Below are 68724 nucleotides of genomic sequence, written 5' to 3'. Positions count from 1 at the left end.
GTCGTTAGGACAAGGCCCTGCTCCCATGTCCTTCTGCACAGTGGTCTTGGCTGTTCTTGACCCTCTGCTCTTCCATCTGAATTTTAAGAGCAGCTTCAAGTCGCTTTTTTAAAAAACCTTATTGCAAAGGCTCCTGGGTGGCTCCGTCAGTGAAGCATCTGACTCTTGACTTCAGCACAGGTCATGATCTCAGGGTCCATATCAGGCCCCGAGCTCAGCAGGAGTCTGCCAGAGATTTGCTGTCTCTCTGCCCCCCACTCATGCATGCATGTGTGTGTGCGTGCGCTCTTGTGTTCTCTCTCAAATAAATAAAACCTTATTGGAGCTGATGGAATTTACAAGTTAATTTGGTGACATTTGACATCTTCACAAAACCGCGCCCTCTGGTCCACAGACACGGCCTGGCTCTGCATGCATATAGTCCTTGTGCCCGTCTCCAGAGAGGGTCGGTCACTGGTCCTCCTTTGGTTTTGCCGGAATCCTGAGTGGACTGTCTGCTCCATGATTTCATCAGTCCCTGAAATGGTGTGTGTATTGGGTTTCCACCCGGAGCATCGCCCGGTTCTTTGTGCGTTCCTTCTGTGGGCCATCAGCACCTGCCCGCTAGCAAGTCCCATCTCGTCCTTTGCCTCCCTGTGCCTCCTCTCATGGCCCTGCTGAGACATGCAGTGAAATGAAAACCAGGAAAGGTGGGGGGTGCCCCAGAGCCACTGTCCAGCTCCGCAGGCGCCTGGCACAGATCAGTTCACGTACAGCTGAGATGCTCTGGGCACAAGCATGAAAGTTCATTGAGAGCTTTCTTCTCTGTTAAACGCTCCATCCCTCCCATCTTCGGCTGTGTCCATGGACCTACTGACGGTGTTCTGACACAAAGTGCTGCAGTGTCCCTGGGACGACCCCGTGTGGACACGTGTGCGGAGGGGGGCAGGGGCCCAAGGCAGTGTCTGAGTCATGTGACTATTGAGCACTAGGATTTCTTATCTACAATTCCAAAACCCAAAAGCTTTGAAAATCAAAGTTGCTTATTTTGTTTGTTTTTATGTTAGTGGTAAACTGATTTGGCAGATGCTGTATCTAAACATCCGTGGCCTCTCCCAAATTCACACGCTGAACCAGACCTCCCAGCATGACGGTATCAGAAGACACGGCCGTGGGAGGTGGTGAGGTCATGAGGTGGAGCCTCACGGTGGGATTCGTGCCCTTAAAACAGACCCCAAGGAGCACCCTGGCCGCTCCCACCTTGTGGAGACACCCTGTGAGCCAGAAGCTCTCACCAGACATGGAATGTGCTGGAGTACCTTGGACTCCCAGCCTCCGGACCTGGGAGCAATCGGTTTGTTGTTGCTTCTTTGTGGCTGCCCAAATGGACAGGTCTTTCTGGACCTCACTGGCTGCTTGCTGCCACCCCAGACCCAAATGGAGCAGTGTGTGATGTGGCACGTGTGCCTTTCAAACATCCAAAAAATCGTGAATCCTAACACATTTCTTACCCGGGGCTTTGCATGCAGGACTTAGGCCTGCATTTGATTTAGGATTTTGAAGGGTGGTGAAACTGGCTCGAGACCTGCTGGGCCTGCGGTTTTTTCCGGCACAGGGTTGGGGGCATCTTTACCACTGATTTCATCTCCTTAATGATTACTGGTTTGTCCACAGTTGTTACTTCTTCAAGAATCCAGGTGATTCCCTGCATCTTCTGTGAGAACATGCCCGCTGTCCAGCTTTCAGACTGATTGGTGTGATGTCCACTGTCTTCTCTGACACTTAAACCTTGTTCTGATGGCGCCAGTCCTGCCCTGTCCCTCACCATGCATCTCCTTGGTTGACATTGCTCGAGTTTGTCTGTTTAGCTTTTCCTTCTGTTTGCTCATCTTGGTTTCTTTTGCATTACCTTCCACCATTACCTTCCTCTCCTGCCTCCTGACACCTTCCCCTGGCAGCTTGGGCCCTGACTGGTGCCATCAGGCTTGTTCTGATAAATACATCCCAGTGCTTAGGTGCCACTCAATTGCCATCACGCTTTGCTATATGGCGCTTCTGGTTCCAAACTGTGGTCATACCTACTTTCATTTAATCTCTTATTCCACGCTTCTCAGGAGCACCTGTCAGCCCACCACGTTCCTACTGCTCGCCCGTCATCCCGAGTGCACAGGCCTGTGGCCACAGGTCCTAGAAACCCAAGGCGCTTTTTGTATCCCCTAAGCAGCCAGGTTTGTTTCAGAGCCCACTGATTGAACATGTGACACTGTGGTCGCCTTGGGGTCACCTTGAAGTCACCCTCATCCCCCAGGAAGCGTCCCTTTGAAATCTCTGCATGGTGGGCTTGAGCATCTTTCCTTTCTGTGTCTCAACACTATGTTCTTTGGCCCATCTGTTTATGATTATTATATATTTTTGGTGAATTGTTAGCGTTTCTATCTCTATTCATTTTTTTGCCTTAAGTTTTCTTTTTCTGAGAAATCTTGCTCTTCTCTTGTGGGGTGCATGTGTTCAGACCGTGCATCCTGGTGCCATTTCTTCACTGTGTAGTTTGGGATGAGTCTCCTGTGAGCAGCAGAGCTCACATCTGTAACTACGGTGGATAATCCATCGCTTAGTTACTGAATTTACTCCATTTATTGTGATGGTTGGTGTACTTGGACTTATTTCTGCGATCTTAGTTTGCATTTTATGCCCACCACCTTACAGATTTTTGGTTTGTTTTGCCTTCTTCTTTGTTTTATTAATGACCTTCCATACTTTTTCTTCTTTGCTTATTTGGACATTATAAATTAAATTTCTGGGGTGCCTGGCTGGCTCAGTCGGTGGAGCGTGCCACTCTTGATCTCGGGGTTGTGAGTCCAAGCCCCATGTTGGGTGTGGAGATGACTTTAAAAAAATAATAAATATATATTGAATTTCTGTTGAGTACCCTTAATATTTTTAAATGCACACAATAACACTCTTAGTTACAGCTCTTTTTCCAAATAAGTTGATGGTTATACAGTATGTGGACACTGCGGCCAGATGTGAACTTCCTCCCTGGCCCGTACGATTCTGATATGCTTCTCTAGAGTTTCAGTCTTGTTTTAGAAACAAAAATTAATAGTCTTTGTTTTTACAGTCAGTGGATAAACTTAGTAACATTTTCTCAATTTCTTGGCTCAGTGGATTTCCTTATAGTAAAGGATGCTCTGTGGTTGTTGTCTTTGTAAGCATCTCTTGAGTGGCCAACCCGCTTAGCCTTCGCATATCTGAGTCTGTTTTGTCCTCACTTTTAAACGATGGGCTACCTGGGTACAAGGAGCCACCTCTCTGCACGTCTGCTCCTGTCTCCTTTGGCCTTCATGTCTTCCAAGTTCACGGGCCTTTTTTCCTGGTGCTGTTAAGGTTTTCTCTGTCCTTGACATAACAGTGTACGTACACAATGAACACCACCAGCGAGGGTGAGCCTCGCTCAGATAGGCAGTGCTGGTTTGTATGTCCTCCCCATTGCCTGAGAGCTCTCTGGACAATGAACATGCTCCTCTCTGGGTAGAGACCTACATGGAGTACCCTTGGCCTTGGCCCTGACCCACTCAGCTCACCTGCTCAAGCCCACTTCCATGCCAAAGCAGCCCAGCCAGACCTTTGGGACCCTAGCTGACATGCCCAGAGCCCAGCAGAGACCTCGGTCTCTCCGTACCCCTTAGTTTGGTTTCTCTTGGAGCAGCTAGTGGGACAGGCTCTCCAGAGAGTTCTGAATCTTGCTTCTTTCAACAGCCACAGATGTGGGCCACCATCTGGGACTGCATTCCAGGCAGGAACAGAACCACTGGCCAGGGGCCGGCCAGTATCTGTCCTCCAGGTGAAGACGTGTCTGCCAGCAGGCCATCCACCCACATTATGCCATCAAAGGGAAGAGCCACAAAGGAGACTCAGACAGGCACTTCTGCCAAGGCCTAATCCTGAATCTGTGGATGTCCCCTCCCGTATGCACCTGGAGCCAGAGTATGTCTGTCAGATGCTGTTATTCGTTAAACTTCAGATTAACTGGGTATGGTATGGTGCTGCCCCATGAAGCCTCACTCAGGGGGACAAGATGCTGGACGCTGGCTGGCCACATGCATCCTTGGCTGAGGAGGGCAAGACACTGGCAATGGGGCACAGGTGGCGCCCTGAAATGAAATTGGGGCCTTTCTGTACCTGAAGAAGGTGTCAGGTGCCCAGTTCAGAAACCCAAGGGCTTGGGCAGGGACAGGATCAGAGCAGCATCCAGAGGGGTCAAAGGACTTGAGAGGGCAGCTGCCTGACAGGAGGTACAAGCTAGCTCAGATATGCTGAGTATGGGAGCTGGGGAGGAGGAGTCTGGAATGTTCTGGGGATTCCAGCTCAGCAGCCTGAATTAGGGTCCAGGGGGAGGAAGCAGGGTGATGCACAGAGGGGAGGCTCAGACCTGCACACGCTCACCGTGAACTGACAGCACTGGGCCTGGACGTCCACCAGAGACCCCTGAGTGAGAGGAGGTGGGGGGCGGGGTGCCTGTCCCTACAGAGATGCATACATGCTCCCAACATTTGGGAGAAATCAGGAAGCGGCCGGACCAAGGAGAATGTCTGAACCATGCTGATTCTCTCCCAAGAGGCAAGGAGGCCGTTCACCGGTGTTGCCCAGTGTGGCCTGGGCACCTTGCTTGGCAGCCTGCAATCCTGGGTGCACCGGGTGGCTTCTGGGCCATGTGCCAGTTCTTGCACTAACCTGGCACCCCTGCCCCGGGTCCATCTGTGTGGAGAAGGGCCGTGGGCCTGCCACAGGGTGGGACACACAGCAGGTCCCTCAGCGACCCCCCCCCCCCCCCCCCCCCCCCCCCCCCCCCCCCGTCGGCAACACCCTACTGACAAAGGCCGCACTGCCTGGAAGAGCCGCCAGCACCAGCGGCCCCAGCATGACCGGCGAGATGAAATACGCCAGCAGACTGCAGGGATCCTGTTACGGCAGTGGATTTCGTCAGAATGATCGTTAACGTGATTTATACAGTTGTTTGGGATTCTCTACTCCCACATTTGTCACCAGTCCACTTGATATTGATCTGAGGACAGTGGTGGCAGTGCTGGCTGAGTCGAGTGGGCGGGGGGGTGGTGGAGAGGTGCTGACGGCGCGGACTACCCACCCCCAACCCTCTCCCACTCAGAATGAGGCGCTGCCGACGCACAGCTTTGCTGGCAGCTTCTCTGGGCCACATGGAAAGAAGGGTGAGACAGATGAGGGCACAGGGGCCTTGGGCATGGCGTCCCCTCCTCCCAGGTTGGGAAGGACCAGCCACTAGGTGGCCTCCTTTGCCTGGAGCCCATCCGTCCAGCTTCTTCCAGGCCTGACACTCTCCAGCCCCGGGGTCCATGCACCCAGGGTGTAGGCGTGTGACCCAGCTGCACTCCAGGACCTGGAGAACTGGCCTGTGTCACAGCCAGGACACAGACTCACTGGGGCCGTGCTGAAGAAAGGGGGCTTCATCTCAGGCTCCATAGGACCCCAAAGGGTCCTATGCACCCTCTTGCCCCTTCTTGAGGATGCTCCATCTGTGTCTGCTTGCTGCCAGCGCCCACCAGGCACAGACCACCAGCCAGGCCAGCCAGGACTGCACATGTGGTGCACATGCCCCAAGAGCCATCTCATACCACCCCGGTACCCCACACCTGCTTCACCAGTTGTTTCTGGCTCCTGCCTTCCACCCCTTCCTGCCCAGCTCAGTGGGCAGCTGCCCACACCATCCCTGTGCTAGGTCCTCAGCACCCTGAAACTGAAGGAGCAGGATGGGGGCACCTACACACCTGTCCTAGGGTCTTGGGGTGCCTGGGTCCCCCGGCCTGTCTTCTGAGAGTTTTTACTGGAGTGAGTTCTTCCATCAAAACCGACCTTCTGTAGACAGCTTACAAATTCCTGTAAAACACGACCATGTGCACCCAGTGACCTATTCTCTGGCCTGCCCTCCACTTAGCCCTGTGTGTGCCCCATCAGTATGACCAAGGTGTTCCCGCAAACTCCAGGTTCCTGAGCACTCCCAGGCTGACCTCAGGAGCTTGGGGCTCTGATGGGGGTGACCTAGCTCAGCCAACAAGAGTACCCCTTGGCAGAGGCTGTGACCCAGAGCCCTTGCTGACCGGGCCACCCCCAGGGCATGCGGGCTGCCGCCAACACCAGGGCAAACTCTCAGGCAAGGTGCTCCCGGCCCAGCCAGGGGTGGACATGGGCAGGAATCTGTGCTGACTCCAAGGCCAGCGTCCCCTCATCCCTCCTGGGAGAGCAAGAAGTCGAGGAGTCTATGCGGCTGTCCCTCTGTCCTGGGAAAAGTGAGGGGATGCAGCGTCCCCGTGGGGCTCCATTCCCAGAGAAGCCTGAGGATGGGACAGGTACGTCTGAGCTGACCATCACCCCCACCCCCGCCCCGCCCCTAAGTGCAGAGCTGGGACACCTGGGCCAGAATTGGGAGGACCAGCCCTGCTCTCCTGCCCCCTCTGCCCAGGCTTCCCTAGAGCCACACTGCCCCCTGCTGGTGCCCTCATGTTTGGCAGGAGCTACTAGGACACCCTGCCTCCCTCACCAGATGACCTGGCCCCCTCCCAGGCCCCTGGGGTTAATTATCACCTAGGGGACCCAGGAATGCAGGTCCAGTGGGTCCGGAGCCCCTCCCTGGTTGGACCCCAGATGACCGTATCAGCTGCAGGGCAGGCGGCCACTGGGCAAGACAGGACTCCAGCCCCAGCAGCTGGGGGTGGGGGGGTGGGGGGCTTGGGGCTCAGGCACAGCTTTGGAGGGAGGCCAGGATGCAGAACCAGTGGGGCACCCCAGGCCCCCACCCAGCCCGTCTCCTGTCTGCTGCCTGAGACACTCTGCCTCAGTGTTTGAGCGTCCGAGACTTTAAAACAGTTTGGGAATGGCTACTCAGTGTGTGTTTGGGGATCCTCACTGGGCTGAACAGACAAGCCCCCGCCAAACCTGATGGCCTCACCGGCACCGCATCCTGTGGCCGCCAGAGGGCAAGCACGGCCTGGGCCGGGGCATGACATCATGTGTCCCCAGGCCAGCCCAGCCTGCCCGCCCCCAGGCACCCCACCCCCACCCGGTCTGTCCTCTCTGACACCGGCAACCATCCAAGGGATGGAAAGCCCCCGCAGGACCCCAAGGCCCCATCCAGGCCACAGGGGCCCCCCATACTCTACACCTACCGGCCAGCATTTGTTGGGCTCCCTAGAGCACCCCCCGAAGCTATTTCACAACCTTAGGACTTGGTTCTTTCTGACGCCCCTGGGACAGCAGCCCCCCAGGACTTTCTCCACGCTAAAGCCCAAGAGCCTGGAGTGTGGGAACTGAGGGGCCCTCCACCGAGCCCCTTTCCTGACCTCCAGGTCAGGCCCATCACTGAAGGGTTGGCCTGAGCGTCCGCCAGACTCCCTGTTCTTGTCTCCACAGTGAGGGGCCTGAGAGATCAGCCATGCAGGGGTGAGAAGGGTGCTGTCATCCTATGCAGCTGCCCCTGGACATCTCCACATGGATGACCACAAGCATCCCAGGGGATGTCCATGAGCAAGCTGCCCTCTGCCCAGGCCAACAGCTGGTATCAGGTCCCCTGCAGACCTCTGGCCTCCGTGTCCATCCCCACTGGGCAGGTTCCCCTCTAGGCAGCCCCAGGAGCTGTGTTCAGGCTGCAGGCGGTGTGGACATGGCAGGGGTCCCATGCAGGAAGCAAAGCAGACGCTCAGTGAATACCAGCTGGCGCTGGCAAGTCACTCAGCCCCCGTGCACCTGGCCTATCAACGTCCTACCCCTAGCACACCTAGCAACTGGGATATGAGGTCAGGCATCAGAGATTGGCTCCACAGAGTGTTCTACTCCTAGTCACAGAACAGAAAGCCAAAGGCATGGGGTTGGCCACCAGAGGCAGGGGAGGCACCCCCACATCGGCCTGGGGGAGTGTGAGCTGTGGAGCTGCATGGGGGGCGGAGGGTGGAGTCTGCCAGAGGCTACAGGGGTGGGGAGAGTGACCCAGAGTTGAGGGTCAGAGCCACACAGCTGGGGTGCAGAAGACAGACTCCAGGGGGCCAGATACCCCCAGCCCATGGGAAAACGAGAACACTTCTCTGGAGGGGTCAGTCCCCTTTTGGCCTGGAGTGGACCAGCCCTGGATGAGACCTCCACGCTTGAGGAACCCAATGCCCTCCCTTGGACACATGGGGAAACCGAGAGTGCTACAGAAAGCCCTGAGCTAGGACTGGAACCCAGGAGGAGGGTAGCCCCTCCCTGCCCCTGCAGGAAGGCTTCTTCACAGCCTGGGGACCACACCTCTTCCCAGTAGCCCTCCCCTGTATCTGGGGCTCACCCATGATCAGACCCAGCTTGCCCTCCCCTCGGAAGCCCCCCGCCACCAGAGATTGTTGGATAGGAGACAAATAAATGCCCAAAAACAGCATGGATGAAGGATGGGCAGAGAGAGGAGAGGGCCTCACAGGGCCATGTCCTTCACCCCTGGTTAGTGTGCTGAGGTTAATCAGGGGGCACAGAGGCCAACCACCTGCTCCCTTCTACCTCCCCCTACACTAGTCCCAGGGGGCAGAAACTCAAAGCATTCAGGGGGCTGGCCTACAGGTGTTTAGGGTCCCTAACCTCAAGGGCAGGGCGGTGGCCCTTGGGGCCACTCCCCAGGCCTGGGGCCACAGAGCTGGGGATAGAAGGAGCTTCCCGCCACCTCCCTACCTGGAGGAGTACGTGCCAGGGACACCGTCACTGCCAGAGCCTCCTGCAGGCAGTCTGGCCTCCTTCCAAGCAGGCCGAGGGCACAGATGGTACCACACCTGTTCCACCGCCCCACAATCTGGACCGGAGAGCAGAGGCCCGGGGCCTGCTTCCCCGACACTCCACTCCTGCTCAGAAGAAAGCCTGTTGGCCCACAGGGTCCTTTCTTGGTGCTTTGCTCTCCACCCTCCATGACTGCAAGCTGGGTCTGTGAGCTACAGACCCAGGCACTCAGGAGTTCAGGGGCTTCAAGAGAGTGGGAGGACACTAACCCAAGAACTGCCCACCTAACAGGAGGCCACCCCGGAAACCAGGGGAGGAAGGAGGACTAACTCCAGGCTCGGTCTGTGCCTGGCCTCCTCCATGCTACCCTCCCCCACCACGGCCAGAAGATGCCACGGGCTCTGCCGGGTGGGGGACAGTGTCTAACAGGGTGGCCAGGGTGACTGTTAGACAAAGCCCTCAAGGTGGCCAGCAACGTGGCTTTGGCGGCAGGAGGGATAGCAAGGAAAGAGCACTGCGGGTAGCGGGAAGAGCCAGTGCAAAGGCCCAGGGACAGGAGTGCGCCTGGTGAATCCGGAGCAGCAAGATGAATCCGCACGCACTCCGGCCCGTAGCCCACACCCCGCCCACCGCCCTCTTTTCTGGCAGGCCTCCTTTTCTCGCCGCTGCACTGGGGAGCTCTGCACCCCAGGACAGCGGCTTGACCTCGACCGGCGGCTCTCCAGTTTCTGGCCAGGTCCGCCCCGCCCTCGGGGCACACATGCTGTCGCTCATCCCAGGTCCCGCCCTCGGCACCCCCCATTCCGTGGCCCAGGCCCCGCCCTTGACTCCGCCTCCTACTCCCCCACGCAGTGCTGTCACTCAACCGCGGGCCCCGCCCCTCGCCCCTGCTCCGGCCCCGCCCCTCGCCCCTGCTCCACCCCCGCACACGTGCTGCCGCTCAGCCCAGGCCCCGCCCTTCGCCCCGCCTGCTCCGCCGCATCCGTGCTGTCACTCAGCCTCAGGCCCCGCCCACAACGCGCCCCGAGCTGCCGCTCAGCCCAGGCCCCGCCCTTCGCCCCGCCTGCCCCGCCGCATCCGTGCTGTCACTCAGCCTCAGGCCCCGCCCACAACGCGCCCCGAGCTGCCGCTCAGCCCAGGCCCCGCCCCCGGAGCACACGTGCTGTCACTCACTTGCTCCCCCCACCCCCCGCCGCCCGCACACTTGTGCTGTCACTCAGCCCGGGTTGTGTCCGAGCAGGAGGCCGCCGGCCGGACACTCGGTTCTGCTCCGCTCGCCCATGGACGTCGCGCTCCTGCTCGCCCTCGGGCTGCTGGCCCAGGTAAGGCGTCTGGCCGCGCGGGTCGCCTGCCCCCTGCCCCGTGGGGTCGGTGTCTTCCAGCGGGACGCTCCGGGAGCCCCGTGCGCGGAGTAGCCATAGGTGGTGCCCGGTGGGCAGCTCTTTGCAGGGCGCTTTGGGTCCCGCGGCCGCCCCGCCTGGACAGCATGGGGAGCCCACCAGCCGACCCTTTCCCCGAGGAGCGGCTGGCCACCCTGCCAGGGAGAGGGGAGCAACAGGAGCACCCCCCCAAACCCCACCAGGAGCCTGCAGACCGCTTTCTCTAGGGACACCCCTGCTGAGCTGGCATATGACCCTGGTCAGCCTTGGCAGAACTGGAGACACCCCACCCTGTGCCCGCCAGCAGCGGCAGCGCTGGAACCCTCTGTCCCTTGGGGGTGCTCTGGAGCCAGGCCCCTGGCACTTACGGCCTTGTCGCCCCCACAATCCTGGCCTGTGCCCGGTTCCCTGGTCCTTCTGATGTGGGAGTGGGTGGGTAGGAGGAAGCCCAGGCAGCTGCCCTCCTCCCCACCATGGGCACCCCCTGGGGGGGGCATGTCTTACACTCTGGGCCAAGGTGGCCCTTTGGACCAAGCACTAGTCTGTGCCTTCAGAGACAGGGCTAAGTCAGGGTCATAGGCCAGGGGCCACTGTGCAGAACACAGGAGCTTAGTTCTCCCACGCTTGGCGGGTAATGAGCATGAGGGCTGAGCCTGTGCATGCCCCCAGGTGATGGCTCCTACAGTGCCAGACACTGGCAAGGAGAACCAAGTTTCCCGGTGCCCACTCTGGGGGCTTTTTGACACCCTGCCCCGACTCTCAAAAAGCTATGGCTGGAAGCCAGCTGGACCCCCTGCCCACAGCTCCAGTCACCTCCACCCCTGCCTTCAGCCTCCCACAGTGGCCTGCCTGGGCCTGGGCTGCCCATGTCCAGCTGGCTTAGCACAGCCTGGCTGCCCCAGCCCGCACTCCTCCAGCTCTCTGCTGGAGGCCACACCGTACAGGGGTCTTCTGGCCTCCCACCCCCACAGGGCCCTATGCCCCCCCCCCACACATTGGGGACCATTCCAGAAGGCTGCACACCTCCCACACCCCCTCCCCACTTAGTGTAGGAGCAGCAGTCCACCCCCATCCTGCTCCTGGAGAGCTGCATCTTTGGGTTTGGGGTGTTCACCTTTCACCAGGTCCCAGGAGAGCTCTGCTGTGGGGAGAGAGGAGTCCCCTCCCAGATTCCTCTCCCTTCCTTGGGACTATTACAGAGTGACCACACACACAGGGACATACACAGGCTTTATGGAATTGGGGGAATTGGCTAATGGGGCTTGGCCTCTGGGGTCTTGCACTCTGTGTGGCTCAGATTAGCGCCAGTGCAAGGAGAGCTTCTCCAGACCCCTGAAATAGGTGTGTGTCAGGACCCTGCCCACCCCTCCCCCACCCGGCTCAGCTTTCACACTTTTGTCCTCTCCAGTCGAGTCACATGGCCGCTGATGGCTGCTCTTGGATACCCCTTCCTCCACCTCTGTGAGCCCCCAAGGCAGGCCAGCCTGGGCATGGCAGAGCTGTCTCTGCCCTGGGTGGGGGCCAGGGCCAGGACTCTGCATTGATCTGTTGCTTCGGGTGGCTTTGGACAAGGCACACCCCTCCCCTGCCTGTGTCCCCTTAAAATCTCAGCCCATGAGTTGAGTGTGTCCTTTCGGAGCTGGTCTCTGGTGGCTCCCTCCCCAGGCCCACAGTGTCCCTGCAGCCAGCCAGGCCTACCCCTGGGCCCCCACCCCACCTGAGAGTGGTAGAGGGATGGGGGAGCATGGATGATTCAGGGCAAGCCCATGCCTTGTGGGAGGGGATCCAAGCCTGGAAGGAAGATGAAGCAGTAGCTGTTCCCCACCCCCACCCCCAACTCTGCCAAGTGTGGAGACCCCTTAGGGGGATTGGGACAGGACCTAGAACAGGAAATCAGCAGCAGACGGAGGCTGAGGCCACGTCTGCCAGTATTGAGAGGGGTCACCGTCCCCATGGTAGTGTGATGGTAACCCAAGCAGCAGAGGGCAGTGGCTCCTGGACCACTGTGCTGAGCCCCTGCAGCGGGGGGAGCAGACTGGCCACACAGCTGCTCCTTCCACTTGCCCCGTTGCTTCACCCCACACCCCCCTCCTTGGGAACAGCAGCTGCAGGGGGATGCTGGGGCCACCGGGGACCAGGGGAACAGCTGGGTCCGTTCCTGGCATGCCTGATGCCTGCCAGGCCATCCAGGAACGGGGTGGTCCGGATTCCAGCCTGGGGGGAAGGGGCTCGGGCCTGGGAAGCTGGTGGGGAGTGCAGACCCCACCCACGGTGTTCCACCGGGCTACAGGCTTCCCACCTGGTTCCTAGAACCCCAGAAACCCAGAGCCGGAAGCTGTGTTGGATGGGCGTGTAGAATTAACCCAAGAACGTCTCCCTCGAACCCCTTTCTGCAGCTGTATTTTGTAAGATTTGCCAGCTACCCCGATAGAAAATGTTCCCTTCCTCGCCTTCAGTCACGACACAGCAGCAGCTGGGGCTACAGACATGAATGTCCACCCAAGCTCAGGCTTTGGGCTGCCATCTGAATCCTAGCGGCGGTGCTAGGGAGCCGCAGGGGCCGGCAGTGCCAGGAGATAGAGCAGGAGCTCCTCAGTTTATACGCAGCCTCCCCAGTCAGCAGCTTCTGTACCCGGGGTGGCCACCCAGGGCAGGTGAGCATCCCACCTTCTTCCTGGCTCCTGGGAGACTAGGCTGTCCCTTCTAATTCCTTTTTCTGAACCCGCCAGGGGCTGGTGGAGAGAAGCAGAGAGCTGTGTTGGCCGCACACAAGCAGAACAGGTTTCCTACGGGGGGGGGTGGTGGGAGCTTTATTGCTCAGGAGCCATTGGGGTTGGGTGTGGGGGCTGGGGTGGGCCCCATTGAGGGGACAGTGGCCCCAGCATTTCTAGGGCTTGCACACTACCTTCTCGGGTTCGTGGTTAAGAGGAAGGCCGAGGATGAGCATGGGGGTGTCATTGGGCATTGTTTGGGGGAAATGTGCCCATGATGTCCATGGGTTCTGGCCCAACTTGAGGTACAGCAAGGGTGGGCGGCACAGGTGAGCCCAGGTCCACTCCATGGTGTTTTCCATGATGGATTTCGTTGCCCATATCCCAGGGGTCTGTGTGAGCTGGCTTTGTCCTGGAACCAGATGTCCCATGATCCCCCAGGCGGCTCCAGGCCTCCCCCAGCCAGCCACGTCTTCTGGGAAGGGGATGGTAGGAGGGCAGAGACTAGCTGAGCAATACCCCGGACAGCCGGAAGTGGGCTGCGGCCCAGCCCAACCACCCCACCCACCACAGCCTCTGATCTGGGCGGGGGGCCACTGCCAAGGCTCTGTGGCTTCTGCTGACCTCCTGAACTTGGGCCGTGGACAGACTGGGACCCGGGACTCCCAGGCTCTGCCACGACCACACTGGCCCCACACCACACTGGCGGGCATCCTGGAATGTCAGCCAAGGCAATTGGCTGAGGCCAGGGTGGGAGGCAGCCAGAGGCTCTATAGTGGGCTGGACAGGGGGGAGAGTGTCCCTTTCTGTTCCCCCAAGGGTCAGATCAAGGGCTGTCTGCAGACTGTCCTCTGCCCACCTGCCCCAGTTCTCTGCATTCCCATCTCCTCCATGCTGCGGCTGCACTTCCTTAAGAGCAATAGAGGTTCAGATGCTGGTTCCCTGTGGCCCCGGCTCCCGTGCTCTCTGGCTGTGTGGGCTTGAGTAGAATGCTTGGCCTCTCTGAGCCCTGCTCTGGGGAACTGAAATGAGTGCCACCTCCCATTCCTAGGGGCTTGAGGGCTGAGGGCCAGGGGAGGGGACCAGAGAGGATACAGGGTCCATGCTGTCCTCAGGGTACTCAGGAAGCAATAGCATGAAGACCAAGGCCAGCAGATCTCCATCTGGCGGGAACACCATGCTGACCTGGAAGTGGTTTGTACTCCATGATTTTGGCAGTAAGCCCCCACTGCCCGAGGCAGGCTTGGGACCAGCGCTGCCATCTGTCAGGCTGTGCATGGCCCGGGGGCCCAGCCAGGACCTCTGTCCTTTTTGTAAACCAAGTTCAGTTCACAGCTACCTGGATCCCAGGCCCCTGTGAGGGAAATGCCCCTGGGATTTCAGATGAGAAGGCAGAGGAGGATTCCAGGAGGGAGAAGATGGCCTGAGACTAGAAGGAGAGAGCAGTGGTCACTTGCACATTATTGCTGTTGTGACCACAAAGTGCACCCGCCTTGGGCATGGAACACAAAGCCGGCTGGGTGCTGGGAGGCCGGGGAGAAGAGTGCAGGCAGTGGGGCACATACAGGCACCTCCTCCCTGCCCCTGCCCATCCCACCCTAAAGCACCCCCTTCACTAGTCGCTGATGCTGCAGCCTCAGGCCACTAGGCCACCCCATCCCTGCTCATCCCTCTGTGGACTGTGTGGCTTAGGGCAGCGGCTGGGGCTGAGCTCAGGACATTGAAAGGGCAGCCAGGGAGCATGCCCCCCTCAGAGGTGCCCTGGGAGCCACCCTCTCCACCTTAGCTAGGAGGGAACCCCCCCCCTCGAGAAGGGCCCAGGGGCCTGGAGACCCTGTGTGGGGCCAGAGAGCTTCTAGGGCCATCAGAGTACCAAGGGCGGGTGTCTGGGGTGGTGTCCCCTCTGCCTGCTGCCAGCTGGCCTGCCGGGGCTTGGGCTTGGGGAGGGGCAGGGCGGGGGCAGCTGCAAATGCAGTGTTGTGGGGGTGGGCATGAGCAGCCTTGGAGGGAGCATTGCTCACATTCTCCTGCAGCCAGAGCCAGCTGGGTCCAGCAGGTGACCAAGCACCCTCCCCCAAACCCTACCCCAAGCCCACTCAGACCAGCCAGCGCCCTGTTGAGGATCCTGGTGCAGAGACCCCGTGTTTAAACCAAGGCCATCCCAGGAAACTAGGGATGTGCTTGAGGGGCTGCTGCCAGCTCTGCCCTTAATTGAGGGGTAGGTTGGGTGCTTTTTCCAGGCCTCGGTCTTCCATCTGTGCTGTGAGGGTGGTACTATCTGTCGTCACCACAGGGAGCTGGCAGTGGGTCTCGAGGAGGTGCCCTCCTCCTGTCATGCTCCTCAATGGCCCTGGTTCTGAGCCCACAGCCTGGCCCAGGGAAGGGCCAGGGAGTGTCTGCAAGCCCCCCACCCTGCCCCCAGGGTAGAGAAGGGAGCTTGCTGCAGCATGCCCCCCAGGCACCACAACTTGGGCGGACTGCGTCAAGCAGGGCAGCTCAGTTCCCTGGGCAAGTGGAGAGGAGGGAGGAGCAAGCCTGGGGCCTGAGGTTTCTGGGGTTCAGGAGCCAGAGTATTGCTCCATGGGTCAGAGAATAGAAGGGGGGGGTAGTCCCTGGCTTTATTGTCCAGTCCCCGTGCCATAGGCCATCCTGAGAACTCTGCCCCTGGCTGACCCCTGGACATCAGAGCTGAGTCTTCATTCCCATGGAACAGTGGGGGGTGGGGGAAGCCATGTGGGGACTGCCCCTGGGGACCCCTGTAGATCCTCCAGGAATGCCTGCCTCCTGGAAGCTTCACAGTGTGAACCCCACACCCTCCCGCACAGGCGGCCTGTCCCCTCTCTGCAAACAAAAACCTTGGCCTGGTTGCCTTGACCAGCCATTGGGAATGGAAGCCATGAGGGGGTCTCTGTGGCTGCTTATCACTTCCCCTTCCCCACCCACCCAGGTCCAGATGAGGAAGGGGAAGGGAGCCCCCCCCCCCTCCGGATCCAGGAGCTCCCTTCCCCCTGCTCCTGTTCCCAGTGGCTGCCTTGCTTGTCACTCTGCTTCCCTCTGCTCCTGAGCACTGTGTGCTCCCCAAGCCCTGGTGTAGCCTCCCGTGGGCCACCTGAGGAGGAGGGTGCCGCGTTCCTCCCAGCCAATCAGCAAACATTCACGGGCCTGAGGCAGGGGGACAGGAGACAGACCCAAGGTGTTGGGAGCTCCCATGGCTGTGAGTGAGCTCAGGGCGCCCACGGGGCCAAGGTCCAGGTGGTTGGCATCTCTGAGGCCTGGCGCACAGGGTTGCACGCTGTGTGACTGACAGCTGTCTCTGCCTTTGTTGTAGAGCCTGGGCCCGTCACTAGGGGTCCCTGGGCGGAGGAGGCTCAGTACCCTATACCCCTGGCACCGGGCAGTGGTGTCCGGCCGTGTGCGGAGAGCCTGGGTCATCCCCCCCATCAGCGTATCCGAGAACCACAAGCGCCTCCCGTATCCCCTGGTGCAGGTGAGGGGCCGCAGGGCTTCACAGGCACAGCAGCGGCTGGGCTGTCCCCACTGGGTCCCCGGAGGTGTGGGCTGTAGAACAGGCACAGGGTCTGGGCTGAGGGTCTGGCTGCCTCCACCCCAGCTGGGGGAGGGGAGGCCAGGAAGAGGGGAGGGGCCCTGGCCTTTGGGGGCACCTCCCCCAGCCTGCTTCCTGCCCTCACAGATCAAATCGGACAAGCAGCCACTGGGCAGTGTCATCTACAGCATCCAGGGGCCCGGCGTGGATGAGGAGCCCCAGGGCGTGTTCTCCATTGACAAGTTCACCGGGAAGGTGTTCCTGAACGCCATGCTGGATCGGGAGAAGACAGACCGCTTCAGGGTGGGGCCCACTGGAGGGAGGGGTGCAGGAAGCTGGGAGCCTCCTTCTCCCAGGCTCCTGTCCTAGGGTGGGGGCATTGGGCCACGTGTCCTTTAGGAGGTAGGCACGGGAATTTGGGACAGGACCTGCAGCCCAAAGGTGTTCAGGGTTATATACCCATTTAACAGATGAGTGTGAACAAGCTGAGGCCACAAGGAGATGGGGCTTGGTCTTGCCAGATGGGGCAGCCTACAGGCAATGGTGAGGTCTTCACCGCCTCCACCAGTTCTACCCACCTGGCTGCATTGGGTGGGAATGGGGTGTTGTGGAGGATCCCACCGGATGGCCACTCTCAGTGGCAGCTGTCCCTGGATTCTCAGGGGAAGGTGGCAGAGGACCCGCCCCTTGTAGGCCTGTGAGGTGTGAAACAAGGCTGGTGGGGAGGGAGATTAAGACCCACGCTGCTGGAGAGGCTCCTGAGGGCAGTGGACTCCCCTGAGTTCCCTTGAGAGTAATCCACCCTCCCCCAACAGCCTCTCCGGAACTGCTTTCACCTAGTCCTGGGGGAGGGGGCTTCAGATTTTGCTTCTCCTGTGCTCTAAATCTTCCTGCAGAACAGTCTTACGCTGAGTTAGCAGAGATCATGATTTTACCTGGAAATGACACCGCACCCGCTCTCCGAGAGGGTGGGAAGTGGTTTAATTTTAAGTTTCACGTATTAAGTTTCCAGAGGAGCCTAAACCAAGAGGGGACGCCCAGCCCGGTGGTTGCCTGCCGGCCGCTGTGGGAAGCAGGCTGTCTTCCGGGAGGTCTCATCTGCCATCCACATGCCATTTCTCCCGGGTTTAAGTGGGTTTTCCCAGCGGGACACCAAGTCTGCACTGTCCCTGTGCATAGCCCAGGGGAGCCACCAGGATCTGGGGAGCACAGCACCAGCCCTTGCCCTCTGCTTGGCTAGTTAAGGGCCTTTGCTCTGGACCTCGGAGGAGCCACCCTAGAGGAGCCCACGGACCTGGAGATCGTGGTTGTGGATCAGAATGACAACCGGCCTGTCTTCCGGCAGGAGGCATTCATGGGCCGGGTGCTGGAAGGTGCCGTGCCAGGTGAGGCAGAGCTGGACTGCCAGCGCCCACAGGCTGGGGGGGCGGGGGGGCCTCAGCAGAGGGGCTCTGAGTTGGTCAGAGGGTCCAGGGTTCCCTTCAAGACTTCTCTGTAATCCTTCAAATACTCTGAAAATAAGCAAACAGACTCCGGGAGAAGGGACTTTGCACAAGAGTCAACTCAAGTCACTTCCCATTTCACTATGGATTTTAAACTCCAGTGTCTTCCAAATCGCAGTGAGAGGATGGGGGGATGGCAGAGCTGGGGCGCAGATGCTGCTGCTCTGCATGGAGGTGAAAGCACCACAGGAAAGGAACTGCTCCGTGGATTTGGCGCATGCATGGTGCTCTAGCCAGCCCCTCTGTTGGGTTCCAGGGCACTTTGTCCCTCCAAAGGGAAATGCACCCCCTTAGCAGTCACCCCGCTCCTGGCTTCTCAGTCCTACATCTTGATCGCAAAGAACACACAACCTTCCCTCTTTCATGGGTCTTCACAGGATGGCCTTGCTGGCCTGATCTCCTTCTACCTAGTGGTTTCCTCCCTCTTTCCTTCCTACTCCCCGTCTGGTCAAGTCCCAGGCAAGCTGCACACCTGAGGCTTGGAGCTTGGACTCGGGGAGGTGGGCTCCTGCTTGGCTGCCTGGATATCTTTTATTTCACCTCATTTTTCGTGTTTTGAGACTTAAAGTGACAATCTTATTTTTTTAACTTCTTTTTTTTAAAAGACTTTTAAAAAAAGATTTTATGTATTTATTCATGAGAGACAGAGAGAGAGAGAGGGAGAGGCAGAGACATAGGCAGAGGGAGAAGCAGGCTCCATGCAGGGAGCCCAACAACGTGGGACTCGATCCCGGGGCTCCAGGATCACACCCTGGGCTGAAGGCAGCGCTAAACCACTGAGCCACCCAGGCTGCCCAAGACTTATTTTAAAGAGAGAGTGTGTGCGAGCACAAGGCGGAGAGGGAGAGGGAGAGGGTGAGGAAGAGGCTGTCCTAAGACTCTGGGCTGAGCCCACTCAGGCTGGATCCTGGGACCTCGATTGAAATTGCCACCTAATGGGATCCCTGGGTGGCGCAGCGGTTTGGCGCCTGCCTTTGGCCCAGGGCACGATCCTGGAGACCCGGGATCGAATCCCACATCGGGCTCCGGTGCATGGAGCCTGCTTCTCCCTCTGCCTGTGTCTCTGCCTCTCTCTCTCTCTCCCTGTGTGACTATCATAAATAAATAAAAATTAAAAAAAAAAAAAAAGAAAAGAAATTGCCACCTGAACTGGAACCAGGAGTCCGGTGCTTCACCGACTGCGCCACACAGGCGCTCTACTACTTTTTATTTTGACATTATTTGAGACTTGCAAAAAAGTTGCAAAGAATTGCAACAGATGTGAGGTTTATCATGTTTGCTTTAAACTTTTTTCTCCTTCCTTCCGGCCTCCTTCCTTTCTGGAGTGCAGGTTGCACACCCGAGGCTCTCAGAATTGGCCCTAAGAACTTGGACATGGTGTAACCGTCAGTCAGGAAGTTATTGTGGACACGTGCTACCAGTTAGAGCGCTGCCTTCATACTCCTCTCAGGTCTCCGTTCTTGAGTCCCCATCTTTCCCGAGCGTCATCCACCATCTCAGGAGAGGCCCCCACACCCTGACCCGTTCTTTCAGCATGCTGCTAGGTGGTGGCCCCAGCATCTGACTGGCCACAGACCTGGTTTCTTGGCCACTGGATCATTGAGGATGGATTCCTTTCCTCCCCATCTTCTGTGTGTGATAGCACAGGAGAGAGGGAGGGACGTGGTAAACGTCTGGGAGTGCTGGCTGGCGGGTGCTGGAAGTGGTCTAGTCTGCAGCTAGGCTGGCCTGGCCTCTGCTGCTGCATTAGTGCAGCCGCCTGGGGCCTGTTGGTACTGCCACCTGAGTAACCAAGTAGCCATGCCCCCTCCTGGCGTGGCCACTGCCGTGTGGTCGGAGCATGGGCTCCTGGGTGTAGGACCTCCCAAGCACCTGAGCCTTTTCAGTGCGGCTGCATCAGGGTTCTGTCCCTCCAACTTGGAGCAGCGCCCTACCCTCCTCCCTCAGCCCCCACCATCGCCCAGAGCGTCTGTGGGGTCTGGTCCTCCTGCCCCAGCCTGTATGTGAGTGCTCCGGGGCCGGTGGGGAAGAGCTGAGCACGGGCACAGCCCCTCTGTGGGGGCTCCCGGGACCGTGAGCTGTCAGGCTCGTCCACACTCAGCCTTGGACCATCTGACCCGATTCCACCTGCTGTCTGCCTGCTCCACTCCACCGAAAGCTGAAGCCTCTTTATGGCCACCTCTCCTTAGGGACCGGACACATCCTGCACTTCAGTTTATTGGGTTACCCTGTGCCCTTGCCAATATGACAAGCTCAGAATAAGCATGATATTGTGCACCACCCGCTCGTTCCCATCATGAGGTCGGGACTATGTTCCTTGTCCACCTCCGAAGCCCCCACACCATTGCATTCCCCTTCATCTGCAGTGGGCACTTGCCTATTAGGCATTTAGGACGCTGATATTTTGTTTTCAACAAAATTTTGTTTTGCTAACGTACGTACAAACCATCCCAACCATCTTTAAGGAGACAGTTCAGGATATTAAATACATTCCTAATGTTGTGTAGCTGTCCCCACTACCCATCCCCATAGCTCTCCTTCTTTCCAAACAGAAACCCCGTCCCATTAAATCCCAACGCTCTCTCCCCTTCCCCAGCCCCTGGCTTCCCCCATCTACTTTCCACCTCTGTAAATCTGTCTCAGGACCTCATCAATGGAATCATGGTGCATTTGTCCTTCTGTGACTGGTCTGACTTCACTGGTCATGAGTGTCCTCCAGGTCTGTCCATAGGGTAGCACATGTGAGGATGTCCTTCCTTCTTAAAGCTGAATGATATTCCATTATATGGAGGGACCACATTTCACCTACCTTGTAGGTGGATACTTTGCTTTCACATGAATAACGTTATGAATGTGAGTGAGATACACCCAGAGAGGAGCTGCTGGGTCATACGGTGATTCTGTGAGTGACGGCCGCACTGTCTCCACGCCAGCTGCACCATCTCACATGCAACCAGTGATGCACAGGGTCCTGGCCTCTCCACATCCTTGCCAATGTTGATTTCCTGGATTTTTTTATAGTAGTCATCGTAACAGCCGTGAGCTGATGTCTTCTTGTTGTTTTGGTTTGCGTTTCCCTCAGGATGACTGATGTGGAGCATCTCTTCACGTTCTTATTGGCCATTTGTATATTTTATTTGGAGAAATGTCTCTTTAGGGCCTTTGCCTAGTTTAAAATTGTGTCGTGTTTTTGTTGTTGAGTTCTATGGGTTCTCTGGACACCCTGGATATTCCTTCACAGATACATGATTTGTAGATATTTTCTCCCATTCTGGTTTGCCTTTTTACCTGGTCAAGGGTGTCTCTGCTGCACAACATTTGAAAACATTCATGAGGCCAGTGTGTCATTTTGGGGGCCCGTACCTTGGGTGTCATATCCAAAAATCCATTACCGAATCCAGTGTTGTGAAACATTTGCCCTGTTTTCTTCCAAGAGTTTTACCGTTTTAGGTCTTGCATTTAGGTCTTTGACCTACTTTGAGGTAATTTGTGTATATGGTGTGAGGTTGGGGTCCAGCTTCATTCTTTGCCACATGGACGTCCAGCTCTTCCAGCACCATTTGTTTTGGTTTTTTTTTAAGATTTTATTTATTCATAGAGACAGAGAGAGAGGGGCAGAGACACAGGCAGAGGGAGAAAGAAGCAGGCTCCGTGCAGGAAACCTGACGTGGGACTCCATCCCGGGTCTCCAGGATCACACCCCAAGCTGCAGGCGGCGCTAAACCCCTGCACCACTGGGGCTGCCCATCTTCCAGCACCATTTGTTGAAAAGACCGTCCTATCCCCCTTGAATGGTCTTGGCACCCTTTGCCAAAAATTATTTGACCACACGTGTGTGGGGTTTTCCCCAGATTCTCTATCCCACTGGTCTGTGTGTCTGTCTTCATAGCCACAGCACATTGTTTTGATCACTGTACATTTGGAGTGAGGTTTGAAATCAGAAAGTATGAGTCTTCTAGTTTTGTTCTTTCTCAAGATTGTTTTATTTGGGTTTCCTTGAGATTCTATATGAATTTTAGAATGATTTTTCTACTTATGCAAAAGAAATGTCCTTGGGATCTTGATAGAGATTGCATTGATTCTGTAGATCACTTTGGGTGGTGCTGACATTTAACAATATTAAGTCTCCTGGGGTCTCTGGGCAGCTCAGTCAGGCATCCAGCTCTTGATTTCGGTTTAGGTCATGATCTCAGGGTCATAGGATTGAGCCCCACATTGGGCTCCCAGCCCACCAGGCTGTCTCCATGTCTGGGGGCACAGGTGTTAGCTCTCAATTACACATCTATCAGGCACCCCTGCCTCCTCCACATAGCACGAGGCAAAAGGTTCAAGGTTGTACAGGCTGCATGGGGGAGCTGTGAGACACATCTGAGGGGGCTGGCACCCGTGTACACCATTCCTGCTTGTCCCTGTCCTCACCAGGCACCTACGTGACCAGGGCTGAAGCCACAGATGCTGATGATCCGGAAACAGACAACGCAGCGCTGCGGTACTCCATCTTGGAGCAGGGCAGTCCCCAGCTGTTTAGCATCGATGAGCACACAGGGGACATACGCACCGTGCAAGTGGGCCTGGACCGGGAGGTTAGGCTGCCAATACGCTGGCACACATGCTGGGGGCCAGGGCAGCCACTGTCACATCGGCCTGTCTCTGCCCTTGTTAGTCCCCTAGGCCCCAATGGGGGCGGCTCATTTCCAGTTGGGACCCTCTTCCCAGGCTCCACCTGGCCCCCGAAGTCAAGGGCACCCCCCCTTGCTATAGACACTCATGATGGCTTTGGGCATATACCCAGCCTGGCACCGCTCTGCCTCATGGCTGGCTGTGCGGTGAGGTCCAGGGAGGCACTGAAGGGCCTGTGATGCCAGCCCCTTTGGGCTTCTTGGCCTTGGGTCGGGCTATGTGAGTGGCTCCATAGTGACCAGTTATGCTCTGCAGTAATGGCCACCCTTCTGCAGTCTTCCTCTGTCGGGACCCCTGCTGCCCCTCACTGCCAGGCTTTTGTGCAGCTGTGGCATCTCCGGGAATCCCTCCTTGGTTTCCCTGTGACCCCCTCCATGGCTCTGTCTGGTCACTTGCTGCATTGGGTGGTCTTCATTGGTCTGCCTCCCTCTCTGCCACTGGGTATGGCTCCACAGGGCAGGGACCCAGCTTGTCAGTGCCCCTCAGTGTCCAGCACTGCATGCAGGAAGTGCTGCATGTCCACCCTCGTCACTGACCTCTTACCCACTTTGGGCTGGAGCAGATCCTGGGGTTAGTGGTGGTGTCGTTAGACCCAGAAAGCCTGGGAGGGCTGCGCCCAAAGGTGGTGTCTCCTTGCCCTCCCCCAGGCCCTCAGGTGCCCCGGTTCCCTGACTGCATGTTGCTGTGCCCCCAGGTGGTCGCCGTGTATAATCTGACCCTGCAGGTAGCAGACATGTCTGGAGACGGCCTCACTGCCACGGCCTCGGCCATCATCACTCTGGAGGATGTCAATGATAATGCACCCGGGTTCACCCAGGATGAGGTGCTGCCACCATGCACAGCCCTGCTGGCCCCTGCTGGGGACTGCCCGCCCTTCCTCAGATTCCTGGCAGGGACAAGGGACTTTGTGGAGGGGTGGGAGGTTAGGAGTTTTGCAGAAGGAGCCCAAGTTAGAGTAGTTGCTCGTGAGCACATAAACAGCACGAGAAGCTGGGAGATCAGCCCCAGGGGACCCCTCTGTGGCCCTTGGGCAGCAAGAGGGAGTCTTCCCTGCACCCCTGCCATGTGGGAGGGAGCAGTTGGCCCTCCCCTCCCAAAGGCAGCACACAGGGTGCCTGGCATTCAGCTGAGCCCACAGAGGGGGCTTTGACTCACCAGGAGACAAGGCCAGGAGGCTCCTAGTGGGTGGGACAGGGTGAGGGAGGGCATCCCCTCGCGGGACCGTCTCCCTGCCCCCGACAGCCCCAGCAGTAATGAGGTCTGGGCTCCCACAGTTCTTCATGGAGGTCACCGAAGCTGTCAGCGGAGTGGACGTGGGGCGGCTCGAGGTGCAGGACAGGGACCTGCCAGGATCCCCCAACTGGGCAGCCAGGTTCACCATCCTGGAGGGCGATCCCAAAGGACAGTTCACTATCCGCACAGACCCTAAGACCAATGAGGGCGTGCTGTCAGTGGTGAAGGTGAGTGGGGAACCCCGTGTGGGGCATCCTTGGAAAGAACTGGATGCTGGGGGAGCCAGCAGTGCTGGGGCTCTAGGCTCAGGCCACACGGACCCCTGGCACCCCCATAGCCTGTGTGTTGTTTGTGCAGCTGTGCCTCTTCGGGTGGCAATGTGTGTAGATACAGAGCACACCTGTGTCAGCCTTGGGGAGGAACCTGCACACGCACAGGGACACAGGTATATTCAGATACTGAAGCATGAAGAGCTTTACTGCAGGGCTGGCCAGCAGTCTGCAAAGTCCTCTGTCCACAGGAAGTTTCAGGTCTGCTCGGTGACTTTGGGCTACGCACGGGACTCACTGGGGTCAGCTGATTATAGAGGTTAATTTAACCCCGCTATCAAACACCTTCTCCACAACACCCGGATAAGCGCTGCTCGAGTCACTGGGAGGACCACCTGACCAAGTGACACATAGAGCTGATGATGTAATACCTAACAAATTCAGTTTGAATGATGAGTATTTATTGTTTTTACATAATTCTTTGTGCCTTTTGGTCCTGAATCATTTTTATTTTCCAGAGCTGAAAAGTAGAAGGGAAAGGAGAGACACAGGGGCAGTGTACCCTTGTGGGGGCCTCACCTTGCCCCGTGGCTGCCTCTGGGGGTCCTAGTCCTGAGGACTTCCCCCTCTGCTTCTCCCTCTCCAGCCCCTGGACTACGAGAGTTGTGAGCAGTACGACCTCAGAGTGGCAGTGCAGAACGAGGCCCCCTTACAGGCGGCTGCCCCCAGGGCCGAGCGGGGCCAGGCCAGGGTCAGCGTGCGGGTGCAGGATGTTAACGAGGCTCCCGTGTTCCAGGAGAACCCATTGCGGACCAGCCTGCCAGAGGGGGTGCTCCCCGGAACCCCCGTGGCCACCTTCTCTGCCCAAGACCCTGACACAGAGCAGCTGCAGAGGCTCAGGTGGGGGACCCCCGGGGTTGGGGGCCCCAGGGGTAGGAGGGAGGGAGCTACAGGCCCATTTGTCTATTTCCCAGCCAGATCCAGGAGCACAGTTGGGTTCCCATCAGTACTCTGGCCAGTGGGCAGAGGGCTCATCTGCCTGTGTACACCCCTGAGGGTCCATGCATGTGTGCATGTTGGGGTGAACTTGTGCCACACAGCAGGGCTAGGCTCTAGCTGGCACATGCTCATGACACCTATCTGTCCTAGCTAGCCTCTGAGCACCCAGCTCTGCCCATCCTGCTGAGCTGATGATCCCATGGGGCTAGCAGTTCACAGTTTGGATTTCACCCCCGGCCCTGCCCCTGTGCACCCATGTCTGTCTCCATGGTGTCCATGTGTTGAAAGGTTGTGCTGTGGCATTGAGTGACCATGGGGTCCTGAGGTCCTGGCCCCAGGCCTCAGTCTCCTTATCTGTCAATTGAGACAGAAAACACCAGCTCAAGGCAGTTGGGACACTAGTGTCAGAGGTGCACACGTGTGCAAGTGGAGAATGTGCACAGGTGTGCATGCATATGTGTGGGATGTGTGTGTAAATGCATGTGGAGGACGTATGTGTGTGCACTGTATATGCAAGTGTGGGAATGTGTGTGAGTGTACTGTATGTGTCCATGGATATGCTCATGTGTGTAAGTGTGCCCATACCCTCAGGGGTCCTGTGTAAGCTCAGGGCCACTCTGTCCCCTCCTCGGCCAATAGCTACTCCAAGGACTACGACCCAGAGGACTGGCTGCAAGTGGACAGAGCCACGGGTCGGGTCCAGACCCAGCGAGTGCTCAGCCCAGCATCACCTTTCCTCAAGGACGGCTGGTACAGGGCCATTATCCTGGCTTGCGACGATGGTGAGGGCCAAGCCTGTGCCTGGGCTCCCGGGCTCCCGGGCTCAGGCTGGGCACCCCTGTCAATGCCCAGGGCTGAGAGCTATGCGCTCCCAGGGGCGGACATCTAGGGTGGGCGGTCTGCTCTCGCAGAGCAAGGAGTCCACCAGGCCTGTCCTGCCCGCAGCCTCCCCACCCCGGACAGCCACTGGGACCCTGTCCGTTGAGATCCTGGAGGTCAATGACCATGCCCCTGAGCTGTCCCTCCGATCTGGTAGCGTGTGCAGCGAGCCAGGTCAGGGCTCTGGCCTTCTCCTGGGGGCCACAGATGAGGACCTGCCCCCCCACGGGGCCCCCTTCCACTTTCAGCTGAGTCCCCGAGTCCCAGAGCTTACCCAGAACTGGAGCCTCAGCCAGATTAATGGTGAGTTCCCCCAACCACACTCCTGAGGGCCCAGACCTGAGATGGGGTGGGGGGCAGCGACTCAACACTGTGGTCCTGCTGGTTCCCACTGCAGGGCATTCTCTGGCAGGGTGGGAATTGGTACTCCCAGTGAGCAGATGGGGAGACTGAGGCCCCAGAGCCCCCTGCTGACCTCGAGCGCCTTCTGCAGTGAGCCACGCGCAGCTGCGGCTGCGACACCAGGTCCGGGAGGGTCTGCACCGCCTCAGCCTGTTGCTCAGAGACTCAGGGCAGCCGCCCCAGCAGCGTGAGCAACCCCTGAACGTGACGGTGTGCCGCTGTGGCAAGGATGGTGCCTGTCTGCCGGGGGCCACTGCCCGGCGGGCAGGGGGCGCGGGCGTCAGCCTAGGTGCCCTGGTCATCGTGCTGGCCAGTGTCATCCTGCTCCTCCGTGAGTGCCTGCGTGCAGACACCTGCTGGGCTCTGGCCTCGCCCCTCGCGGCCCCGCCCCACCCCCAGCCCCGAGTCCAGCCTCAGCTCGATGGCCAAGCACCCACCTCCTCCTGTCCACCCCCTCCCCCTCTCAGTGCTGGCCCTGCCAGTGGCCCTCGTTGCAAGGTCCCGGCAGCAGTCTGGCGACAAGGGATTTCTGCATGGGCTGCAGGATGACCTGCGTGACAACATCCTCAACTACGATGAGCAAGGGGGCGGAGAGGAGGACCAGGTGAAGGGAGGGTGTGGGGGGAGGTGGTCGGGAGGGTCCCCAAGGAGCCCAGCCTGTGGGCCGTGCTCCAGGAGGGGCAGGGCCCCCGCTGGCCTGCAGGTCCTCCTAGGTCCTCCCTGCCAGGCACCCCCCACCCACCTGGTGATTGGAGCTGAATGCCACCTCCTTCGTCCCCAGGATGCCTATGACATCAACCAGCTGCGCCACCCGACAGAGCTGGCAGCTCTGTGCCGGCCACCAGTGCGCCGAGATGCCCCGTTCAGCCGAGGGCGCCCCCAGGCCCCCCGCGTGCTGCCCAGCAGCCCTGCTAATATTGCTGACTTCATCAATGATGTAGGTGCTCCTGGGGTGCACAGAGGGGGGTGGCGGCAGGGGGACATGCTGTAGCCCTTGTTGTGCATGTGGTAGGGACCACCTGTGTGCACACCTCACTGGACCCTCAGGACATGCACCATTGATGGAGAGCGGGTCCAGTGCTGGGGACCCTGGCTGAGCTGCTGGGGGGCTCAGGAGGATCTGAGGGCTGAGTGAGGCTGGGGAGGTGAGGAGACCACAGACACAAAGCCCTGGGAGAAGAGGAAGCTGCCTCTCCCTGCAGCAGATCATGCTGGGCCTGGTTGAGCTGAGGTACCCTGGGGCTGGGGGTGCTGCTGCCTGTCGAATATAGGCACCCCATGGTTTGTCAAGACGCAGCATCAAGGAGTTCCTGCACTCAACACAAGAGATGCCCAGAACACATGAAACCCAATTGGGTGGGCTGTAGAACACATGGGCACCTGTCACTATATCACCTGCCACACTCGCTGGCACAGTAGGTGCAGTGGTTCAGAGAGAGATGCCTGGACTGTGGCAAGCCCAGATGCAGGTCAGCGCAGGAGCATGTGTGCCCCTGTGAGGGGCAGTGCAGAGAGAGTGGGGACAGAACCATTGACCAAATCTTGAAAAGGGAGAAAGCAGGTAGTCTCACGCAGATGGAATGCTGGGGGTCTTGGTGTCCCAGCCCTAAGGCAGGAGAGCCACCCAGAGGAAAATTTCTCTTCAAATCCACATCCTGGGCAGGGTCTCCTCCTGGTCAGCGCTCAGCCCTCCTCTGCTCATCCGGGGGCCCCTCCGTTTTTAGGGTCCGTGTCTGTGCCTGGGGCTGAGCTTGACCTGTGTTATAACCTGAGAGGTGGAGGGTACCCGGGGGTGTGTGCAGGGGTCTGAGCTCCCGGGGCCTCTCCACAGGGTTTGGAGGTGGCAGACAGTGACCCCAGCGTTCCACCCTATGACACCGCTCTCATCTATGACTATGAGGGGGACGGTTCTGTGGCAGGAACACTGAGCTCCATCCTGTCCAGCCTGGGGGATGAGGATCAAGACTACAGCTGCCTCTGGGACTGGGGTCCCCGCTTCGCCCGGCTGGCTGACCTGTACGGGCCCCCATGAGGGCTGGACTGAGGGCCAGGGAAGGGAGGGGCCTTTCTGCTGCAGATCTGTGCCTCCCCTACTTGCTGAGGGCACAGCCCTGGACACACAGGGCAGCCGTCATTTCTTGGGCAGCAGCCGTGAGGCCCAGCTGACTTGGCAGAGGCGGCCCGAGGGCCCCGTCCAGGCAGCCCGCTTCTGTGGGGGAGGACGGAGTCCAGGCAGAGCCTCACAGCCTGGAGGGCAGGAACAGACGGGGAACCAGATGACCCAGCTCTCTGCTGCCTCCCCCTCACACCGACCTCACCTTCCTGTGAAAGGAATCGGCCCTTCCTCACCAGCATTAAAAACCTGCTCTTCTCTCCAGTGTGGGTGGTGGTGACCTGCAGAGCCCAGCTCCTCCCACTACTGTCTGCTGTGGTGGCCTGACCCCATGGGCTGGGAATGGTGGCCAGGCTGTGGATGCCCTGGCTCGGGGTGGGCCCCGGGGGTGCGGCCTGAGGGAAGCAGCAGTGAGGACACCAAGTTCCATGGATGCTTTTATCTTCCACAGTGAGTGGTGGGTGCTCCCTGAGGAGCAGCGGCTGCAGCGGGGGTGGGGGAGCCCCCTCCATGGCCCTGGCTCCCGGTCAGCCCTCCTGGACCCGTGGCATCCCTGCCAGCTGGCGGGAGGCTTGCAGCAGTGGCAGGTGGTCCAGGGGAGCCCAGCAGGGGTGGCCCCCGTGGAGCAGGGACAGGCGGTCAGCGTCCTGCAGTGATGCAGGCAGTGGGTGGCCCCGGCTCTCAGGCAGCAGCAGGATGCACAGCAGGGCGAGGACGGCAAAGGACGCGAAGACTACGTGGTGCAGGAAGAAGCCGTGCCGGCCGTGCAGGTCGGCCAGGGGGGCAGCTGCCTGGCCCAGGAAGCCAGCCCCCAGCACGAGGCCCAGCCCGGCCCCTCTATGGGAGAGGGTGCCATGGGGGGCTTGCCAGGGATGCCCCGGGACAGGGGGGCAAGGCTGGGGGCTCCAGGGAGACCAAACTTTAAAGTGTGTGTGGAAAAAAGTTCTCCTCCCCCACCTGGAAATCAGAAACCTTTTTTTCCCTGGGAACTCTGCTCCTCTGCTCCCCTGCTCCCCTCTGTGACTAGTGTCCCCCAGGCCACCTGGGTGTGATGGGCCAAGCTGGGAAGGGGGCTGGCCCGGCAGCCAGCAGCTTACCTGATGACAGTGGGGAGCACCTCTGCTGCTAAGAGGCTACTGAGTGCAGACATGGCCTGGGAGGCCAGGAGGCCCAGGACAGAGAGGGACACCACAGTCCAGCCTGGCAAGTCTGGGGACAAGGAGAAGGCTCCCACACTACCCAGGGGCCTAGTTTCCCAGCCCTACACTGCACCCTGTGCTGGGAGGACAGGGGGTCAGGCATTCAGCTGCCACCGACTTGAACCAGACCCTTATATGGAGCCCCTTCCGGAGGAGCCTCTGGGCACTTTAACTCTTTGGGTGTCAGTTTCTCCGGTTTCACAGTGGGGACATGAATGGGGTAAGCAGCACAGTTTTATCACAGCACTCTGGGCCTCTCTTGGGGGCCCACGAAGGGGCCAATCCCAGGACCCGTCCCCCACCACCACCAGTCAGACCTCCGCAGCCTGCAGGGCCCCACATTCACACTGGGTCCCAGCAAGGAGCAGCAGGGATGCCAGGCCCATGACCAGGGTGCCCAGCAATAGGACCGGGCGTCACCCCCAGCGGTCCCCCATGAGCAGCAGCAACAAGATGGCTACGGCCTCCAGGCCAGCACCCAGGAAGTAGGGCTGGTAGAAGGCAGGCTCCCTTGGGATCAGGCTGTGCAGGAAGCTGGCTCTGATGCCCCCACAGATCAGCCTGAGAGGGAGGGGGAGAGGGAGGGCAGAGTGATGGCCCAACCAGGACAGGGGACTCCAGAGACCAAAGACCCACCCTGGGAGGAAGGCTCAGACACCGTCAGCCCACCCACCCATGCCCTCCTGTCCTCACGAACTGAAGCCCAGGATGAGTCCATCTCTCCAGGCGACACAGGTGTGCCAGAGCTCCAGGATGGAGTGGTATTGGGGCTGAGGGCTCCCTGCACCCAGCATGTCCAGTTCTGTGGCTCCAGGGACAGGAGGGGGCTCATATGAGGGGCTGACCCTCCTCCAGGACCCAGTGCTCCCCTCTCCTGGCTGGAGCATTACCTGTAGCCAGGGAGCTCTCCTCCTCCGGGCTGTCCTCAGGGTCCTCACCCCCAGCTTCCGCCAAATGCCACAGGATCCTCCGGGCTCGGGCTGGCTGTCCTGTGGCTAGCAGCCAGCAGGGAGACTCAGGGAACAGGGCTGGGAACCTGCAAGTGTGGGGTGAAGATGCTCATGGGTCCTCTGTGCAAGGACGGCAGGGGCCAGGGGCCAGTGCCCCCTCCCAGGACCCAGGGGGTGAGGACAAGCCATGACTCTCCTGCCCCATACCCACATGCCGGTGCTGTACAAAGGTGCACGGGGAAGTGTTACTGAACTACCTACCACCATACTCACCCCCAAAAGAGCAGCAAGAGCCCCGTTACCAGGGCGCTCAGCCCCTGCAGAAGGCGCCAGTCCTGTGCGAGCAGGGCTAGGCCCGGCAGCAGCAGAGTGCCCAGCACCGAGAAGAGGCCAGCTGCCACGGAGAATACCAGGCGGTTGGGGGGGTCACACAGCTCCAAGCCTGGGCAGAAACAGCCTGAGACTGAGGCCCCTCGGGAGAGCCGCCCTGCCCAGGGCTGTGGGGGACTAGTCCCTAACCTATGGTGTCTGAGGCCAACCCCAGGTACTGCCTCCTCCAGTGACCGGAAATGCCGGCCGACAGCAGAGCTCCCAGAACAGAGTGCCCCTCCCGCCCTCTCAAGAAGGGCCCTCAGTGAGTGCCAGAGGGGCCTCCCACACCACCTGACTGGCCCCGCAGCTGAGCTGAGGAGGAGGCCTGGCCCGAGGAGCTGGCCCCAGAAGCACCCCGTGGTACTCACGAGCCACGTAGAGGGCAAGGGAAAAGCCTGCCAAGGCCCCCCCGTGCAGCAGCCTCAGAGCCAGCAGGGCAGGAAAGCTGGCAGCCAGGGCCTCACTGACCCCCAGGCCCATGGCCAGCACCAGGGAGGCCACGAACACAGCCCGACGTCCAAACCTGGGGCAGCAGGGGACACGTGCGGATGAGGTCAGGACAGCTCCGGGATCTAGCCAGACCCTGGAGCCTTGACAGGAGGGTGGCTGGGGCAGGACTCACCAGTCACAGCCCGTGCCCAGCAGGACGCAGCCCAGCAGCCAGCCTAGGAGGTGGCTCATCTGCTCCAGGGGTACCTTCCAGCCATCCTCACACACGAGATTCCACTGTGGGGGACGCCAATCACCTGTTGGCTGAGGAGGACCACCCTCCCCTTGCTGCAGTTCCCAGAATGTCAGGCTACCAGGGCTGGAGAGGTCAAGTCCTCTCTGGTGACGGGGGAACTGAGGCATGGGGGAAGGACTTGCTCAAGGTCACATGGCATATTCTTCTGATGCTGCGATGTGAACAAGTGCTGGTCTGAGCCCCCAGAGGGGGTGACAGGGGTCTCAGGACATCCCATGGAGACCCAAGTCTGCTATTTCTCTGGATAGGGTCCCACTCCCACACAGATGACCCAGGGCTAAGCTGTGCCCAGGGCCTCCAGGCCTTGCCCCCCCACCTCACTCCTTCAAGAATGACTTCCAGAGGAAGCTGCAGGGCTGTGCTCACCTGCTCTTCCTGAGGCGCCTGATCTCAGTTGTGCACTTCCCCACCCTCCCTTCCTGGTTTCTGCGCCTTCTCCCCAAATCTAACATATTGTCTTAAATGGTACTAGGTCAGAGTATGTTTATGTTAAAAACCGAATGCTCGTGAAAGCTGGTGGCTTGCTGACCAATCAGTCCTCCAACAAGAGGGCAGGTGCAGAGACAATGGGATGGAGGAAAAGCACCCCAACCAGTTTCAGGGCTCTGGGCAGGGATGCAGCAACCCTGTGCACCTTGGGTCAGTCAGGCTGTGGGGCAGAGGCCAGGAAGGGGCAGAGCTGGCAGGTCCAGCCCAAGGGCACAATGAGAGGGAGAGGGGCCTGCGAGGTTCCAACGGCCCCCTCCCCATCTCTTCCCACCCAGACCCCTGCGTGCCCCTCGGTTACCCCTCAGGTGGAAGGTCTCCTTTTCCCAAATGGATCTCTACTGGCTACCTTGACTCAAAGCCCTGTCTCAGGAGCCACCCCGACACCTACATAGCCCAAAGCAGGAGCTTTCTCAAGAGGTCGGCGGCACTGAAGTGGTGGCCCTCTCTGCTCAGACCTTCCGCGGAACTCCTCTTCCTGCCGGCCCTGGCAGTCCTCGGGCAGTAGGCTCTGCCCTTAGGCCTGGGGCCGCCCTACCTGGGCCTTTGCCACATCCTCTGACCTCCAAGCACGAGCCCAGCAGAGAGCCCCCAGCCCCAGCGCAGGCGAGGAGGGGGACAGAAACAGGGGGGCGGGGAGGGGAGCGGGGGAGGGGCGCGCTCGCGCGTCGGGGTTGCACCTGGGTCACGGGGCTCCGCAGTAGGCCGGCGGGCAGCGCGTAGTGCCAGCCGCGCGTGCAGGGCCGGGTCCCGTTGGGGTAGCGCAGCAGCAGGCAGGGGCTCAGGGCGCCCGAGGGGCCCAGGCGGGGGACACTGGCGGCCAGCAGCGCGGGTCCGCGGAGGGCGCGCAGCGCGGGGGCAGCAGCGCGAGGTCCGGCCGGCAGTGGTGGGCGGGCGGCGCGGTGAGCAGCGGCTCGGAGCCCAGCGCCAGCCCCAGGGCCACGCACGGCAGCCACGAGGCGGCGGCCAGCACACGCCGGGCCCGGCCGGAGCGCGCCACCAGGGGCTCCCGCTCCACGGGCGTCCGTGCGCTCGGCCGACCTGGGTCAGCGTGGGAAGGGCGCGGGGCGGGGGCGGGGCCTGGGCGGCAGGGTAGGGGCGGGCGGGGCGGGCCGGGGGAGGCCCACGGCGCCCTCGTCCAGGCCGCGGGGGTGGCGGAGGTGGCGGAGGTGACGGAGGTGGCGGAGGTGGCGTCCAGCGCGGCCAGGTGGACGCCGGGAGTGGCCCTGGGGCGTGGCCTGCAGGGCTGCTCCGTGCGGGGGCCGGGTCGGGGGAGGGGCTTGGGGCAGAAGGGGCGGGGCCGGGGCGCGGCCGGGGTCGTCCTCGTGCGGGGGCGGGGCCGGGGCGTGGCCGGGGCGCGGCCGGGGGCGCTCAGGTGTGCTGCGGGGCCGGGGGCGCTCAGGTGTGCTGCCGGGCGAGGGCCGGGGGTCGCGGGGGCGGAGTGTGCTGTGGGGAAGGTGTGGGCTGGCTCGGGAGGCTCTGGTGGCGGCGGGGTTCTCCTATGCAGACTCCAGGTAAGGGGCGTTGACCTTCGCGTCTGGGTGTGGCTGGGGGACAGGTGACGTTCACGGGACGCCGGGGTTCCCCGGCCCGTTTCTGGGTTTTGCGAAGACACGCTTCGGGGCACCGTTCCGCGTGTCGGAGCGTCCCTGGCTTTACAGACGTTCCTGGTGATGCGAAGCTCACAGTGTTCTGGTCACCGCGGGGGACAAGTCCCCGTCTGCCCCTCAGGGGCGCCTGCAGAGCGGGCCCTCGGGCTGGGACTCCGGCCCCGGTCGGGGCAGGGAGTGCCGCGTGCGTCACCCGTGCAGGTGCTCCCAGCCCGGTGCAGGTGTGCTCCACTTGGTGCAGGTGTACCCGTCGCTGCAGCGTGCGCTCGTTTCAGCGCACCTGGCACCGCCTTCTGGGTGCCCCGCCCCCTGCAGGTGTGCCCGCCGGTGCAGGTGTGCGGGCCAGAGTGACTCCTCCAGGAGTTATTAGCATTCTCGCCGCCGCCGCCGCCTGTCTCGCGGCTACAGCCCTCCGGGTTGCGGTGAGGCGTCCCCCTGTGCGGCTCCCCAGCGGCGGCTGCTATGAACCATCTCCTGTGCTTACTGGCCCCGGATCCCATTTTGGAGAAATTGTGCTGCAGATCCCATGCCTATTTTTACCTGCGTTGCTTGCCTTTTTGTTGGTGATTTTTAAAGTATTCTGTACATATTCTGTTTTATCGGATATATCGGATTTATCGGTTTTATCAGATTTAGGATTTTTATCGGATATAGGATTTACAAATATTTAAATATTTCCTTTAATCCTGTACGTTGCCATTTTACTTTCTTATTGCGTCCTTTGATGCAAAAAAAAAAAAAAGTTCAATTTTTTCTTCATGCTCATACTTTTGGCGTCATGTAAGAAACTATTACTAAAATCAAGGTTATGAATATTTGCTCCTGCCTTCTAAGCATTTTACAATTTCAGTTCTTAGATTTAGAGTTTTGATCCAATTTAATTTTTGCCTATGGTGTGTTTTGAAAAATTATTTATTCATGAGAGACAGAGGGGGGTGGCAGAGACAGAGGCAGAGACAGAGAGAGAAACAGGCTCCATGCAGGGAGCCTGATGTGGGACTCGATCCTGGGACCCCAAGATCATGCCCTGAGCAGAAGGCAGACACTCAACTGCTGAGCCACCCAGGCGTCCCTGCCTGTGGTGTTAGATGAGAGTCCAGCCTCATTGTTTTGCGTGTGGACACTTAGCTTGCCCAGCATCATTGGTTTAAACGCTTGTTCTTTCCCCACTGAATTCTGTGGGCATCCTTGAAGACACCACTTGTATGGTTATTGTCTGGACTCCCCATCCTATTCATAGGTCTGTATGTTTGTCCTCATGCCAGTGCCTCACTCTCTTGATAACTGTAGCTTTGTAATATGTACAGTGTGAGTCCTCCAACTCTGTTTCTTTTCAAGATTGTTTCATTTGGGAAAACTAGCAATTCCATATGAATTTTACAATCACTTTTTCTGTTTTTGTCCAAAAGGTCATGGGATATTGGTAGCGTTTTGCATTGAATCTATAGAATGCTTTGGGGATATTTGGAAATACTGCCATCTTAGCAATATTCAGTCTCCTTGAACACCAAATGTCTTTCCATTTATTGAGGTCATCTTTAATTTCTTTCAGAAGTGTTCGTGGTTTTGAGTATACAAGCCTTGTAGTTCCCTGAGTATATTTATTTCTAAAGTATTTTATTCTTTTTGATACTATTGTACATGAAATTATTTTATGTTTCCTTTTCAGATTGTTCATTGCTAGTGTGTAGAAATACAAGTGATTTTTAGAATACTGATGTTATATGCTACAATTTTGCCAAATTTCTCCCTCCCTCCCTCCCTGCCTCCCTCCCTTCCTTCCTTCCTTCCTCCCTCCCTTCCTCCCTCCCTCTCTCCCTCCCTCCCTTCCTTCCTTCCTTCCTTTCCTCCCTCCATGCCAGCATGAAGCCCAACCAGGGCCCTGAACTCTGGACCCTGAGATCATGACCTGAGCAGAAATCAAGAGTCAGATGTTTAACGGACTGACCACCCAGGCGCCCCTGAATTTCTTTATTAGCTCTGATGTTGTGTTTGTGGATTTTTAAAGGATTTTCTACGTGTAAGTGTTACCTACAATTAAGATACTTTTATTTCTTTTTCTGCCTATTGCTCCAGCCAGCACTTCTGGTATAATATTGAACAGAAGTGGTGAAAATGAGCATCCTTGTCTTTTTCTGATTTTAGGAGAGCTTTCTTTCACTACTGAGGATGATATTAGCTTTGGGTTTTTCCAAAGTGACCTTTATTATTTTGAGATATTTTCTTTCCATTTTTAGTTTAGGTGTTTTTATCATGAAATGAAATGATGTTGAATTATTTCCTTTCTTCTAGTAATGTGGCATATTACGTTAATTTTTATATGTTGAACCATCCTTGTATTCCTGGGTTAAATCCCACATGATGATGATGTCTAATCATTTTAATATGTTGCTGGATTGTATTTGTTAATATTTTCTTGAGAATATTTGCATCTATATTTTTAAGATACTAATTTATCTTTTTTTTTTCTTGTGATGTCTTTGTCTGACTTTGTTATTGGGATTATGCTGGTCTCACAGAATGAATTACAGGGTGTTCTTTCCTGTCATGTGGGAGAGTTTGGGATGGATTGATGCTAGTTCTTTAATATTTGGTAGAATTTATCTACAAAGACATCTGGTCCTGGGCTTTCCTTTTGTGGGATGTTGATATTGTTTATTACTGACTCAATCTCTTAGTATAGGGTATGTTTAGATTTTCTATTTCTTCTTGGGTCAGTTTCAGTAATTGTATGTTTCTAGGACTTTGTCCATTTTGTAGGATTTCTAGTATGTTTGCATTTAATTGTTCACAGTAATGTCTTATTTTTTATTTCTGTAAAATCCAGTAATGTTTTTATTCATTTCCAATTTTAGTAATATGAATCTTATTTTTTTTGTAGCCTATATAAAGAATTGTCCAACCAGCTTGTTTTGTTGATTCTCTGTTTTTTTTTTTTTATTTCATTTCTCTCCTCTTTCAACCTTAAAAGTAAAATTGCCAGTTATTTTACCAGCAAAGATGGCTTTATTCTGGAGTAGGAGAGACTTGCAATCCAAGACAAGCAAGCTAGGGCAAAGCCTTCCCCAGATCTGGGAACAGAGCATTGGAGGCTCTTCCTTGAGGAAAGGATTGGAGGAGCTGTTGTAAACTGAGAGTCCATTGGAGGAAAATGGGAGGTAGAAGTGTCGTGGCTTCTCATTGGCTGAGCTGTTGCTGGTGGAGGGGGAAGCCTCCTTCCTCCAGTTAGGGTAGTAAAGTGGGAGCCACAGGGAAGGCGCAAGTGTCCTGCTGGGTGTTGAGAGCGCCCCCTGCGGGCAGACTCCACTGTAGACTAGGGTTTCCTTTTATTAATTCCCACAGCCGTCAGATCTTTATTTCTTCACATCTACTGGCTTTGGAGTTAGTTGGCTCTTCTTTTATTGTTCCTTAAGGTGTAAAGTGAGCTTGTTGATTTGTTTTATGCACTAGGCAATTATAGCTATAAATTTCCCCCACGCTGCATTTGTTGTATCCTGTAACTGTTTTTCTAAAGTCTTCAAGTATTTTAAAAATTTATCTTGTGATTTATTTTTTTGGCTCACTGGTTATTTAAAAGTGTCCTCTGTCACATGCGCGTGTTTGGATTTTCCACTTTGCTTCCTGTTACTATTTCTAGCTTCATTTCATTGCGGTCAGAGAAGATTTATATTATTTCAGTCTTAAACTTATGGGGGCTTGTCGTGTGGCCTGACCCGTGATCTGTCCTTGAGAATGTTCCCCGTGCGCTTGAGAAGATGTGAATTCTGCTGCTGTTGGGTGAGATGTTCTGTAGATGTCTGCGAGAGCTGGTTAGCTTATGGCATTCTAGCCCTTTACGTCCTTAACGAATTTCTATCTAGTTGCTCAACCCATTATGGAAACGGGGAAGCAGAATTCCCCGCCACTGTTGTTGAACTGCCTGCTTCTCCCGTTCTGTTGGGTTTTGGTTCATCTATTTTGGGGGTTCTGCTGTTTGGTGTTTATATATTTATAATTGTTATATCTCCTTGATGGGCTGACCTTTTAAGATTAATATAAATGTCTTCCTTTGATTCTTGTGACAGTTTTTAAATTATATTCTATTTTGTCTGATGCTTGTATAAGCACCCTGGTTCTCTTTTGGATTTACTTCTGCTTATTTTCAGTCTCAGATGTTTGTTCTTGTTCCTCAGCTCCTCCATTACTGTCTGTCTTTTAAAATATTTTATCTTGAGGCGCCTGGGTGGTCTAGTCGGCGAAGTGTCTGCCTTGGACTCAGGTCATCATCCTGGGGTCCTGGGATCGAGCTCTTCATGGGGCTCCCTGCTCAGCGGGAAACCTGCTCCTCCCTCTCACTCTGCCCTTCCTCACCACTCATGCTTGCTCAAATAAACAAAATCTTTAAAAATATATACTCTCTTAATTCCCTTCTTATTTCTATTTCTCTGTGTTTTTGGTTACTTGTTTGTGGTTACCTCAGGGATTGCAGTTAACATCTTATGATGACCGAGGCTGGACATAGAACACACTAGTATGAATAATATCCATGAGGTTCCAAAGTATACAAGCACTTGTCCTACATGCGTCTGTGTCTCCTTTATATTATCGTACAGTGTATTTCTGTATCTTGTGTGGTCTTAACATAGATTTGTAATGATTTCATACATTTACTTATGAGATACTGTAGGAAAAGAAGAGTTAAAACCACACAGAATAGACGTGCCTGGATGGCTCAGTTACTTAAGTGTCTGACTCTTAATTTCAACTCAGATCATGATCTCAGGGTTGTGGGATTGAGCCCCTAGTCGGGCAGAGGAGCCTGGTTGGGATTCTCTCTCCCTCTAGCTGCCCCCTCTCTCCATCTCAGATAGATAGATAGATAGATAAATAAAATTTCACCCTTTTAAAAAAGATTTGTTTATTTATTCATGAGAGACATAGAGAGAGAGAGGCAGAGACACAGAGGGAGAAGCAGGCTCCCCTCAGGGAGCCTGATGGGGGACTCGATCCTGGAATTGGGATCACGCCCGGAGCCAAAGGCAGATGCCCAACTGCTGAGCCACCCAGGCATCCCAAAATTTCCCCTTAATGAGATGTATTTTCCTATTTCTTGCTGTTTTATAATTTTGTTTGTTGAGAAGTGGAACTCTGGAAATCATATTTACTTATTTTTGAAGGATTGCTTTTTTTTTTTTTTTTAAGAGGGAGCACAGGGGAAGGAGGGGCAGAGGGAGAGGGAGAGAGAAGGTCTTAGGCAGCTCCACTCCCACTGTGGAGTCTGACATGAGGCTTGATCCCACGACCCTGAGATCATGACCTGAGCCAAAATCAAGAGTCGATGTTTCACCGACGGAGCCTCCCAGGAGTCATTAAGGACTGTTAAATCTTGAAAGCTGGATTTACTCATTTGTGATTTCTGCCAAGTGTGTATGTATTCCTTGTTTTTGTGTAGCCGCTACAGTTGCTATTACCTCTGCAGTCAGCCAGTGACCTGACAAAGGTCCCCTTCATCGTCTGGCTCCCCAAAGGGGGGGGGGGGGAGGAGACTACCACCAATAGAAAACAAATACTACCTCTTTAAATCTCCAGAAAGCCACCTCAGCCCATGGAGTGTTAAAACATGACCGCTATCCTTTTTTCTGGCCCTTTAGTGATCAAAAATAGTGACTAGCAATCCGAACACAGGACCCCTGGATTCAGAGATAAGGGTCCTTGGTGCACCCTCTTGTCTAGCAAGCCCCCATAGGGGTGCAGGCTGCTGCCCCCATGGCGCCGATGGGAGGCGGTAGGTGCTGCTGCACAGAGGCTGAGTTCACCCAGATTCACCAGCCTCTTCATCAAGATCTGCTGTGAATTTACTCTCCTGACTCCAGACTTCTACAATAGACAGTTTCTGCCAACTCAGGAGGTACTTAGAAGGAGGGAAGGATTCCTGGAGCCTCCTGTTGGATCTTCTGTGATATCTTCCGTACACTTTTTTTTTTGAAGATTGTATTTATTTATTCATGAGAGACGCAGAGAGAGAGAGAGAGAGAGAGAGAGAGAGAGAGGCAGAGGGAGAAGCAGGCTCCATGCAGGGAGCCCGACGGTGGGACTCGATCCCGGGTCTCCAGGATCACGCTCTGAGCCGAAGGCGGCGTTAAACCGCTGAGCCACCCGGGCTGCCCTTCCGTACACTGTTTTACCAAAATTTAGCGGCTTGTTTCATTGTTAAGCATTCTGGTGGTTATAAAAGTTTAAGTTAGTTTCTGGAGTTCCAAAAAAGCTTGATTCTGTCTTGGTTAGCTTCACCGTTGCTTCAGTGGAGTGATGGGGTTTGGGAATGTTTACTCCACCATATTTTGTGATGTCATTTCTGGGTATTTTTTTAAGAAAATTGTTTTCCAAGTAGTTGTAGCATTTTACATTTCCACCATAAGTACAACAGAACGGCAGCTCTTCCAGAACCCTTACTGATACTAGGTTTGGTCAGTGTATATGTAGACTCCTCCTTTCAGGCATTCTATTCAAGGTGAAGTAGTAGCTCATGTTCATTCCAGTTTGCTTGTTCAGTGGTACGTGCTGCTGTAATGTACACTAGGTATTTGTATATTGGTCTTATATCTAGTAGCATCTTTTAAAAGATTGCATTGTTTTTCAGTAGGCAAAGATGTTGCCTAGAAATACCGACCATTATGCTTCTTCCTTAATAATCTGGTTATCTCTATTTATTTTACTTGCCTTATTGTAAGGGCTGGATTGACCAGTATAGTGCTGAACGGAAGCGGTGAGAATGAATATCCTGATCTTAGGGACAAAACACTCACCCTTTCACCATTAAGTATGGTATTAGCTTTAGGTTTTTCACAGATGCTGTTTTTTGGGGGTAAGTAAATTCCTTTTTAATTCTAGTTTGCTGAGAGTTTAATTTATTTTTTAATCTTGTTTTAAAAAGATTCGTTTTGGGTGGGGAAGAGAGAAAGGGAGAAGCAGACTCCCCACTAAGCGGGGTGGGCTCTGATCTCCCAACCCAGAGATCATGACCCGACCCAAAACCAAGAGTCAGATACTCAACCACTTAGCCACCCAGGTGCACCCAGGTTTGTTTATTTTTAAATCAGAAGTAGATGTGGCTGGCTCAGAGGGGGTGGATATGCAACTCTTTTTTTTTTTTTTAATTTTTTTTTAATTTTTATTTATTTATGATAGTCACAGAGAGAGAGAGAGAGGCAGAGACACAGGCAGAGGGAGAAGCAGGCTCCATGAGCCGGGAGCCTGACGTGGGACTCGATCCCGGGTCTCCAGGATCGCGCCCTGGGCCAAAGGCAGGCGCCAAACCGCTGCGCCACCCAGGGATCCCCAGGATATGCAACTCTTGATCTCGTGGTTGTGGGTTCGAGCCCCACATTGGGGGCAGAGGTTATTTAAATAAATGAACTTAAAAAGAAGTGGGATGTTGGATTTTGTAAGAAGCTTTTTTTCCTGAGTGTGTATAGATTGTCTTTTTTACTTTGTTAATGTGGTTGTCACTTTTTTCTCCACTCTGTTAATATGGTGAATTACATGGATTGACTTAGATTGTTAAACCAACTCTATTCCTGGAATAAAGCCTATTTTGGAATGGTGTGTTATCCTTTTAACAGGTTGTTAAAATTGAATTTTAACAATACCATATCCAAATATGGTAATGCTGGCTTCCTGGAGTGAATTGGAAAATATTCTTCCCTTTTCATTTTTTTGGGAAGATTTTACATCAAAGTTGTTTCATATATTTCTTAAGTGTTCGGTGGAATTCAACAGTAAAGGAACTGGAGGGTTTTTTAATAGAAATATTTAAAACTGCACATTTGCCGTCTTTAATAGATATAGAACTATTCAGGTTGTGTGTTTTTAAAAATTAAGTGTAACTAACATACAGTGTTATGTTAGTTTCAGATGTACAACGTATTGATTCAACAGTTCTATACATTACTTTGTGCTCACTGAGATAAGTGTGCTCTTTTTTTTTTTTTTAAGATTTTATTTATTTAGAGCATGCATGTTTACAAATTGCAGGGAGGGGCAGAGGGGGAAAGAGAGTCCCAAGCAGGCTCCATGCTCAGGGGATGTGGGACTCGATCTCAGGACCCCAAGATCATGACCTGAGCTGAAATTAAGAGTCGGATGAGATAAGTGTGCTCTTGACTCCGTTTATGTCACACACACACACACACCTGCTGGCTGTCACCAGCTCGTTCTCTGAAGAGTCTCTGTCTCTCTCTCTCTCTTTTTTTTTTTTTTGACTCTAGTTGTTTGTTCATCTGTTTTCTTTCTTAGATTCAGAAGGAAATCCTGTATTTGTCTTTCTCTGACTGATTTATTTCACTTAGCATAATACATTTTAGCTCCATCCACATTGTTACGAAGGGTAAGATTCATTCTTTTTATGGCTGAGTGATATTTCCTGGACACTTGGGCTGCTTCCATGTCTTGGCTGTTGTAAATAATGGTGCAGTATACGGGTGCAGATATCTTCAAATTAGTGTTTATATTTTCTTTGGGTAAATACAGATTGTGTATTTATTCATGAATGAGCTTTGCTAATTTGCATCTCTCAACGTATCTGTCCAGTCCATCTACGTTGCTGAATTTACTGGTATAAAAATTGTTACTAAAATGTCTTCATTATTCCTTTAATATCTGGAAATACCTTTAGTGATGTCACATCTCTTATTCCTGATATTGGCAACTTGCGTCTTTACTCTTTTTTTTCTGAATAGTCTGGCTAGTGATTTATTGATTTTTATTCCTCTTAGCAAGAGACCAGGCTTTAGATTTCCTATTTGATTCATTCCTTGATCCAAAGGTTTTTGAAGAAACATATTATTTAGTTCCCAAATATTCAGAGATTTTTAAAGGATCTTTCTGTTACCGATTTATAATTTAATTCAGTTACAAATTATAACATTGTGTGATTTGAATCCTCTGAATTTGCTGAGATTCTTTTATGACCAAAGTATCATATATCTTGGTAAATACCTTCTGTACTTGAGGATGATGCCTATGGAGCTTCTGTTGTGTGAAGTGTTCTGTAGTGTTAATTTGGTTGGTTTGGTGGATAGCGTTGTTCACATTTACTGTGTCCTTGCTGATTTTCTATTACTCTGTTAATGAGAGAAGTGTTAAAAATCTTTAAAATTATGGATTTATCTATTTTTCTTTGCAATTTTATCAGTTTTTGCTGCGTAGAAACAATAATGGTTATATTCTCATTAAGAAATGATTTCCCTTATCTTTAGTAATAGTCTTTCTTAAATCTATCTGGTCTGATATCACTGTAGCCACCTGGGGGCGCCTGGGAGGGCTCAGTCTTCTAAACGTCCGACTCTTGGTTTTGGCTCAGGTCTTGATCTCAGGGCCATGGGATGGAGCCCTGCTTCAAGCTCCACACAGAATCTGCTGGGAATTTTTCCTCTGCCCTCTGCCCCTGTGGGTTCATTCTCTCTCTCTCTCTCTCTCAAAGAAAGAAGATCTTGAAAAGATAAAAGCCATTCTACCTTGCCCGCTTCCTTCCTTTGTAAGTACTCCTTATTTTGTGGATTGTTCAGAGGAGAAATGTGGTATATATACATTGGGTTCATGAAAGGAAATTTTGCATTTTATTTTTTTAATTAAATTTATTTATTTATGAGAGACACACAGAGACAGAGACAGAAGGAGAAGCAGACTCCTTGCAGGGAACCTGATGCAGAACTCGATCCTGGGACCTGAGGATCACACCCTGAGCCAAAGGCAGACGCTCAACCACTGAGCCACCCAGGCGTCCCGGAAATTTTGAATTTTAAAGCTTTATGCCTTTGACTTTGGAAAATGAATCTGTCAACTCTATACCGCATCTCTAGCTTTCTTTTGAATAGTATATTTTTCCCATTTTTTACTTCAGCATGTTTGTGTTATATTTCTTTTTTTAAAAAATTTATTCATGATAGACAGAGAGAGAGAGAGGGGGGCCGGGCAGAGGCAGGCTCCATTCCGGGAGACTGATGCGGGACTCGATCCCGGGACTCCAAGACCGCGCCCTGGGCCAAAGGCAGGCGCTAAACCGCTGAGCCACCCAGGGATCCCCTGTGTTATATTTCTTATAGGCAGCATATAGTTGAGTCTTGATTTTCAATCCTATGTCACCATCTCTGCCTTTAGCTGGGATGTTCAGAACATTGACATTTCATGTGACTTTTTTTTATACAGTTAGGGTTTGAGTCTGTCACCTTGCTATTTGCTTTCTACTTGTCCCATCTCTATTTTGTTTTTTCCCCTCTATTTTTGCTTTTGGACTTTTATGATTTCATTTTATTTCTATTGTTGTCATGTTAGCTTTAACTTTTGTTTTTCTGTTCTTTACTTTAGGGTTATTAATCTATGCTTAAAAACATATATATGAAAATGTGGGACAGCATCCCCTCAATGACAGGATGCCATTTCACAGAGGAGCACCTTACAGAGTGTGCTTCCCTTCCTCCCCTGCTTTTCTCTCTACTGCCATTGTTAGACATTATATTTTATATGTACTATAATCCACTTACTGCATTTTTATTTTTATTTTTTAAAAGATTTTATTTAGGGCAGCCCCGGTGACTCAGCGGTTTAGCACCACCTTCAGCCCAGGGAGTGATCCTGGAGACCCGGGATCGAGTACATGTCAGGCTCCTTGCATGGAGTCTGCTTCTGCCTGTGTCTGTGCCTCTCTCTCTCATGAATAAATAAATAAATAAAATCTTTAAAAAAAAAAAGATTTTATTATTCATGAGGGAGAGAGAGAGACAGAGACACAGGCCGAGGGAGAAGCAGGCTCCCTGTGGGGAGCCTGATACAGGACTTGATCCCAGGGCCCGGGGATCACGACCCAGGTGCCCCACATTTTTATTTTTTTAAGCAGGTAACTATGTTTTAAGGAGATCATGAAATAGAGGTTATCTACTTAACCATGTAGTTTATGTTCTAGAGATCATTTCTCTATGTAGATGCAGAATTCTATCTAATACCATTTTCATTCTGCCTACAGAACTTTTAACACATCTTATAACATGGGTTTGCTTGAGATGAATCATTTGTACTTTTATATTACATAAATGTTTTCATTTCATATAAGTTTTTCTCATTTAATTATGTTAAAATACACATATCCTAAAATTTATCATCCTAAAGACTTTTCAGTTTGGTATTGAATACATTCATAACACACCCATCCCAACTACCTATCCCCCTAGCTCTTTTCATCTTGTAAAGCTGGAACTCTGTCCCCACTAAACAGGAATTCTCCATTCTCTTTGGAGAAACATGCATTCAAGTCCTTTGCCCTTTTTTTTGAATGGTGACATTTGGTGTTTTGTTGTTGTTGAGTTTTATGGGTTTCCCTGTACACCCTGGATATCCCCTCACAGATACATGATTTGCAAATATTTCTCCCATTCTGGTTTGCTTTTTTACCTGGTCAGGGGTGTCTCTTCTGCACAGCATTTGAAAACATTCATGAGGGCAGCCCTGGTGGCTCAGCGGTTTAGCGCCGCCTACAGCCTAGGGCATGATCCTGGAGACCTGGGATCGAGTCCCATGTCGGGCTTCCTGCATGGAGCCTGCTTCTCCCTCTGTCTGTGTCTCTCCCCGCCCCCCCGAATAAATAAATAAATCTTAAAAAAAAAAAAAAAAGAAAACATTCATGAGTCCAGTGTGTCATTTTGGGGGCCCGTACCTTGGGTGTCATATCTGGAAATCATTACCGAATCCAGTGTTGTGAAACATTTGCCGTGTTTTCTTCCAAAAGTTTTATAGTTTTAGGTCTTACATTTTGGTCTTTGACCTACTTTGAGGTAACTTGTGTATATGGTGTGAGGTTGGGGTCCAGCCTCATTCTTTGCCACATGGACGTCCAGCTCTTCCAGCACCATTTGCTGAAAAGACAGTTCTTTCCCCCTTGAATGGTCTTGGCACCCTTTGCCAAAATTATTTGACCACACGTGTGTGGGGATTTTCCTGGGTTCTCTATCCCACTAGTCTATGTGTCTGTCTTCATGGCCATAGCACATTGTTTTGATCACTGTACTTTCGGAGTAAGGTTTTTTTTTAACCTTTTTTTTTTTCTTTAAGTAAACTCTACACTCAACATGGAGCTGAACTCATGACCTGAGATCAGGAGTTACGTGCTCTTTCAACTGAGCCAGCCAGGTGCCCTGTGGAGTAAGTTTTGAAATCAGGAAGTATGGGTTTCTCCTGCTTTGTTCTTTTCAAAGATTGTTTGGCTCTACAGGGTCTTTTGGGCTTTTATATGAATTTTGGGATGGGTCTTTCTTTTTTTTTTAAGATTTTATTTATTTATTCGTGAGAGACACAGGGAGAGAGTGGCAGAGACACAGGCAGAGGGAGAAGCAGGCTCCATTGCAGGAGAGGAGATCCCGGGTCTCCAGGATCAGGCCCTGGGCTGAAGGTGGCGCTAAACCGCTGAGCCACCCAGGCTGCCCAAGAATTTTTCTTTTTCTGCAAAAAATTGTCTTTGGGATCTTGATAGAGATTGCATTGATTCTGTAGATCACTTTGGGCAGTACTGATATTTAACAATATTAAGTCTCCTGATCCATGAATGTGGGATATGCTTCCATATTTCTTTCCACAACATTTTGTGTTTTTCACTCTGTATGTCTTTTACCTTCTTGGTTAATTCCTCAGTATTTTATTCTTTGTGAAGCTTTGGAAATGAGATTGGTTTTGTGATCCCATTTTCAGATGTTTGTTTCTTTTTCTTTACTTTTCAGTAGTTTGATTAGGATTTGTTTGGGTTTATTCTCTTTAGGATTTACTTTGCTTCTTGAATTGTAGGTTTATATCTGTCTGACCTGGGACATTTTTCAGCCTTTTCTTTCCTCAGATTTTTTCAGCACTCTGCTTTTTCTGTTCTCCTGGGACTCAAGTGACCTGAATGTCAGATCTTTTGTTGGTGTCCCCCAGGCACTTAAGATCTGTTTAAAAAAAAAAAAAAAAAAGTGTTTTTCACTTTGTAATTAAGATTGAATAAGTTCTCCGGATCTCTCTTCAAGATCACTGACTCTTCCCTTTCTGCTATTAAGTCTATACAGTAAGGTGTTTTCACTTCTCAGATTTCAACTTGGGTTTTCTTTAAATTTTGTATTTCTTCTATGTCAAGTTCTGTTTTAAGGGTTGTATAAAGAATGCTAGTGATTGCTTCTTGGGAGTATTTGCCTAATAACTACTTTAACATATCAGATATTTCCAACATCTGTGCCATGTTGGCATTGGCATCTGTGATTGTCTTCTACTTTGTGAATTGAAATTTTTTTGGTTTTCATATGCTGAAGACATTTTTATCGTATCACGGACTCAGGAGATTCTGGGTCTTGTTTCCAAACTATGAAGGTTGTTAGTTTGATTTTGTCGGGCAGTCCACCTGGACAGATGCACCTGCCTTCTGTGGGCTCTGTTCCAAAGTCAGTGCAACTTTCAAAGCCTTCATGGTGCTCCTCTGATGTCCCCAGTGGCTGCCTGCAATCTGAGTGGGCATGGTCTGTGCCCTGGGTTTGTGGTGTGCTGATCGGGATCAGATCCCTCGACTCTGGGTGGTGCTGAGCCCTGGTACCTTATCTCCCAGCTTCCCCCACTCCATCCTCTTCCTGATCCCCTGGGCAGAAGTTGGCCTCTGCTTACCCTGCTCTACCATGGGCCAGTTGGCTGGTGGGGCCCAGATTCAGGCCCATGTCACGGAGAACAGGGGAAAAGGCCCTATGCTCTTGGTCTCACTGCTACTCTGAGCAGAGGAAGTTTGCCTTGCTCGGAATATTGACCACAAGCCGCCCCCAGCTCCTGCATCCACTGCTGGCAGTGCCAGAGTTGCCTGGACCCAGGGAGGGAGGGAATGGGGGGGAAAGAAACCCAGGGGTTTCCACATTCACTCTGAGGAATCTCCTTCATTTCTCCTGCCGGCAGTGATAGTTTTCTCCTTCCTCTCCTTCCTTCTCTCCCCCTTTCTCCTGCTTCGGCTGTGTTAACTTCAGGCTGGATGATCCTGGAAGACAAGAAAGTGGGGAGCCCCGTGTTGGCCCCACAGTTCTTGAGACCTGGGAGCTTCCCCATCCTGGTGTTTCCACCAGCTGTTGGTCTGAGCAGAGGCAGGTGGGGGTGTTTACCCCGCGGGGTCTGGAGCTGGACCCTCGTCTGCTGGGTGAGCCACACATCAGGTGCAGACTGGGAGCCTGGGTGGCGGCCCCTCCTGTGCTCCAGGTGCCTGAGCTCAGGGCTTTGCGGGGCCGGCAAACCACTCTGTCTCAGTGAGCAGCCACACACTTTGGTTAAGCTCAAATTTTCTTCTGTTGAGGGGATCCCTGGGTGGCTCAGCGGTTTAGCACCCACCTTCAGCCCAGGGCATGATTCTGGAGTTCTGGGATCGAGTCCCACGTCGGGCTCCCTGCATGGAGCCTGCTTCTCCCTCTGCCGGTGTCTCTGCCTCTCTCTGTCTCTCATGAATAAATAAATTTTTTAAAATCTTAAAATTTTTTTCTATTGAATTACCTCAATTTTCTTTCTTCTTCTTCTTTTTTTAAATATTTATTGAGAGCGAAAGAGCACAAGCGGGTGTGGGGGCAGAGGGAGAAGAGTCTCCGATGCTGGGCTCCGTCCGTGGACGCTGGGATCAGGACCTGAGCTGAAGGCAGGCGTTACCCACAGAGCCCCCCAGGCACTCCTCACAGTATTTTCTCATTTTCCTTGTAGTTTCTTCTTTGACTATTGAGGAGTGTGGTGCTTAATTTCCCCATATGTTTGAATTTTCCAGATTCCCTGTTACTGGTTTCTGAGTTCACTGCATTGTGGTCAGAGGACACACTTGGTATGATTTCATCCTTTGTACATCTACTGAGGCGGGTTTCGGGCCTGGCCTGTGGGTGCCTCCTGGAAGCCAGGAGGTGTGGGTCCTGGCGCAGGCTGCCGGCGGGAGCTGTGCGGGTCGCCACGGTGCAGTGGGGCCGCATCTCCCGTGTCCCCGTGGCCCTCAGCTGAGGGAGAGCCTTGGCGTCTGCGGTCCCGGCCGCGCGTGGTCTGCTCCTCCTTTGCACGCTGCCAGGTTTTGCTTCGTCTCTAGAGGCAGCATACAATGAATCATCATTTAAAAAACTGAATTCTGCCCCCTCGCTCCCTTTTAATGGGCGGGTCTAGTCCGCTTACACTTAAATTATTGATAAAATATCTGACATTTTTGCTGTTTCTAGGTCATCAATCTGTTCTGTTTCTCGGCTCCGCCTAAACTGCTTGCCTTTGTTTTAGGTATTTTCTAGTATCCCGTTTAAACTACTGCTTCTTTGACGACATTTTTAAGTTACTAAAAAAATGGTTGATGCAGGGATTACAGTAAGCATAGGAACTAAGACAACTGAGTTTGGGTGAACAGTGAGGAAGCTTCACTGGTTCCCTGAACCCTCCCTCGCTGCCCCTTCCGTTGTGCTACACACAGATAAATTATGTCTAGTCATTAGCCTGTCGGCACAGTTTGTAATTCCTGCTTTATGTAGTTGTCTTTAAAGTAAGACAGAAGGGTTAGAAATTTTAAAAAATGCATTTACACTGTGTTTTCTGTTTATATAGTTACTGATGAAAAGCAGTGTTTTTATTTCTTCACGTGGATTCAAGTTACTACTTAGTGTTTGTTAATTGAGCCTGAAGAATACTTTTTATGGTTTCGGAAGGGCAGATATGTTACCAACAAATTCTGCTTTTGTTCATCTGGAAATGTCCTAATTTATCAATTTTCTGGAAGGTGTCTTTACCACTTACAGATTTCCTGGCAAACAGTCTTCTCCTGTGAGCAGTTTGAACATGTTGTCCTGCTGCCCACCGGGGTCCCACATGCCACCTGTTAGATCCCGCGGAGGGTCCCTCGCATGTGCTGGCCTGAGGTTCTGCTCCTTGCAAGATTCTTGATCTTTCACTTTTGACAGATTATGATGCATCTAAGTGTGGATTTCCTTTTTTTTTTTTTTTTTAAGATTTTATTTATTTATTCATGAGATACACAGAGAGAGGGAGAGAGAGAGGCAGAGACACAGGCAGAGGGAGAAGCAGGCCCCATGCAGGGAGCCCGACGCAGGACTCGATCCCGGGACTCCAGGATCACACCCTGAGCCAAAGGCAGGCGCTAAATCGCTGAGCCACCCGGAGATCCCCTAAGTGTGGATTTCTTTCACTTTATTCTGCTTGCACTTTCTTTAGGGTTGCAAATTCTTTTCCCAATTCAAATTCAATTGTTTCGCTTTTTCAACTGCAGAATGTTCACTCTTAAAAAAAAAAATCTTGTGCTCGCTTCGGCAGCACATATACTAAAATTGGAATGATACAGAGAAGATTAGCATGGCCCCTGCGCAAGGATGACACGCAAATTCGTGAAGCGTTCCATATTTTTGCAAATGATTCTTGCTTATTTAGCTTTTGTTAAAAAACACTTAGCAAGAGCTAAGCTTTTAAAAATAAGTGCAAACATTTACCATTAATAAAACTTACACTGTAATATTAAAAAAAAAAATCTTTGTTGGTATTCTTTTTTTTTTTTTTTAAGACTTTATTTATTCATGAGAGACACACAGAGAGGCAGAGACACAGGCAGAGGGAGAAGCAGGCTCCATGCAAGGAGCTCAATGAAGGACTCGATCCCAGGTCTCCAGGATCAGGCCCTGGGCTGAAGGTGGCGCTAAACCGCGGAGCCACCCTGGCTGCCCTTTATTGGTATTCTTTATTTGATGAGTAGCATTCTCTTACTGTCATATTTAATTCTTTAGACATAATTTCCTTTAGTTATTTGAACATAATTTATAAAAAGTTGGATTTTAATTCTTTGTCTAATGCATTAAGGTTCTTCAAGAAAATAGAACCAATAGAGGATAACTGGATGCATAGATGGCTTTTAAGGAACTGGTTTCCATGATTGTGGAAACTGGTAAGTCCAGAATCTGCAGGGGAGGCCAGTAGGAGACCCAGGGAAGATATTAGCTGCATTCAGAGTCTGAAGGCTAACAGAGTTACCTCCTCACTGGGGATGTTTTCTATTGAGGCTTTCAGCTGATTGGAGGAGGCTCATCCACATCATGGAGAGTCACCTGCTTTACTCAGATTCTAGTCATTTAAATTTTGATCTCATCTAAGTAATACCCTCACAGAAATGTTTGGAATAGCCCTTGACTAAATTTCTGGGTATCATGGCCCATCCAGTTGACACATAAAATTGTCCATCTTTCTTCCCCTTTCTCTCTTTCCTTCTGTGACTCACTTTATGTGTATGTTGGTACATTTGGTCACATCCAACGTGTCTCTGAAACTCTGTCCATTTTTCTTCATTATTTTTTTGTTGTTCCTCAATCTTCAGGTCTGCTTCTGACCACTCAGATTCCACCACTGCACTTTTGATGGCACAATTTCCATTTTCTCTTCAGAGTAATTTCTCTATTTAGTAATATCCTTTATTTGGTGAGCTGTCATTCTTTTACTGTCATATTCTTCAGACATAATTTCATCTAGTTCTTTGAAAATAATTGATCAAAGTGGACTTTATTTTTTTTAAGATTTTATTTATTTATTCACGAGAGAGAGAGAGAGAGAGAGAGAGAGAGAGAGAAGGCAGAGACACAGGCAGAGGGAGAAGCAGGCTCCATGCAGGGAGCCTGACGTGGGACCCGATCCAGGGTCTCCAGGATCACACCCTGGGCCGAAGGTGGTGCTAAACCGCTGAGCCACCAAGGGCTGCCCCAAAGTGGACTTTAAATATTAGGTTTAACATCTGGGTTTCCTCAAAGACAACATCTATTATTTTTTCCTGTTGGTGGGTCACACTTTGTTTCTTTGCATGTCTCCTAATTTTCTGTTTAAAAGTAAACATTTTAAATAATATAACAAGGTGATTCTGGAAATCAGTTCCCCATTTTCCAGATTTATTTATTTATTTTTTGTTGGTTGGTTGCAGCTGCTGCTGTGTTTAGTGACTTTCCTGAACTAATCCTATAAAGTCTAAATTCTCTGTTGTGTGTGGGCCATGACATCTTTGTGTGTTAGCTTGCTGCTAAGCTAGTGATTGAACAGAGATTTCCTTAAAAGTCTTGATCCAATAAGTCTTCCACACTTGCCCACAGGCTCTTCAGTACTCTGGCAGGTCACAGCTCTACATTAGCCTTCATTTCCTGTTTCCACAAGGCCTCAAGTTTAGCCAAAAGTGAGAAAATAAGATGTTCTAGATTATTTTCTCAGCATGCACACAGACCTGAACATGCACATGGCCATCAGTATCCTTAGGAGTATATCAGAGCATTTAAAAGTATACTCACGGACATTTCATTCCCCAGATCTTCCTTTTAAGTTTTGTGGCCAGGCCGTTGTTTGCTCTTACTGGTACAGCACCTCAGGCAGCTGTGATGTTAAACAGTTGTCATTGGTTGTTTTTGACAAACCCTTTGGGGTAAAGGGCTTTACCCACTGAATGAACTCCAAGTCAGGTCAAATAACAAGTCCTAGGAATGGGGCTTTTCCAGGGAGCTGCCAGACAAGTCAAATGGTGATAGTGCCCTAGAGATGGGAGGACACCTGAAGAGGCTCGCATTCAGTCTGACCCTTCTGATGGCTGCTGTTTTTCAAGACTAACATGGAACTAGAGAGAGAAGAATGGAAATATGTAAACTTAACATACAGCTTGCTACAGAGATTCAGCTGTTTTTCTGGAAAAATCACTCCTTGGATTGTAGCAAGCCTTGGTTAATGTCCAAAGTTCTGAAAATGAAGTTTTTAAGGTTTCCCCCCACCCTCCAATGTTCTCATTGCTGTTATGGAGATTTTTAAAGATCTTTACACTTTGCTATGCTCTAAATCCTGCTTCATTTTCCAGCAAATGAATTCACCTACTTATCTTTTCCATTTCTCCGAGGTTCTCATCTGTGATAGAAACAGTCTCTTTACCAGGACTACTTTGAATTTGTAGTTCTCTACCTTTTCTGAGTGATTTGGATTGGGAGGGAGAGAGCTCAGATTATTGTCTTAACTTGGCATCTGGCATCCTATTTTCTAAAATATGTCCTCGAATATCATCCTGGCTTCCACGGGGAAATGTAGAAAAGTCTTCTGTTCACATTTTTTAAAATTGTGAAATATAACAAAAAGATGCCAAAACATCTTTACAACCCATTAAGTTATGACAAGGCCTAACCCATATAGTCAATACGAAGGTCAAGTAATAGAGTATCACTAGCAGCTCCTGGAATCCATGTGCTCCACAAAGTGACCACTCACGTGGCAGTCTTGCTTTTCTGTTTTTTGCATTTTATATAAACAGAGCCATACAATACAAACTCTGTGTGTAGCTGGATTTTGTTCATCTTCATTGTTTTATGTAAACAGCTCTCAGTGGGGGTGATTTTTCCCAACCCCCAGAACATTTGGCAATGCTTAGAGCTGTAGGTTGTCACAGCTTGGTGGAGTGCTCCTGGCACTAGTAGGTAGAGGTCACACGTGCTGCTGAACACCTGCAATGTATAGGAAAATGCAAAACCGACTCACTGGCCAAATACAAGTAGTACCAAGGTTGAGAAGCATTGCTGTATACACAGCAATTTATTATCCTTTTTACTATTGCAAATAATTCAGGTGCGTTTATGTTTCTAAGTTATGTGGTACCTGTAGGGGTGGGTTTCTCTTGGTTCTGTGCCGAGTGCGTTTGTTGGGTCTGTGCCAGTTTACTCCCCACCCGAAGAGCAAGTAGCTTGAAGCCCCAGCTGTGGCATGTGATGTGGACGCCCTGAGCACCTGCTATCCCTCATCACATGTAGAGCTCCCCCTCTGGCCTGTTTCAGTTTCCTAAAAAATGGGAACCTTAGCCTGTTTTTTGCGTTGTCTTGTGTGCCTGTCATTAAGTCCCTGAAGATGAAGAAAACAGGTCCCTGTCCCTCCTTGCTCTATTTGGGGAGGATTCAAGCAAACTGTTGGCCGCCTACATGGCACAGGAGCCTGCGTGCTGGCTTTCTTCCCGCCAAGGTCACCAGTTGTCACCTGACCTCAAGTGTCCAGCAGCTCTGTGGGCACCTGGCCCCTTCCTGGAGACCCTGTCCTGCCATCTTGCGCTGGCCCTGGACACTGCAGGGTTACCTGGTCAGGCCTACCTGCAGGCTTCCATACCTCCGGAATGCCTATCCTCAGCTGCTTTCCCAGGAAAAGAGGAGAGCTGCTCATGGCATTTCACCAAAGCCTCTCAGCTGCTTCTGTGTTGCAGAATCTGCTGTTCTGTGTCTCTTCTCAGGGCTGGAAAAAGGCTTGGATTTCTTTTATTCCATCTAAACCAGGGGCAACCTTTGGCAAGGTTCCCCCCCCCCCACAGGACTGTGTGCCTGCGCAGGCCTGTGGCCCACGGCCCCTGGGGGCTGGCTGTTCACTTCGTTTTGAAGCTCATTAGGTTCTGAGAGCCTCTGGAGGACAAAGGTCAGGAGGTGTCCACAGAGGCCTTCTCACAGTTGCGGGGTCAGCACCCCTCTGTGCTAGAGCCCAGAGCCTGGGCAGTAGTCAGGTAGTGCCCACGTGGAGGCATGGAGTAGGGAGTCGAGGGCAGGACACTGTAGCCTGGGACAGAGTTGCCTTCCTACTACCTTCCTCGGCTAACACCTACAGCTGCTAACACCTGCAGCTGTGGGCCTCAGGGGCAGAGTCTCCAGACCACATGCAGTTCTAGAAATATGTGCACTGGCTCCTCGCAATCCAGAGAGGGATTCCAGGGAACAACCATGGAATGCCTTTATTCTTAAAGAGTTCACTCAGGAGTGTTTTTGGGTGGGGGTGGGGGTCAGCACCTCCACACCCGCAGTATAGATGAGAGCATCTGTGTCCTGTGCATGTGCAGCAGGCTGTATGATACGCAGCACCCCCAGTGTAGACAGACCCCAAAATGGGGCCTCATGGCAACAATGTGGTGTAGACATGCTCAAGCTTTGTGGTGTAAGCGGTGGGCTTACTGCCTGCAGGGCCAACTTCTGTACCACACAGTTGAGAGGAGGGGGGTCCCCGAGCCATCCACACCCCCCTCTCCCAGCACACAGGTGGCAAGTTCAGGACTTTGCTGTGGGGGCCTAAGGTTGGCGATGCCGACTCCATGCAGATGAGTGTGGTTAGTTTGTTGCTTGAAAAAGAAGTGGGGTAGATCCCTGGGTGGCGCAGCGGTTTGGCGCCTGCCTTTGGCCCAGGGCGCGATCCTGGAGACCCGGGATTGAATCCCACGTCGGGCTCCCGGTGCATGGAGCCTGCTTCTCCTCTGCCTGTGTCTCTGCCTCTCTCTCTCTCTCTCTCTCTCATGTGACTCTTGTAGATAAATAAAAAAATTAAAAAAAAAAAAAAAAGAAAAGAAAAAGAAGTGGGACTTGGAGCAGCCTGAGTGGCTCAGCGGTTTAGTGCCACCTTCAGCCCACGGCCTGATCCTGGGGTCCTGGGATGGAGTCCCATGTCGGGCTCCCTGCATGGAGCCTGCTTCTCCCTCTGCCTGTTTGTGCCTCTGTGTCTCTCATGAATAAATAAAATATCTAAAAAATAAAATAAAATAAAGTGGGACTTAAAAGATTTGTTTCTGTGGGGATGTCTAGGGGGTTTTCAGTTGGTGAAGTGTCTGCCTTCAGCTCAGGTCGTAATCCCGGGGTCCTGGATGAAGCCCCACATCGGGGTCACTTTCTCAAATCTTAAAAAGATGGGTTACTGTGATGACTGCTCCATGATGAGAAAAATCACAGATTCATGCCCAGAAAACACTGGAGCACTGTGCTCTGTGCCTCTCCCCAGGCAAGCAAGCATGGAGAATCTGGCGTAGAATCTGCCTGGAGGGAATCTGCACAAAGCAGAGAACAGGGGTCAGAAGGCGACAGGAGTCCTCTGGTGCAGGGGTACCACATCTCCCACGCAGTACCCTGCATACCCCTACACTGGAGGAGTCCTGCCTTTGGATGGGGGTCGGGTGGAGCTGAGCCTCACGCCTGCATGGCGAGGCAGAGGAAGCACAGGGGACAGGTGTTCCAGGACAGGAGGGAAAGGCCCACCTCTGACCCTGCTGCCTGGACCTCAGCCCCTCCACCCCCACGTGTCCCCAGTGCCCTGCTTGGGGGAGGGGGGGGCTGACAGCATGAATCAGGCATTGGATGGGGTGAGGTTCTTGTTGAGAAGGTGGCCCCAGGCCAGCTGTGTCCCATCCCTGCAGCGTCTCTGAGGAGCACAGGGTCTGTGCTGTGGGCACATACCCCAGCTTTGCGATGGCTCGCACGGGCTCTCCCCACCCCCCCCAACATCAGCAGCCTCGAAGGGACTCTGCTGGTCCCAAGTGGAAGCTCAGGGAAGTGGCTCCCGTTCTGGACATAGAGCCAGACAGTGGTCTCCCTGAGGCCACGCAGCACAGGACCTCCTGTCCCAGTCGTGAGTCATTCTGCTTTCCCTCCCACTCCTGCCCGGGCCCTGGGAGCAGATGGCTGGGGGTGGGTCAGTCTGGGGAAAGGAGGAGACAATTAGTTTCCAAATTAAAAGGTCTTGATTGGCGAGGAAAAAGTTGAAGACGCAGAGCGACCCCTCAGCTCAGTCCTGTGTGCGGCCCCTCCTGGAGAGGGCCGGTCGTGTACAAAGAGCATTTAATTAATTTATTTATTTCTTTACACATAACTGAAGTGATGTTACAGTACATAAGTTATTTACAACTGTGCAGTAATGTGTTGCAAAATAAATTATCTAGAAGGCAGCAAAAGTACATTGTGAATGTGTATAAAACTGTACAGCGTTTACGGGTACACTTTTTATATGATTATTGGCTCTGTAGTGTTTCAAGTTATGTTCTCAGAAAGAGAAACAAAATGCCCAAGATTAAAGGAAAAAATATACAAACCACGTGGATTTGACTCCATTAAAAACACAACCCAAGTCCTGTCCTGGCTCTGTGTCCATCTGTGGCGGGAGGGCGGCGCGGCCGGGCCCTGTCCCCAGCACAGTGTCCCAGCGGGACTGGCGCCCATGGCAGCAGGAGGGCCGCTGAGGCGGCGCTCTCCCTGCCCTCCGACCTGGAGGGCACTGTTTATGAGGGGTGGACGCCTTAATTTTATTTTTTAGTTGATCAGAATGGAACAAGAAATTTTAAAAACACTCGGTTCTGCAGCTCCTGAAATGCCTGTGCAGACGGCTGGAGAGCAGACCCCCGGGCCGCTGTGTCCGCCTGTGCGTCCCCGCGGTCTTCTTGGCCTCCCGCGGCAGCTGGTAGAAAAGAGACTTGCTCCAGAGAGCAAAGTGCGGGGTCTCTCCCTGGGTGTCCCCACCTGAGGGACGAGGTCTCCTTCCCCAGCCCCGGATGTGGCAGCAGCGCCGGGCAGACGTGTGTGGCCCTCGCCTGTGTCCTGTGCGGCCGTCCTGCGGTGCGTCAGGCTGGCAGAAGCACGAAGTCGTCATTGACATCGACCATGGGCACGTAGAAGGAGGGCACCTCGTTTACGCACAGGGATTTGTGCCCTGCAGGGTCCAGCTCCTGGACCTTCAGCTGCCACTCCATCCTCTGCACAGCGTTGAGGGCTGCGGCCTCGTGCTGTTGCCGCATCAGGAGACACGTCTGCGCGGGAAACACAGCAGGTGAGGGGAGCTGAGGCCAGACCCCGGCCACCCCCCGCGGCTCCCATGCCCCACCCCAGCTTCACAGCAGCATCTGACTATGAATTCTAGCTGCTGTTCTTTTCCATTTCATTTTACAATTACTTAGGGCTGGTGATTTCTGTTTCACTTGCAGTAGAAATTATGCCATTTTAAAAATGTATTTTTAAGAAGGCTCCACACCCATTGTGGGGCTTGAACTCATGACCCCAAGATCGAGTTGCGTGCTCCACCCGCCGAGCCAGCCAGATGCCCTGAAATCACGTCTTTTAAAAGTGAACATTAAAAAAAAAGGGGGGTTTCAAGCATTTAGTATTTGGGGGTATCCTCTCAGGTCCTAAGTAATGGTGGTGGTACCATCAGGGTGTGATACTAAGTATCCCGTGTCAAGTAGGAAGAAAACTGAAACCTGAAATAATGTCTCTGACGGGATTCACTGAGCAGGGACAGGACGGGATGCGGCACAAATGGACCTGGGTCGGACGCGGTTTGAGCAGAGGGTGGCTGTGAGCAGTCTGACGTCACCGTGTGGCTCGTCTTGTTTCTCAGATGTGCGCAAAAGCACTGAGGGTGGTGGAGTATCACAATGTCTAGTTTCCCTTAAAATAATTCAGTTAAAGTGTGTTGAGGGGATCAAGACATAAGCCCTCCTCCATCTGTAGCCTTCTGGAAACAAATCACTGTGCGCGCAGCGTGGTGGCCAACTCTCCAAATCTGTGCAGACTCAGTGTATTTCATCCGTTTCTTTTTCTTTTTTTAAAAGGTGTTTGTTGAGAGTGCATGCACCAGCGGGAGGAGGGGCAGAGGGAGACAGACTCCCACGCAGACTCTGTGCTGAGTGTGGAGCCCGATGGAGGCAGGGCTCGATCCCGCGACCCTGAGATCAGGACCTTAGCCGAAACCAAGAATTGGATGCTCAACTGACTGCGCCGCCCCTCCCCCCACGGCGCTCCTCCATTTCTTCTCTTCACTCTTTTCTTACGGTTTTGTAAGTGCCTCATGTTAAGGGCACTGGACTCCTGGGCTCTTAATGTACAACGTCTAACTCAAACGTGGTCAAGATGACCGTCTCCGGCTACAGGAAAACCTTCCCTGCGCAGCCCTGCAGCCCAGGCCAGCCCAACTGTGCACCATCACCCTGGAGCTTCCCAGGGACCAGCCCGGGGCCATGGACGCCACAAGGGCTCCTTTCTCTCTGCTCTGGGCTCTGTCTACTCCGCACAAGCACCTCCCCGTGTGCACTGCTGTGGCGCTGTCGTGGTCACAGGTCCAGGAGGGAAGGGACACAGGTTAAGGCTGGCATCCTGGAAACACTCTTCCTCTCCGAGAACAGGTACCCCCAGGGGGTGGGGATAGAGCCCCAGAGCTTTAATGAGAAGAGCAAGTGCGGCCCTCCAGGCCCTGCCTCCTGGAGCTTTCTGGGGGTGGCGCTGACCCTAGTATTAGTTCTGGAAGTGGCAGTTCAGTTCCTTGGCTGGTGACCCTAGCACCTGCAGGTGAGGATGGGCTTCTTACTTGCTAATCTTTCTCTATCTCCCACCCATCCTCTGGCCTGCTGCACTGGTCAGCACATCCAGAGCAGTGGTGCTGGGTGCATGCTGTGACCTTTGAGGAGGGCTCAAGGTGGGGTCCCACAGAGGTCTGACCGCCAGCTGGTGACAGGAGCTGCTCCCCGCACACCTGGACAGGAGGGAAGACACTCTAAGGAAGCAACATGGGGGCGGGGAGACCTCAGCTCCCTGAAAGTATCAGCTGGGCTCAGAGGGTCCGACACTGTCACTTCCAAACAGGGAACCCAGCAGTAGCCCACCCGCCCCCCGCCCCCGACACCTGCTGGGACCCCCAGCCCAGGCGCAGCTCAGGGGCCAGAGGCCCTCACCTTCATGCGGTCATACTTGTCGTCCACGTCCTGCAGCCAGGAGATGAACTGGCGGGCATTGAACCGGTCACGCACAGACTTGTTCTCGTCCCCCTACAGGAGAGAGAAATGTGGACACTGGGTTGGGAAGAGCCAGGAGAGGGCACCCATGCTGGCACCTCAAACCCTCTCTCAGGTGGAGAGTGAAAGCCGCAGCTTTCACTGGGTCTTCCAGGGTCCCCATGGGCAATCCTGTTCAGGACTGACCAGCATGACCCTCCCTGTGCTCCCCGCAGGAGGCTGCTACATGGGCGGTTGGGAGTACAGGCTTGGCACAGACATGGGCACCATCTCCCTTGGGGGCCATCCGGAGGCACACCGTAAGGCCTCAAGGAGCACATATTTTCACTTCTTTGTAATTGTCTTTGAAAAGGACTGTGAAAGGCCCGAGTTGGCTCCACACAGCAGACAGTGCCAACTTGATGTCACAGTCCTCATGTACAGTGGCACCTGTGCCCTGGGAAGAGTCTACAAGCAGGTAAGCCTTAGGCCAGAGGAGCAGCCAGCTTGGTGGTTTCACCGGCCCCCGCAGTCGGGGCCTTCTGTGTGACCAGCACTCGTCAGAGTCTCTCCCTGTGGCCCCATGCAGCCCCTGGGAGCTGAGCGCAGGCCCTGTACCAGATGTGTGGGCAGGCCTGCTGTGGCTGGACTCCTCCCTTACGCTCAGAAGCAGCTCCCAGGGTCACCAGGATCCTTGCTAATCCCTAAAGTATCCTTCAGCCCCTGACCTCGTGATTTTATGGTTGATGGACTACTGCTTTGCTCCAGGCAAAACTTGTCCTATTACACAGTATGTTAAATGGGGAAACTTTATTTAAAGTAGGTTCCATGGCCAATGCGGGGCTTGAACTCACGATCCTGACAGGAAGGGTGGCACGTTCTACCTACTGAGCCAGCCAGGCTTCCCTGGGGGGCAGAAATTTTTAAGATCTATCCTTAAAGACTGTACATAAGTAAATGGAAAATCCTAATCTCTAATTAAAAAACAAAAAACAAAACCACCAATGTCCATACACAGCCAACCTGAGAATGCTGCTCACAAGCCTGGGGTGCAGCGGGAGCTCATGCTGGCTCATGGGGCACTGGGGGTTATGAAGGGGCACAGCAGTGTTTGGGTCTGCCCCCACACCATATTCATGTGGACTCGGCCCTAAGTGACACACGCTGGGTGGATTATAAGAAGTCACGATGGTTGCTGGGGAAAAGAAACAGTCTGACCTCTGGTGTGAGTGTGGGTTGCAGCAGGATGTGGAGAAGCAGTGGGCTTGGGATGGAGGAGGGGGAGGGACACCAGAGTCTGCTCTGTGCGGTTTGTGAGATCAAAACCGTGGACAGCTCAGCACTGGGAGTGAGCTCGCCAGGCTCCTGATGGCATAGGCACGCTGGTGCAGGTGCAGTCCTACAACCATGGCAGGGGCAGTGGGAGGATGGCTGGCCACCTGGAGTGGACAGAGCAGGACTGCACTGGGGCCTGGGTGTCACCAAGGCAGAAGCACAACCATGGGCTCCGATGCCCCTTGGCCCTCAGCTGCAGGACTGTGCTGTGCCCCTGGCCACGCAGGACAGGCCTTCCCTGGGGCAGGCCCCTGAAGCAGCAGCTCTAGGATTGACTCACCCTAATTGTTTGTTCGAGAGGAAAGTATTAGTGACTTTAAGTGACAGACTGTACTCACTGAGGCTCACGAGGACTGTGGAATGCAGTCATGCGTACTGCTGTCTGGTGGCCCTAGGGCCGAGACTGAATGAGACCAGGTGGGAAACAGGAGAGGAGTGCCCAGCCCAGGTGGCCACCAACCTGACTTTCCAGAGGCATGTTATAGACCTCAGAGTCGAGCAGCATGGTGCAGGCGCTGAATGGCACTGCCTGGTTCGCGATGGTCCTCGCCGCCCGGCAGTGAACCCGCAGGATCTCCTGCTCGCAGGAGACAATGAGCTTCTCCTATAGGAGAGGAGCTGGATGAGCTAGGACTCATGTGGGCCAGATGCGACCCGACCCCAGGCCCCATGCCCACCTCTTACCCGCTCGATGCTGTGCTGCAGACGCAGCTTCCCCCGCACAGCCTCCTGCTGCTTGAACAACTCCTTCAGGGGCTCCGCCAGGGAGGGAGGGGGCGCAATCTGCAATCATGGGGGCAGGGGGTTGGTGGGGCTGTGAACCAGGAACACCCACCCATGCTCTGCCGCCCTCTCTGCACAGCCTGGGTGCCATGCACCGTGGTGACAGACAGGAGAAACTTAGCTTTCTTCTAGGAAGAAAGATGTGAATCCCAGTGGAAAATAAGCAGAGATTACACAAACTACAGGGACCCCTCCTGTTCTCCGTTTCCCAAACTTCCCATGATGATCATGGTACTGTTTTGAAAACTAAAGTTTAAACAAAAAACAACCAAATATCTCACTGAACAGAAATCTCAGGCCAGATTTTTCCAAATCTAGTAACCCAGGGGATCAAGCAGCCCCTCAGGACAAACAGCCTCGGTCTCTTGCCCAGGGTATCCTGGAATGGGGGAGAGCCATGCTGGGACGTCCTACTGGGGTCAAATCTAGCCGTTCCCACTACCCACCCCCAGCTACCCCAAGAGCTGGCCTGAGCTGTGCAGGGAGAGGGGTGGCCCAGGTGCCACACCTACCACTGCCTCACCCTGTGAACCTGACACTCAGAGCCACTTGTCTTGGATCAGAAGGCCCTGGATGTCAGTCCTGGTCAGCTGTGCTTTGTGCTTAGAGGGGAGCCAGCTCAGCAGCTTTGAAAGCACCCTCGTCCAACGTGACCCCCTCTGGGGGGTTCCCACTGAGACTAGCCCTGTGGGCTGTGTGCCTGGGGCTTCTTTAGGAGGGCCTCATGGCATAAAGAAGTTTCAGCCTTTCTTCAAAGTGTGCTGGCGCCCCTCTCCCCCCGAAAAAAGCAGCAGGTCATGGGTGCAGGGTGAGAACAGCCACCCTGGGCTGAGATCCTGGAAAGCAGAGCAGAAGAAGGCTGAAGTCTGGCTATGTTGTGCAAAGAGGAGGCAGGAACCCACGCAGGGGAAGCCGTGAGGGGCAAGATGTGTGATTAATGGCTCAGATGTGGACTCGAAGGGGTCAGGAGGTGGTGTGCATGGTAGGGCGTGGATGGGTCACGTCTGCACAGACACGGGGTCACCAGGTACCTGTGGAGGACAATCAGACGCCAGGGGAATGCAGAGAGGGAGAAGAGGGCTATGGGCGCAGTGCCTACAGGTGGGCTTGGGAGGCCTGAGGATAGCCCTCTGCATAGAGAAGCCTGGGAGCCCCGCGGAGGGTACACCTGGGGGAGGTGGGAAGGGCCCTTGTGGAAGGAGAGGTCGTGGCTTCGAGGCAGCAATGTGGGGCTACTGGGAACCAGCACAGAAGTGTGGCAGGGCTCAGAGGGGCCAGGCCCTTACGTCCCTGGGGTGGTAAAGGGGCGAGACAGACCCTCGAGGGTCAAGAAGCAGTACTGCTGCATAGGTGTGCCTGACGAAGGAGGTGGGCCGTCCCGGGTGAGGAGAGAGGATACTGGGGGGTGGGAGGGGGGTGCAGTGCACAGGGAGCAGTCACAGCAGGCAGAGAGCTGGGTGGAGGTGGACAGCACACAGGCATCAACCGAGGACCCCGCGGAGCAGACGCAGGACAAATGATGAGTGACAGAGCCGAGCGAGCAGGTCTCCTGAGCCAGAGGGGCTCTGCCAGCAAGGACCACTGAGCGGGAGGCTGGTCCCAGGAGGCAGCAGCCCAGGTGCCCTAGCCCTGCTACTCACCACGGGGATGTGCAGCTTGCTGAGTGGCTTGCCGTCCAGGAGGTAGGAGCCCGTGTAGGTGACGTACTCGGCGTAGCACTGGGGTGCCTGAGGGGTGATGTAGCAGAGGATCTTGCGCTTTTCCTCGATCTTCTTTCTGATCTGCAGGTATTCAAAGTACGGGTTGGATCTGTCGCTGTGGTAGGGCTCGATGTCGTCCAGCTTGATGGCGTCCACAATGGCAGCCAGGGTCTGCTGAATCACCTCCCGTGTCTGCTGCGTGGACGTATTCATCTGCTGCTGCAGCTGCTGACTGGAGCGCTGGAAGCGGCGCTTGCGTGGGTGCTGGGCCTGGGGGTCGTCCTCCTCACAGCAGCGGCCCTTTGCTCTGGGGGCAGGGGCAGGGGCGGGCTCCTTCTCCGAGGGAGGTGAGCTCTGCTTGTTCTGATTGGCTAGCATCTGAGCCCGGTTCCTGGTCATGCGCTGGGGGATCTCCTCCACTTTGGGCGCCTTTGGGGCTTCAGCCGCAGGTTTGGGTTCTGGTTCTGTCACTTCAGGCTGGATGCTGCCCAGAGGTCCCTCGAGACTGGCACCATCCAGGGGGCCTGCCCCGTCCACTGCATGTGCCTGGGCCACACCATCCACAGGGGTGTCAGGCACACTGTGCGATGCAGCTGTGAGATCCTGGCCCTCGGCCTCCTCCTCTCCACTCCCTGGTGGAGGCTGCTCTGATGGTGCTGCCACGGGCCCCAGACTGGAGTCTGAGTCTTCGGGGACCCTACCCTCTGACACGGTGCCTGCTTCTACCGTGGCTTCCAACATTGCATCTGGCTGGGGCTCCTCGGGAGGCTCGGGCTCGGTGGGGAGCCGGGGGGCCACCGGGTCAGGAGGCAGCACAGGCTGTTCCTCGGCAGCTGATGCAGGGATGTCTCCACCACTGGGGACTACAGGGGGCCCTGCAGGGGCATCTTCAGGAGGAGCCAGGGCAGTCTCTTCTACAGGTTCTGTTTCAACATCAGAAACATCTTTAGCTTGAAGAGGGGGGAGCTCTGGCAACGAAAAAGGCCCGAGATCTAAGTCGTCTTCAGAGTTGGGGAATCCATCAGGCCAGGGCACTGGCTCCACCTGGCTGAGTGCCGACAGGTCATGCCCATTTTCCAGGAAGTTACTTTCTATGGGCCCCAGAGCCTCCACCTGAGTCACCGTGGTCAAACACGAAGGCTCCGCGGCCACATCGGCAGGTGCTTCTGGAAGCGGTTTGCAATTGGTAAAGAAAGGTTCCAGCCTGGAAGCAGCGGCAAAGGGGGCTGGCTCCTCTGGGGTGGAGACGGAGGCTGGGACAGCCTCTACCTCATCACTCTTGGCGCCCTCAAGTCCAGGCTCAGTGGCTGACAGAGGGTATGCGTCAGGGGAGCCTGGGTAAGGGGGCTCTGTGGTGCCAAAGGGCCCTGGGGCAGCAGGGTGGAGGGCCTCAGTGGGGCAGAAATGCTGCGGGGACTCTGGGAGCCGCTGTGGGGACTTGAGCAGGAGGTCTGGCCCAACAGGCCAGCTGACAGGGTTCTCAGGGGCGCCCCCGATCAGACTGCAGGAGAGGCCCTGCTCTGAGGCCGCCGGGTGTGCCCACTCGACGGGTTCCTCCGTGATGACCGTGCTGAAGGGGCCCTCATCCAGTGGCTCCAGGTAGCTGGGCTCTGGGGGGATGATGGCGGCAGTGGCCTGCTGGTCCTCTGTGGCATCCAGGGGAATGCCCAAATCAGGGGGAAGGGCTCCCTCCATGGATGGGGCCAACAGTTCATCTCTGTGCGGAGGGGGGGACTTTGCTTGTAAACCAGAGAAGGCACCCTCTGGGGAGGGGGTGACGTTGACCACAGCTGCAGGTGGGCAGTGCAGAGCATCTGCTTTGGGGGAGGGGATGCCATAGTCTGGGGAGTAATACCCCGGAGACAAGCAGGTGAACTTCTCGGCAGGACCCGGGGGCCCAGGGGCCTTGTCCTCCAGGTGTTGGCCTGGTGAGTCATAACTGGATGCCGTGGGCACGCTCTGCTGTCTGAACAGCTTGTCCCCAGTGCTGAACTCTTCCTCAGGGGTCCTCCTGATATCGACAGAGACCGAACGATAAAGGCTCGTGCACAACGGCCTTGTGGGCGTCTGGCTCGCGGTCTCTGAGATCCCGCTTGCTGCCACTGAGAACCTGTCAAAGAAGGATGGGGAGCAGGCGCTGGTGGATGTGCTGGACACAGGCTGAGGGTCTGTGCAGTCGAACATGAGGTCAGAATAGTCATCAGCACTGCAGGACGGCGTCCTGGGCGTGTGCATGGCCTCCTCATAGCTGGGGCATGACACCACGGAGGCAGGCGTGGGGACCCCAGTGGGCCGGCCTTGGTCAGGCCTGGGAGATGCAGGCAGGACCTCTTTCATGTGTGGCCCTGCCAACCAGTCCCTGGTGTCCACAGCTGGCCCTGGGTGGGGCTTGTTCTCAGGAGCTGCTGGAGCGGGAGCAGACTCCCTGAGCTTCTTGTCCTTCAGGGCGGGGTCCAGCGCCAGCGGCTTCTTTGGAGGGACATCCAGGCTCTTTTTCCGTGCGTCCTCGGCTGGCTTCATCCTCTCCTTGAGCTTTGGGTCTCCAGACCTGTGCCTCATCTTCTCCATCTGCTTCATCCTCTCCTTATGCCGCTTGTGGCGCTCCTCGACCTCCAGGTCCTTCTGGGAAAGCATGCGCTCGAAGCTGGTCATCATCAGGTCGCCATCACCCAGCAGCTTTTCTCTGGGCCGGGCGTCTCTCTTGCCCGGGTCTCTGGACACCGGCAATTTCTCGCCGTTGCTGACTTTTGCCGGGTCACCCTTCTCTTTCTCTGGATTGTCCTTGAACTTCTCCTTCAGTCTGGCCTCGCTGAGTTTCAGGCTGTCCTCCCTGGACCTGTCTCGGAGCGGGTTTGGGGGTGCATCCTTGTCTCTCGCCGCAGGCCTCTGCTCGTCCTTGTGATGCCGCAGGAGCCCATCCCCGTGCCTGTCCCTGTGCTTCTCCCGCTCGTCCCTCCACTTCTCCCGGTGCTTCTCTCTCCTCCTCTTCTCCTTGAGGGCACTGGCAGCACTCGATCCATAGGGCTTCAGCTCCTTCTCTATTTTCTTGGACGGCTCTCTTTCAGAATCATTTTTCTCCTTCTTCTCTGTGGAGAAGAGCTCAAGGGCTTTCTCTAACCCGTCCTCTGTGTCAGCTTTTGTGCCATAAGGGAGCCCGTAAGCATCAGCATCAGAGAAGTCCTTATCATACTGGATGGGGTCCTTCCTGCCACCGGAGTCCTTGTAGTCATCGCTCTTTTCTCTCTTCTCAGATTTGTCTTTCTTGACTCTTTCTCGATCGTGGCTTTTCTTGGACGAAGATGAAGAGTGTCTGTGCCTCTCCTTGTCCTTGACCTTGTCCTCGGTGGGCTCCGTGAAAGACACCTCTAGGAGGGCGCTGAGGCCAGGCTCCTGCCCACGGTCAGTGAAGCTGTCCGAGGACACCTCACTGGCCTTATCATTGGAGTCCTCCCTGTAGGCGTGCAGGGCCTCCTCTTCCAGCTTCTCCAGCAGGCTTTTCTCAGCTTCGGCACTCCGTGATGCCTTCCTGTCACGGCAGTGCTCCTTGTCCGGCCTCTCCCGGTGCCGGCCCTTGGTCTTGTCCTCGGCAACAGGCCTCCTCTCCACCTTCTCCGGGGGCTTCTGTTTGTTCTTCTTCTCCTGTGTGGAGTCCACCGATGTGCGGTCCTTCCTGTCCTTGTACTTCTCTGCAGGCTCTTTCTCCTTTTTGTCCTTGTGCTTCTCGGGAACTTTCTCTCTCTTGTCCCTGGCCCCATCTGGAGCTCCCTTCTCCTTCTTCTTCTCTCGGAGTTCCCGGTCCTTCTTGTCTGTGTGCTGCCGCTCAGCAGAGTGCTTCCGAGGCCGCTCAGTGTCTGCGGGGCCATCTGCCCGCGCCACATCCCCAGCCTCTCCGAGCCTGAGTGCGCTGGCTGCGTACTCATCTTTCTCGTCCTCACTCTCGTCAGTGAAGATGTCTGCGATATACCAGCTCTTCTCCTTACCCTTCTTCTCGTCTTTCTTCTCAGGGAAGTCCTCGGAGAGCAGCCCAGGGAAAGTCTTCTCCCTTTTCTCCTTAACTTGGTCGAGAGACGCTTTCCTCTCCTTGTCTTTGCCATGTGTATCTTTATGCTTCTCCTTGGCATCTTTTTTCTCTTTGAAACATTTATCAAATTCCTTGTCCTTTGGACATTTCTCAAGGATAGACTTTTCACTTTTATCTTTGTCGCCGGACTTGTCTCTGTATTTATCCCCCTTCCCTCTGTCCTTCTTCTCCTTCTCTCGGGCTGGATGGAGCCTCTCCCAGGGCTCTAGGCCCTTTCCAAAGTCGCAGTCGGGCCTGTCCTTGAAGCCAGCCTCACCCGCCAGCTCCTTGAGCTCCTCGCGGTATGCCTCATCGGGCTTAGCCCGGCCATCCCTCCGCTCCTTGATACTCTCAAGAGGGTCCTTCCTGTCCCGTCCACTCTCGGCAGACTCCCTCCTCTTCTTGTCCTTCTCAGGGAGGCAGCTGGTGACGCCTTTGTGCTTCTCCATTGGCTCCTTCCTCCTCTCGCAGCTCTTGTCCAGACATTCCCTGTCCTTCTTCCTGAAGAAGGCATCCCTGTCATTCCGCTTGTCCCCATAGTCTCGCTTCTCGCGGCCCCTGTTCTCTCGCTTCTTATCCTTGCTGTCCTCTTTGACTGTCTCCAGGATTAGCCTGGCCACAGGGTCACTCTTTACATCCCTGTAGTCCGTCACTGGAGAGTCCCAGCTGTCATCCCCTTTGAAGTCGAAGGAGGAGTCGGACAAGTCAGAAAACCACCTGTCCTGTTGGTCATCAGAGAGGCTGAACTTGGTGTCTTCGTTCTCCAGAAACTGACTTTTGTTACAGTATTCATCAAAGGCAGACGAGTCTTCCTTATAAACCTTTTCTTTTTTGAGTTTTTCTTTCTCTTCTTTGAAAGTCTTCTCCTTCTCCTTTGAAAGTCTGTCCTCCTTAAAGTCATTCTTTTTCTCTAGCTTTGAGGGCCTGTCTTTGGACTTTTTCTTCCTTTCCTCTTTGTACAGTCGCAGTTTTTCCTCTTTTGGAGACTTTTCCTTCACTAATTTCTCCTTTTCTGCTTTATTCAAGCGCTCCTTCTCTTCTCGGAAAGACCTGCTCATATCTTTGATTCTTCTCAGGGATTTTTCATCCTTGGAAACCTTGAGCATCTCGTCTTTGAAGAGCCACTCCTTCTCCTCTGCCTTTACTTTGCCAAGTCTCTCCTCCTTCTTGAGATGCTCCCGGTCGTGCTTCAGGGCTTTCAGCTTGTTGTCGTTGGAAACGTCGTTGTCCAGAAGGATGGCCTTATCTGACCTCTGCTTTGAGTCCTCATACTCATACGTGAAGCTCTTCAGCTTAAGCTCCTGACCAGCCGAACACAGCCCCTTCTCCTTGTTTTTGTGTTTGTGTTTCGTTTTGTGTTTCTTGACAACTTTGCCCTCCTTGTCCAGCTTGGGAATGGCACCATCCACGCTGGTGTGAAAAGAGTTCTTCTTCTCTGACAGCGTGCTCTGCAGGCCACCCCTCTTCCTATGCTCCTGCTTCTTCCTCACGGGCTTC

General features: G+C 54.1%; 3 protein-coding genes and 1 non-coding gene across 16 annotated transcripts in view; 2 read left to right on the top strand and 2 right to left on the bottom strand.

The window, feature by feature from the left end:
- Positions 1 to 9842: 9842 nt before the first annotated feature.
- On the top strand, positions 9843 to 28720 carry CDH15 (cadherin 15). 2 transcript variants are annotated; one of them, XM_026004895.2, is made up of 14 exons: positions 9843 to 10067; positions 16164 to 16322; positions 16527 to 16682; positions 17620 to 17764; positions 22304 to 22464; positions 23256 to 23384; positions 23836 to 24021; positions 24710 to 24963; positions 25702 to 25844; positions 26008 to 26244; positions 26435 to 26674; positions 26811 to 26947; positions 27125 to 27280; positions 28175 to 28720. In XM_026004895.2, the coding sequence occupies exons 1-14, from the start codon at positions 10026 to 10028 to the stop codon at positions 28373 to 28375; spliced, it is 2346 nt and encodes a 781-aa protein (XP_025860680.2). In that variant the 5' UTR covers positions 9843 to 10025; the 3' UTR covers positions 28376 to 28720. The 2 variants fall into 2 exon arrangements, with proteins under 2 accessions (XP_025860680.2, XP_072587422.1); XM_072731321.1 differs by lacking the exon at positions 16164 to 16322 and having other exon boundaries at positions 9865 to 10067.
- A 160-nt stretch (positions 28721 to 28880) lies between these two features.
- SLC22A31 (solute carrier family 22 member 31) lies at positions 28881 to 33254 on the bottom strand (the record flags this gene model as incomplete). The annotated part of the gene is made up of 8 exons (XM_072731322.1): positions 28881 to 29293; positions 29554 to 29665; positions 30353 to 30463; positions 30546 to 30691; positions 30879 to 31047; positions 31346 to 31500; positions 31600 to 31703; positions 32889 to 33254. Coding segments are annotated over 8 exons (1473 nt in total), but the record flags the coding sequence as incomplete, so codon positions are not given.
- Positions 33255 to 50104: 16850 nt separating this feature from the next.
- On the top strand, positions 50105 to 50211 carry LOC140594934 (U6 spliceosomal RNA). The gene has a single exon (XR_011996207.1). It is a non-coding gene; the product is annotated as a U6 spliceosomal RNA (small nuclear RNA).
- Positions 50212 to 56378: 6167 nt separating this feature from the next.
- The window catches only part of ANKRD11 (ankyrin repeat domain containing 11), a 191476-nt gene continuing 179130 nt past the window's right edge, over positions 56379 to 68724 (bottom strand). For 9 of the 12 annotated variants that reach the window (XM_072731314.1, XM_072731319.1, XM_072731320.1 and 6 more), the window contains 5 exons: positions 63108 to 68724; positions 61369 to 61467; positions 61145 to 61288; positions 59311 to 59403; positions 56379 to 57393 (listed from right to left, as the gene is read on the bottom strand). The exon at positions 63108 to 68724 is cut by the window's right edge. In XM_072731314.1, the coding sequence (XP_072587415.1) occupies positions 57208 to 57393; positions 59311 to 59403; positions 61145 to 61288; positions 61369 to 61467; positions 63108 to 68724 (6139 nt within the window). In that variant the 3' untranslated portion in view covers positions 56379 to 57207. Of the gene's footprint in view, positions 57394 to 57840; positions 59112 to 59310; positions 59404 to 61144; positions 61289 to 61368; positions 61468 to 63107 lie in introns of all 12 variants that reach the window. The other 3 variants (XM_072731317.1, XM_072731316.1, XR_011996083.1) reach the window with 2 other exon arrangements.

Source organism: Vulpes vulpes, chromosome 12, assembly GCF_048418805.1.
Source record: "Vulpes vulpes isolate BD-2025 chromosome 12, VulVul3, whole genome shotgun sequence".
In the NCBI taxonomy this organism is placed as follows: Eukaryota; Metazoa; Chordata; class Mammalia; order Carnivora; family Canidae; genus Vulpes; species Vulpes vulpes.
This window is presented reverse-complemented; position numbering and strand designations above follow the sequence as displayed.

Coding starts and splice junctions, on each gene's coding strand:
- CDH15 (XM_026004895.2), top strand. CDS start 10,026: ATGGACGTCGCGCTCCTGCTCGCCCTCGGGCTGCTGGCCCAG. Junction 22,465..23,255: donor AAGTGGGCCTGGACCGGGAG/GTTAGGCTGCCA, acceptor CTGTGCCCCCAG/GTGGTCGCCGTGTATAATCT. Junction 26,245..26,434: donor GAGCCTCAGCCAGATTAATG/GTGAGTTCCCCC, acceptor CGCCTTCTGCAG/TGAGCCACGCGCAGCTGCGG.